Source organism: Pelmatolapia mariae, linkage group LG6, assembly GCF_036321145.2.
Source record: "Pelmatolapia mariae isolate MD_Pm_ZW linkage group LG6, Pm_UMD_F_2, whole genome shotgun sequence".
NCBI lineage: Eukaryota > Metazoa > Chordata > Actinopteri > Cichliformes > Cichlidae > Pelmatolapia > Pelmatolapia mariae.
This window is the reverse complement of record NC_086232.1, coordinates 44,294,520-44,362,462: the sequence shown is the minus strand read 5'-3', so window position 1 is coordinate 44,362,462 and position 67,943 is coordinate 44,294,520. Positions and strand designations below refer to the sequence as shown.

The 67,943-nt window shown below is 49.3% G+C and overlaps 6 protein-coding genes across 17 annotated transcripts in view; 3 read left to right on the top strand and 3 right to left on the bottom strand.

Moving 5' to 3' along the window:
- The window catches only part of dzank1 (double zinc ribbon and ankyrin repeat domains 1), a 10,243-nt gene extending 2,635 nt beyond the window's left edge, over positions 1-7,608 (top strand). For 2 of the 4 annotated variants that reach the window (XM_063477145.2, XM_063477144.1), the window contains exons 2-20: positions 261-477; positions 558-705; positions 788-854; positions 946-985; positions 1,204-1,426; positions 1,657-1,774; positions 1,867-1,980; positions 3,437-3,520; positions 3,594-3,716; positions 3,793-3,954; positions 4,026-4,260; positions 4,336-4,439; positions 4,560-4,643; positions 4,721-4,823; positions 5,532-5,587; positions 5,673-5,750; positions 5,832-5,959; positions 7,059-7,133; positions 7,449-7,608. In XM_063477145.2, the coding sequence (XP_063333215.1) occupies positions 369-477; positions 558-705; positions 788-854; positions 946-985; positions 1,204-1,426; positions 1,657-1,774; positions 1,867-1,980; positions 3,437-3,520; positions 3,594-3,716; positions 3,793-3,954; positions 4,026-4,260; positions 4,336-4,439; positions 4,560-4,643; positions 4,721-4,823; positions 5,532-5,587; positions 5,673-5,750; positions 5,832-5,959; positions 7,059-7,133; positions 7,449-7,599 (2,202 nt within the window). In that variant the 5' untranslated portion in view covers positions 261-368 and the 3' untranslated portion in view covers positions 7,600-7,608. The remainder of the gene's footprint in view (positions 1-260; positions 478-557; positions 706-787; positions 855-945; positions 986-1,203; positions 1,427-1,656; positions 1,775-1,866; positions 1,981-3,436; positions 3,521-3,593; positions 3,717-3,792; positions 3,955-4,025; positions 4,261-4,335; positions 4,440-4,559; positions 4,644-4,720; positions 4,824-5,531; positions 5,588-5,672; positions 5,751-5,831; positions 5,960-7,058; positions 7,134-7,448) is intronic. The other 2 variants (XM_063477146.1, XM_063477147.1) reach the window with 2 other exon arrangements.
- A 3,437-nt stretch (positions 7,609-11,045) lies between these two features.
- On the bottom strand, positions 11,046-15,092 carry kat14 (lysine acetyltransferase 14). The gene is made up of 10 exons (XM_063477143.1): positions 14,831-15,092; positions 13,827-13,948; positions 13,620-13,741; positions 13,364-13,536; positions 12,852-13,286; positions 12,178-12,767; positions 11,942-12,075; positions 11,688-11,863; positions 11,424-11,614; positions 11,046-11,345 (listed from the first exon to the last, which is right to left on the bottom strand). The coding sequence occupies exons 1-10, from the start codon at positions 15,090-15,092 to the stop codon at positions 11,172-11,174; spliced, it is 2,379 nt and encodes a 792-aa protein (XP_063333213.1). The 3' UTR covers positions 11,046-11,171.
- A 133-nt stretch (positions 15,093-15,225) lies between these two features.
- Positions 15,226-16,445, bottom strand: LOC134629638 (protein PET117 homolog, mitochondrial). The gene is made up of 2 exons (XM_063477151.1): positions 16,286-16,445; positions 15,226-15,375 (listed from the first exon to the last, which is right to left on the bottom strand). The coding sequence occupies exons 1-2, from the start codon at positions 16,379-16,381 to the stop codon at positions 15,226-15,228; spliced, it is 246 nt and encodes an 81-aa protein (XP_063333221.1). The 5' UTR covers positions 16,382-16,445.
- A 2,983-nt stretch (positions 16,446-19,428) lies between these two features.
- LOC134629632 (CSC1-like protein 2) lies at positions 19,429-44,524 on the bottom strand. 8 transcript variants are annotated; one of them, XM_063477137.1, is made up of 26 exons: positions 44,218-44,524; positions 41,208-41,523; positions 36,029-36,250; positions 35,326-35,405; positions 34,481-34,519; positions 32,751-32,841; positions 32,148-32,185; positions 31,860-32,002; positions 31,718-31,780; positions 31,050-31,101; positions 30,818-30,926; positions 30,670-30,740; positions 30,264-30,344; positions 28,965-29,088; positions 28,450-28,583; positions 28,090-28,227; positions 27,850-28,003; positions 27,573-27,679; positions 26,899-26,985; positions 26,750-26,815; positions 26,513-26,675; positions 26,308-26,413; positions 25,916-26,083; positions 24,557-24,672; positions 24,397-24,480; positions 19,429-22,588 (listed from the first exon to the last, which is right to left on the bottom strand). In XM_063477137.1, exons 3-26 carry the CDS (start codon positions 36,221-36,223, stop codon positions 22,400-22,402), a joined length of 2,598 nt encoding a protein of 865 aa, XP_063333207.1. In that variant the 5' UTR covers positions 36,224-36,250; positions 41,208-41,523; positions 44,218-44,524; the 3' UTR covers positions 19,429-22,399. The 8 variants fall into 8 exon arrangements, with proteins under 8 accessions (XP_063333207.1, XP_063333206.1, XP_063333203.1 ...); XM_063477136.1 differs by lacking the exon at positions 41,208-41,523; XM_063477133.1 differs by lacking the exons at positions 34,481-34,519; positions 41,208-41,523; positions 44,218-44,524 and adding exons at positions 33,903-33,941; positions 36,409-37,418.
- Positions 44,525-55,909: 11,385 nt separating this feature from the next.
- Positions 55,910-64,430, top strand: LOC134629631 (3-oxo-5-alpha-steroid 4-dehydrogenase 2-like). 2 transcript variants are annotated; one of them, XM_063477130.1, is made up of 5 exons: positions 55,910-56,276; positions 62,417-62,580; positions 63,521-63,622; positions 63,715-63,865; positions 64,261-64,430. In XM_063477130.1, the coding sequence occupies exons 1-5, from the start codon at positions 56,011-56,013 to the stop codon at positions 64,325-64,327; spliced, it is 750 nt and encodes a 249-aa protein (XP_063333200.1). In that variant the 5' UTR covers positions 55,910-56,010; the 3' UTR covers positions 64,328-64,430. The 2 variants fall into 2 exon arrangements, with proteins under 2 accessions (XP_063333200.1, XP_063333201.1); XM_063477131.1 differs by lacking the exon at positions 63,521-63,622.
- A 1,306-nt stretch (positions 64,431-65,736) lies between these two features.
- dpy30 (dpy-30 histone methyltransferase complex regulatory subunit) lies at positions 65,737-67,808 on the top strand. The gene is made up of 5 exons (XM_063475557.1): positions 65,737-65,773; positions 66,515-66,555; positions 66,635-66,682; positions 66,768-66,910; positions 67,668-67,808. The coding sequence occupies exons 1-5, from the start codon at positions 65,764-65,766 to the stop codon at positions 67,738-67,740; spliced, it is 315 nt and encodes a 104-aa protein (XP_063331627.1). The 5' UTR covers positions 65,737-65,763; the 3' UTR covers positions 67,741-67,808.
- The last annotated feature ends 135 nt before the right edge of the window (positions 67,809-67,943 follow it).

Sequence of the window (67,943 nt, the reverse complement as noted above, 5' to 3'; positions counted from 1 at the left end):
CCTATGCGGCCCAGGTGCACGTCGACATCCCCGCCCTCCTGTCGGACACCGCTCTGGGAGTTCGTATCCATCAGGCTCCTGCCTCGTTTCATGGACCGATGCTAGAGCGACCAACGCGTGCTGCGTGCTGCCCGGCTTCTGTGTACAGAGGGTTCATTATCGCACCTGTTGTTATGATATGAGGTTCTCTGCTCTGTGCAGCAGCTGTCGGTTCTTTGGTTTGTTCTCTGTGCTGTGAAACAGATCCATGTATTTTACAGATACAAGATATGTTGGGACAAAGCCGGCGAGGACGTCTCACTGAGTCTGAAAGGGAACCGAACAACTGATTTATTGACTAACTGATTGGTTGGCAGACGGTTGTTGTCATGGCAGCAGGGGCAGTGTCAGCTCCGCTCATCATTCCCATCATCCACCTGCAGACTCATCGAGCCAAGAACCACATCGACACGAGCACACCTGTGTCCATCCAGTCAGGTAGAACACCAACCGTCTGCTCATCCACCCAGCATCCATTCATCCATCCAGCAGGTCATGTGACAGGTGTGTCTGTGCAGACTCTGCAGGTGTTCTGATCTTTTACACTCTGGATGGTTCAAAGCCGGGGGCGGGGCATCGTGGAGCAGCAGGCAGCAGCAGGAAGTACAGCGAGCCCATCCTGCTGCCTGCAGGCCGGGTGACAATCCGAGCGGTGGCTGTCACCAGGTGAGTGGTCACCTGACATCAGTGTGTACCGGCAGCAGATGTTTTCACAGTGTAGATCAATAAAGTTTACGTTTGTCTGCAGTGACGGCAGAGAGAGCTCCATAGTGACGAAGGTTTTCTCTGTGGATCCTTTGGACGACTTCCTGCAGGTAATCGCGCACCTGCCTGCAGCAGACCACATTTCCCAGCTGCCCCTGCACAGACCTGATGATTCACAGAAATGCTTCCTTTACCTTCCAGCCTCCGCCTGAAGGAACATCCTTTCTTGCTGAGACCTCAGGTGTGTTCAGTTAAATTCAACTTTATTCATAATACGGTACATTACAACAGGTACCTCAAGTCTTACCGTACTGACAGGTAAAGACGTACAACATTACAGAGAAAACTGACCAATCAGAGGATACTGTGTGGGCAGCACTCGGTGACAGTCGAAATGAAGAACTCCACCTTAACCTTGGGGGGTAAACCTGCTCTTTCTCTTCATCTGACCAATCACAGAGCTTCACACTTCCTGTTTCCTGTGTCCAGAGCCAAGGATGATGGGAAATCACTCCCTTCAGTCAGGCCCTCGTTTTCTGAACGGTCGTCATGGCTCTGAGATCGGCGCCCAGCTTGCCTCGTCTCACCGCTCCCAGCCTGCGGTTTTTAGGGGGTCAGGTGACCTGAGGCAGCTGAAGAGCACGGAGACGACACGAGTGCAGCGAGACACCGACTTCCTGTGGTACGAGCACACGGTACAGCCCTCCATCAGAGCCAAAAGTTTGTGGACAGCTCATCAAACAGAGCCGGTGAACGTCCCAAGAAGAAGGAAAATGAGAAAAACATTTTCTTTTCTTTTTAAATAAATACATTCAGTTTGATTGATTTCCACTCATTAACACATTGGCCAGGTGTGCATACTTTTGGCTTCACAGTGTAAACCAGATGAAGCAGCATTTTCTGTGCATCCAGGTGTGCTCGCTGTCTGCGTCGCCGCCCCTCCGACCCGTTCGCTCAGTTCTGCGCTCAGTGTGGAGCGGCGCTTCCTCTGCTGCCCGGTCACAGGCTGCCACCTGCTGAGGGAGGACAGGTACTGCATGCACTCACCTGTAAGAGCATTGCCACGTCCAGCTGATCACCTGACGCTGAATCTGTGTGTGTGTGTGTGTGTGTGTGCGTCAGATGTTGCTGTGTGTGTTCTGTGGGGCTCTAGTTCCCGCCAACACACACACCTGTTTGGTGTGTGAAGCTGCCATCGATCAACAGCTGCAGCCACGGGCGGGCATCACTCTGCAGGTACACACACACAGACACACACACACGCAGACAGACACACACACGCAGACACACACACACACGCAGACAGACACACACATGCACAGACACACACACACGCAGACACACACACACATGCACAGACACACACACGCAGACACACACACGCACACATACAGACACACACAGACAGACACACACACGCAGACAGACACACACACACACACGCAGACACACACACACACACACACACGCAGACAGACACACACACGCGCAGACAGACACACACACGCGCAGACAGACACACACACACACACGCAGACACACACACACACACACACAGACACACACACACACACACACAGACACACACACGCAGACACACACACACACACACACACACACAGACACACACACGCAGACAGACACACACACACGCAGACAGACACACACACACACGCGCAGACACACACACACACACGCAGACACACACACACACAGACACACACACGCAGACAGACACACACACACACACGCAGACACACACACACACACACGCAGACACACACACGCAGACAGACACACACACACACGCGCAGACAGACACACACACACACGCGCAGACACACACACACACAGACACACGCAGACAGACACACACACACACGCGCAGACACACACACACACACAGACACACACACACACAGACACACACACGCAGACAGACACACACACACACGCGCAGACACACACACACACACGCAGACAGACACACACACGCGCAGACAGACACACACACGCGCAGACACACACACACACGCGCAGACACACACACGCGCAGACACACACACACACGCGCAGACACACACACACGCATACAGACACACACACGCAGACACACACACACATGCACAGACACACACACACACACACACACGCAGACACACACACACATGCACAGACACACACACACACACACGCAGACACACACACACATGCACAGACACACACACGCAGACACACACACACGCACACATACAGACACACACATACAGACACACACACGCAGACACAGACACACACACACACACACGCAGACACACACACACGCACACATACAGACACACACAGACAGACACACACACACGCAGACACACACACACGCAGACAGACACACACACGCAGACACACACACACACACACGCAGACACACACACGCAGACACACACACACACACACGCAGACACACACACACATGCACAGACACACACGCACACGCAGACACACACACACACACGCACAGACACGCACAGACACGCAGACACACACACAGACACACACACACACGCAGACACACACACACGCACACATACAGACACACACAGACAGACACACACGCACACACACGCAGACACACACACATACAGACACACACACACAGACACACACCCTGGTGTTTACCTGTGATGGCATGCAGGGTCATGTGATGTGTGTCTGCTGTGGAAGTGGGAATCCAGCCGACGCCTTCAGCTGTCTGACCTGCGAGAGCCGCTTGCAGCAGGTAAGCAGCTGCTGACCACACCTGTACAGCCTCACCTACAGACAGTTTAACTGTTAACTCCTCATGGCTTCAGGTGGGCGGAGCCAGGAGCGGTGTGCCCTCTGACCCAGGAGCGCACACCAGGATGTTGTCCTGCACCAGATGTAAACGTTTAAACCGGGGCGACGCGAGATTCTGCGACTGGTGTGGCTCCAAGGTAAACGCACACCTGACACCTAAAGCAGTGTGGAGTGAGGCATTGTGGGATTTGTAGTTATACCGTGTGTTTTCAGCCCGCCCACGCTGCCCGCTGTGTGACGTGTCAGCGTTGTGGAGCGAGTGCACACCCGTACGCTTCCTACTGCACCGCCTGCGGCATCTTCCTGGAAGCACCGGTCCCACTCGGATCCTGCGGTGACATCACACGATCGGTCAAGGGCGCCGCCAACCACCAGGTATGTCGACATCACGCCTTCCACGTGTTTCCTTTGATTCCAGCCAGTCAGCTCCCTCCTTTTGTGTGCAGGTGGGAGTGCAGACTGCCTGTGGCGCCACCTGGCGGGCCACTGCCTCTTTGCACCCTCCGCGAAGTGTGAAGATCGCCGCACCCACTGTGGATCAGTGCACACAGACTGTAGGACTCTATTACCCATCAGGCACTGAGCTGCAGAGGAAGGAGCAGCACAGAGCGCTACAGCTCCTCAGGAAGCAGGTGCAGAGCGACCGCCACCCACCGCTCACTGCCATCAGCCCGGGACGAGGTAAAACCCAACTCACAGTCTCAGGGGGCGGAGTTACAGAGGCGTTCTTCCATGTGTGACACCTGTCATGTTCAGGTTACTGGAGGAAGCAGCTGGATCACATATGCGCTCACCTGAGGAGCTATGCCCAGAACAACGCCCCCTTCAGGGCGCTGCTGGGAGAGCCTCATCTGGGCCGGGTAAATCACACCTCACACGCCCTTCACCTGTCCAGCAGTGACATCGCCGTGTGTTAAATCAGAAGGTGGTTTTACATGAGCAGGTGCAGGCAGGTCACTTCCTGTGGTGTTTCCTTGCAGATGGTCTCTGCGGTGATTCAGGAGGATCGCCATGAGTTCAGTCTGACCGTCAGCTTCGCAGCAGCCGAGCTTAAAGAAAAACAGGTGTGTTTGGAACAGGTGGGCTGAGCGTAGAACATCGTGGTTATTTAACGAGTTTAACGAGTGGGGTGTGGTCTCAGGTGGGTGCTGACGATGACGGCATGGGATCTCCAGGTGGAGGATTTGAGCTCGCCAGCTGGACCAAGACTCTGAGCAGCGTTGCAGAGCGAACAGGGTGGACAGGTGAGAGCCCATGTGACACACAGACATTCAGCTCAACATTTCAGCCAATCAGAGTCCTCGAATTTCATCAAAACTGACCTCAGACCTGTGTTGGTCCGATTAACCAGCAGCCATGTTATTGGTCAGATACCTGCTGGGGAGTGCTCTGGTGTTGGCCAGTCAGAACAGAGTAGAGTGTGAAAGGGGCGGGACCTCTTTATGTTGTATCATTACACCTGAGCTGAGCTGATAATCAGTACGTCAGTTAGCATAGTGATTGATTCAGATTCAGAAGACTTTATTTATCCCCGAGGGGCAATTAAGAGACTGACCTTGCCGACCGTACATACACACAAACATCACGTTGGGCAGACAGGTCAGGCTGGGTAGCTGGTCGGTCAGCCGCACAAGCAGAGACCTGGAAACGAACAACAATGGAAAATGCACAACATGAGGAAAGACGAGGAGAACAAGAACCAGACTGAGCTCCAACAGCGAGACCAGTCACACCTCAGCACAGGAATCATCTCACAACACAGAAGACAGAAGCTTGGAAGGCGTTTGGAGGGGGTGGGGGGTGGGTGTAGGTCTGTGTCAGTGTACATGCGTGTGTGTGCGTGTGAGTGTGTGTTCCGTGTTCAATCGAGAGAAAGTCTGATTGATTTTTCATTTACATCAGCCAATCAGAAGCTGCTGATCGATCTGTGCTTTTATTTTGGTGTCGGACAGGAAGTGACCAGCTCTCGGCTCCGCCCTCCAAACCTTACCTGACGCCCAAACCGCCGGTGAGAAATTCCGCCCACAGCTGAGTTCACTTCCTCGCTGATTGCGCCTGTTCATGCTCCTCTCTGATTGGCTGTCTGGCTGCAGGTGAAGGACGTTCAGCTGCTGAAGGAGCTGGGTCCGGGTCGAGGTGAGGTCAGCGTCATCCTGCAGCTCCTGGACCAGGTATCAGCCTCTGCGTGCAACCGACAGCCTGCTCAGGGTCACCTGACACGCTTTACATTTGTGTGTGCGGTTGTTCGCCAGGGGGCGGACCCTTCCTGCTGCCGGAGCGATGGCCTACACGCCTTGGCAGTTGCCGTGGTAAACGGTCACCATGACGTCCTACCTGTTTTGTTGCAGCGAGGCGCCGACGTCGACCAGCAGTCTGGACGGTAAGACCAGGTTTTTATTTTATTTTACAGCCAGAACGAGGTGACGCGGGAGCTCACGTGATCCCACAGGTGTGTCTGCTGAGGGCCCGCCCCCAGTACCAGAGCAGCGACCCCGAACCGGAAACTGCTGGCTAAGGGTAAACGTAAATTCAGTAAAATCATAATTCACGTCGGCAGTAATGACACCCGGTTACGCCAATCGGAGGTCACTAAAATCAATATTGAATCGGTGTGTAACTTTGCCAAAACAATGTGGGACTCTGTAGTTTTCTCTGGTCCCCTCCCCAATCAGACCAGGAGTGACATGTTTAGCCGCATGTTCTCCTTAAATTGCTGGCTGTCTGAGTGGTGTCCCAGAAACGATGTGGGCTTCATAGATAATTGGCAAACCTTCTGGAGGAAACCTGGTCTTGTTAGGAGAGACGGCATCCATCCCACTTTGGATGGAGCAGCTCTCATTTCTAGAAATATGGACCAATTTATTAAACCCCCCAAAATATGACTATCCAGAGTTGGGACCAGGAAGCAGAGTTGCAGTCTTACACGCCTCTCTGCAGCTTCTCTCCTCCTGCTACCCCCCCAAAAACCCATCTCCATAGAGACTGTGTCAGCTCCCAAAAAGACAAAAAACAAACTAAAAACCAGCAACAAACAACTTAAACATAAAAAATCACAAAGAAAGAACAATACAGTATCCACATCTGAACCAAAGAGTAAAACAGTGAAATGTGGATTATTAAATATTAGGTCTCTCTCCTCCAAGTCTCTGTTAGTACATGACTTAATAAATCGATTTGTTGATCAATTATTATCAGCTGATTTCATGCATGATTCTGATTGGCTGACAGCTCTCAGACCCGTGGATCGAGCAGACGGACTCTTTTATAACTTGAAGAGCTTTCACCTTCAACGTCTTCATTCATCATAACAGCATCCCATAGACTCCGCCCACTTCACTGTACTTACCTGAAACTTGCCCGCACACTGGTTGCTTCAGGTTCTGGATGAGGTGTGATGGAGCCCTCTGATTGGTCCTTGTAGCTTCCATTATTTAGACCCTGTGATGCTCGTGTGTGCTGACACTCCTCCTCCTCCTCAGGATGAAGAACACTGCTCTGCATGAAGCTGCAGCTCTGGGGTCTGCAGGTGTGCCGTGTGCTGAGGTCCTGCTCAGGTGAGTCGGAGTTAAATGCTGCATTCAGTGTCTCTCTGTAAACACGGCCGCCTGCAGGTGTGTGTTTCAGAGTGAAAGCTTCTTAGATCTTGAATGAAAGTGAGACGGTTGGTGTGGCAGCAGTGTGCCGGGTCACCAGCGTAATGTTACCAAGGCAACGAATATGAATCCAACTCCTGCCTTTTTTTTTTTTTTTTTTAGTCCCACAGACTGAGATTGAAAGTTCCAAGTTGCTACTGAATGCAGCACAGTACCTGCAGTTGTTGCTCCTCCCACTTGTCATAATGACATCATCCTCTCTGTCCCTGGTTTCAGCTGTAAGGCCAACGTGAGGCGGAGGAACGTTGCGGGTCAGACGGCGTATGACGTGGCGGCGAGCTCGGGCTGCGGCAGCATAGCGTCTCTGCTGGCGGCTCAGACTGGACTGGACTTACTGGGCAAACTGGGAAACATGAACTCAAGCTGAAGCTGATTTTTTTCTGATTGGTCTGAACGTGAAGTGATGTGTACAGCTCAGAAAGTGACATCACTTCCTGTCAGCGCAGACATGCAGATTACAGATTTTTGACCCGTTCAGTCCGGCTTCCACTGAGACCGCTCTCTTCAGGGTCTCTAAGGATCTGTTGATGGGTTCTGATGCAGGAATTGTTCTGTGATCGTTTTGCTTGGTCTCAGCGCACCCTTCGATAGCACTGACCATAAAATCCTAACGCTAACAGGCTAACAGGTTTTGGCGCATATGTCTGGCTCCGCCTTACCTGGTTTACCTCCTACTTATCAGACAGGAGCTTTACTGTTGGGACTGACAGGTTCGCCTCTAACGTCGCCCCCCTAACCTGTGGGGTTTTGGGTCCATTATTATTTTCTTTCTACATGCTTCCATTAGCTGGCATTATTCAGTCATTTCTATGCTGATGACATTCAGCTGCATGTGTCTTTTAAGCCTGCTCAGCTGGACGTGCTGTCTAGTCCAGTGCTTACCTCAGGTTTCTGATTGGCTTTCTAACAACTACCTTGTTTTAAACACAAACCGAGACAACGATCGTAACTCGTCCTGGACTACAATCTGAAGTCAGTCAGGTTCTTGCTTCTTTCGGACTCTTCTCTGGGCCTCGACTCACATGTAAAATCTGTCTCGTTCCTGTTTCTTTTATTTAAGGAACGTTTCTAAACTGTGACATATGGTCTCCTCAGCTGATCTGGAAAAGTGTTCATGCATTTGTGTCGTTGTGTTTAGATTATTGTAACGTCCTGTTTACCAGCTTGGACAGATCTTCTCTTTCTCGCCTCCAAGCTGTACAAAGTGTTTCACTTTAAACAAGCTTTCTGTTGATCAACGCCTTTAACATTTTTTATTTACATTTAACCTTTTATATTGTTTATTGTTTATATTGTCTATTTTATTACTAACGTTCTGTTTATCTTAACCTTCGCGTACAGCGCTTTGTGACTGTCTACAAAAAGCGCTTAATAAATAAACTTTACTTCCTTACGTGTCCGGGTGTCTGCCAGGGTTCAGGTACTTCTCTTTATTTCAAAGTCTGATTTAACAGTTCAGAGGCTCCGCCCATAAAACAGAAAAACAAGTACCTGATCTCGTTTATGGTGCTCTGCTTCCTGTTCCTCCAAAATAAACTCCATGTCTCATCCCAAAACACCTGAAAGCAGCAAGTAAAGAGCTCACAGAGGTCAGAGGTCATCAGGATGTTCATTTTCTGACAGACTTTAATTCAATCAGTCCTCAGGGCAGTCGCCCCCAGCTGGAAATTACAGAATGGTTTAAGGTTTAAGACCTTTCTGTGTACCGCTGCTGCCTGCAGGGGGCGACCCAGCGTTTCAGACTGACCTTCATCAGGTACAAGGACAGTCCACACTCATCCTCCAAGTATGTTTCACACACAGCTTAGTGTCTAACAGTCTGACAAAGCTAACCATGAACACCACCCATACAACATTTACTGAACAGGTGGTTCAGTAAAGGTGGTTCCTCGCCAGGGGGATCGTACCTGAGCTCCACATGTCCCTGTCAGCCTCAGCAGAGGGAGGGCGGAGCCTTCATCCCCGGGGTTGTGCATCCCATCCGGCCTGCGACCTGTTTGAAGCAGGCTGCTCTGGTTCATGGTCGGTCACTAACAGATAAGACTGAATGACTTCTTCGCCTCTCGATATCTGGAGTTTCTTCTGGTGACACAAACTTGGCTAAACGTGAAGAGTCGAGACGGCTCTCTGAACCCTCCAGACCGTGACTGCCTCAGCTCGGACAGCCAGCCGGGTGGAGGTTAGCTACTGTTGATAAAAACTGCTCCATCAGCTGTGTGCACTACTGAGGTTTCTTCCTGTTAAAAGGGAGTTTTTCCTTCCCACTGTCACCAAAGTGCTTGCTCATAGGGGGTCATATGATTGTTGGGTTTTGTTGTTATTATTAACTAGTTACACTGCATCAACAACAAACACAATGGCAAATACCCTGCACACAATCACGTGTCAGATTTAAGGTGTCCAGAAATCTGTTTCCTGCAGCTCCCCCTGCTGGTGGTTCTGGACATAAACTAGGTGTCACCTTCACATCTGACACTGGGCTGTCTGACCCCGATGAACTGAGCATGTGCAGGATTAGGTGTTCACATCTTTCTGCATCAGGGGCGATTCTGGTATCAACCCTTCGGGGGGGGGGGGGGGGGGGGGGGGGGGTAATATGAATGTAATATGTATGTACATCCTCCAGTGAGAAAAAGCCTCTTTAAGTAAAATGGATTTAAAGGTAAACTTACAGTAAAGCACGTTATGATTATTTTACTTTACCTTAAGATGCCAAATTAGATTTAGATTATCTATGACTGACGTCCAGTGTGCCGGCTCAGATCGGACGATGAAAGCATGAATTCACTTCAGTAATTCTTAGTTTGAATTATGTTTGTGCACACGTATAAATGCTGGTAAAACCAGGAGCTCATCGTGGATTACAGGAGACTGCAGAGAGGAGGCCACACCCCCATCCACATCGAAGGAGCAGAGGTGGAGAGAGTCAGCTGATTCAGATTCCTGGGCATCAACATCAGCGAGGATCTGAGCTGGTCACACCATGTTGGTGTGATCACAAGAGCAGCAAGACAGCGGCTCTTCTTCCGAATCTTCCTGAGAAGATTCGGCATAAACCCCGGAATACTAACAAACTATCGATGCACCATTAAAAGTATTCTGACGGGCTGCATCACCGCATGCTACGGCAGCTGTAACGCTCGGGACTGCAAAGCTCTGCAGAGGGCGGTGAGATCAGCACAGCATCACCAGGACTGAACTGGCAGCCATGCAGGATCTCATGCAGCGCTGCATGAGGAAGACGCAGCGGATCCTCTCTGCCGTCTGGCAGGCGGTTCAGGAGCATCCAGACCCGCACTACCAAACACAGGGACAGTTTTTACCCACAAGCCATCAGGCTTTTGAACTGCTGACATTCGATACACACCATTACACACTCACTACAATTACAGGACTCTGCACACTGTCACTTCAACTAATGCCACTTAAATGCTCGTTGCACAAGTTTTGCACAACCTGTAAAAACCAACTTGTCATAAATTCTCTAAATATTTAATACTTTTCTCTTTTCCATTATTATTCTGCTATTTTCTGCACACTCTCTATATGCTCATGTAAAGCTTTCATTATGGGTAAATGTGGCTGCTCTGTTTATCTGTACATGACAATAACACTTGAAACTTGGTGCTCTAATTGAAGCACTGTTAACGTCTGCGTGCACACCGCGTGGCGTGAGAGCACACCTGGATTTGAAATGTGCAGAGTAACAGTTCCTGCCTGTCCTGCTCGCTCCCAGCAGCGTGCTGATGGCAGACTGCAGCGAGTGGTTAGGATGGAGGGCGATCGACTGTAAAGGAGGCGAGAGAGCAGGCGGAGCTTCAGCACTTTGGTTTTAATACCTCAGAAACACAAACAGCAGCACACACACAGTCCCAGATGTTCCTCACAGCACCGACAGCTGCACACCTGCCTCAGGTGCAGGTCAGCTGGTGACGGGGCTTAGCGCCGCAGTCGCAGGAAGAAGGCGTGGCGGCACTCGGCGCTGTCCACGGGGTAATATTTATCATAGAAGTCCAGGATGTACTCCTCGGCCTTGAAACCGAACTTCTGGTACAGCAGCATGGCGGGGTTGCTGGCCGACACGTGCAGCGTCACATCCTTCCCCATACACGTCTGAAACACGCACAAACACACACATTAGGATCGTCGCAGCAGCACGGACGGCCCTGACCCGCCCACCTGCAGTCGCACCTGGATCAGGTGGTAAATCATGAAGGTCCCGATGCCGGCCCGCCTCCACTCGGGGTGGACGAGCAGGAAGGAGATGTAGGCCTCGTTGTACTTCACATCCGGCACCATGAAGCCGAAGCCCACCACCACCTTCTTGTAAAGGACGACCACGCTGAAGTCAGGGTACTGCAGGCACTCGGATAGATCCACACCTGTGGGAGGAGCAGACGGAGGTCTGAGCCACGGCCGGACGGCGCCACGGGGCGTAACAGGCAAGTGTGCTACCTGGCCAGAAGCTGTCGTGACACATGGCGTTGACGGAGGGGATGTGGTTTGGACGGACGTAGCAGTAGTCGATGGGAGCGTCGGGTTCAGGTGCCCAGCCCGGCTCCTTCCTCTGCGGGTACGCTCGGATCTCGGCCAGCAGCCGGAGCTTCGGCGGACGGCTCTCGTAGTCCCGCCTAGACAAAAGAAAAGAAAAATGGAGAACGCAGGTGTGGACCTCCAACCACAGGTGTGGCTCTGACCCGGAGGTTTACCTGATGTACGGTTTGAGGAGGCGGGAGGTGTACGGGCTCCTGATGGTCTGCTCCAGGCTTCCTTCAGCTCCCATCAGACGATGCCAGAAGGACACGGACGGCTGCTGGACGCCTCGTCTGCCGGAGACGCCGGTCTGTAAAACACAGGTGAAGCGAACAGTGTGAACACTGCATCAGCTGCAGTGATTGGTGCACGCGGGCGCGTCACGTGGACGGACAGGAAGTGTGTGCGTTACCTGGAAGCGATCGAGAATCCGCAGCTCCTGGCTGCTGGTACAGTACTTCCCTTTCACACCGCCGCCGATCTGTGCTCCCGCCTCCTGGGCGCCATAGATCCCTCCCACCAGGCTGAGGGTGGCGCTGACCACTCGGTCGATGTCCAGCAGGGGGTGCCTCCTCTGTCGTTTTACCTGGCGAACCAGCAACTTCCTGTGGAGGCGTTTAGCCTGCGGCGTGACGGCCAACGCGAGCGGGCAAGCGTCCAGCCGTCGCAGCAGCATCCTCTCCTCGTACAGACTGAGAGCGGCGTAGCGAGGGCTCTGGGCGTTGCCGGCAGCGCCGTCAGTGCTCACCGGATGAGTCGTCCTTCTGCGCTCAGGTCCTCCGCCACCGCCGCCTGCGGACAGCGGGGCGTCTTCACTTCGTCCTACGGGTTCTTCAAAGTCGTCCTCCTGCTCGCGGCCTTCGTCTTCCTCGCTCTCTGCTTCACGCTTGATGTGAGGTGGTGGTGGGCGGAGCTTCTTGCGGGTGCCCAGGTTGGCACTGGCAGGCGGGATGTATTCGGTTCCCGGGTCGATCATCCCCTCCGCCTCCATCTCCTCATCATCTGAGTTGGAGGAAGCAGAACACGCCATCAGCGTTTACATCACATAAAACCACATGACCCTGCACCAATCAGGTGTTACCTCACCGTGGAACAACGCCTGTGGCGGCATGGCGTCAGGGATAAGGTCTGCCTCCGACAGCAGGCTGGGCGTCGCCGAATGCGAGGCTGGCGTTCCCGGGGCAGAAAAGTCAGGTGAAGGCGATGGCGTCGGGCTGGTGAGTGGCGTTCTGTCTGAGGAGCTGAGCGAAGAGAAGTCAATGACCTCGCCCTTCTCCAGGACCAGATCTGGGCGCCGCCCACCACCTGCACCACGGCCTCCACCTAGTTTGACGGGCGTGGAGGCGGCACTACGGTCCGTGTATCCGCCCGCCGCCTCCTTCTGGGCCCGCCGGATGTCTTTGGCCTCCTGAGTGCGCGAGCGTTTCTCCTTCAGCTGCATGGCGTTCTCCACGGGGTTCCGCGCCCCGCGTTTGCGCAGACCCTCCACGGTGATAATCGGGTCCAGCACGGGTTTGGACGCTGTGGGTAAACGGCGTCAAAGGTCAGAGGTCAACAGACACCGTCCAGTTGGGCGCCAGCGTTCGATCGCGGCTTACCTTTAGTCTTTGTCACGGATTTGTCCACTTCTGGTCGCAGGGTCGGAGGTCGGTTGTGGACCAGCTTCCACCAGCCAGGCTCACCGAACTCCTGCGCTCCGGAGCGGAAGAAGGCGGGGCTTCCGACCGACAGGCAGCCCGCTACCGTGCTCCACCAGGTGGACGTCTTCTTCCTGCAAAGAAGAGTGCAACACAAATGTGAGCGCCGGCATGTTATCGATAGAGAGCAAAACTTTATTGTCCATCTGCGACCGACCTCGAGCCCAGCAGGAAGTTCCAGTGTCGACCAATGAAAGCGCAGATGTCCTCCTTCCACCTGAAATAGCCCTGCCGGCCCGTCCCCTCCAGAGACAGGTTGTACATGGCCAACATCACCACCTGTCACCGGAAGAAGCCGCCGTCAGCACGCCGCGTATCTGAGGTGTGTGTCTGTGTGTGTGTGTGGGCGGGGCTAAAGTCCTACCTGCTGCCAGGTGAGCCTCATCCTCTCGAAGCTCTCCTTGCCATCTTCAGAGCAGTCGGAGCAGACGAATTTGAAGAAGTTGTCTCCCTTCAGGTAGCTCGGCTGCTCGCCGCGGAGCTGAGCTGAGGACGATCACAGGTACAGAGTCAGCTGCTGCTGCACACCTGCTGGGGTCTCCTAGGTTACCACCAGTGCCTGCTCTCAACTCATGAAGCTGCAGATGAGCTGGACTAACAGCTTCCTGTCTGGCTCCACCAACACCACATCAGACCTCACCTTTACTCTCATACCTGCTTACAGCACGGGCAGAGGTCACATTAGGGCTCATATCATGTGATCGTCCATCGCGTCATGTGACACTTAACCGAGTGCACGCTCACGCCGTGTTCTGGAGCTGGGCTAAACGGCGTTCATGCACACGCGAGGAGGAGCTCGTGCCTGAAGGTGGGGCCATGTGGAGGAAGCTACCGCGCGCAGAGGTGCAGATCTCGGGTACGACCGTTGATTCGCGTGACAGTTTTAATGAGCGCCATGTGAGACGGACCGGTCGGCGCGCGGTGGGAGCACGAACACAGCGGAGCGTCTGGATCACTTTTGTTCCCGCCATAACGCTCTCAGCATATCGTCCTACCCCGTAGCCTCAACTGTGGTGTCGCCGGGAACCCACAGACTTGATTGCGTTGGGTTGTTATAGCAACAAGGCCGAGCATCCTGTGACATCACTTGTGTGCGACATGAACGAGAACAAAGCAGGACACCGAGGCGATGGCGTGCCTCCTGCTCGGTCCGTGGCGTTTTGTCAAACTCGTGGGCCGCAGGTTTCAATTTTCTCGAAAGACTCGCTCTCATGGCCCACAGAATGACACACCTGACCAGCCAATCGGTGGCATGCGGTCTGCTGATGTCACAATTTCAGATTGCTCGGCAGCAGGTAGTGCCACCTACTGGAGAAGGTAGTGACGTCGGTCACGTCAGAAACGGAGCGCTGCGATTGGCCAGCTCACCTGCGGGGATCCACTTGTGGCAGCGGTCGCAGTAGAAGGACATGTCCTCGCAGGCCCACCCCCCGTCGGTGTCCTCACCCACGTCACTGGTCAGGGAGTCGCCGCTCTGGTCATGTGACAGGTCCACAGAGCCCTGGTCCTCCGACTCAACAATCAGCAGCGTCTCGCCCTCCACCTCCCCCTCTTCCAGACCGTCCGACGCCGACGTGCAGGCTGCCTCGTCCTCCCCACCCACCAGCTGCTCGCCACTGCTGTCCATCATCCTGCTTCAGGTATGGCACACCTGGGCAGGTGACCGCTGCAATCTACACAAGAGCAGAAACATCACAGGTGACCCGGTCGCAAGGAGACTCGGGGACGCGATAGCGTAGGTCCACGAGAGTGTTTACCTTTTTTCAGGTGTCCTGTGGGTGGAGCCTGGCCTCCCGGCGGCGTCTCTCCTCCTCCAGCTGTCGGGTCAGCAGCCGCTGCTCCTCCAGCAGCCGCAGGTTCTCCTTCCTGCGCTCGAGCCGTTCCAGATCCCTGACCACGCCCTCACGCAGGCGCTGCACGACAAACACAAAGACCACTCATCGTTGATCAAGAGCTGGGGACATGTGAGCCCCGCCCTCATGAATCTCCACTGGTTCACTTACAGATCCTGCTTCTCACTCATTAATCCCTCAGTGCTCCGCCCCTCAGCACCTGTACACAGTCTCAGACACAGTCCGGTCTGCTTTCGGTCCCTTGCAACAGAAACCTCAAAGGTGTGGATGCTTTGATGTGGAGTCTCTCCCATAGGAGCTTCACTTCAACTTAAACACACAAACTTTGACCTTTGACCTTTTTGACTTGTGTTGCAAAGCGTTCTTGGGTTTCTTGTAAGGCGCTGGAGAAAGTGATTATTATTGATCACTGTGGCGTCACAGGTGAGATGCCTCCAGCAGCTTCGAAGCTTTGTTCTCATGGTGTGAACACCTTAAACCCAGGTGTGTGATTTTCTGTTACTTTGTTATTTAACAGCAGGACTCGTGACCTCACAGAGGTCACACGACAGAAAACGCACGTCCAAAATAAAGGCACACCTGTAAGCGTCACAGAATCAGAAATGAAACATCTGACCCCACTGCAGCTCTGTCAGTCACGTGTTCTGCACTCACCTGAGCTAAAGTTAACTCAGATAACGCCTGTTTAACTGAGCCATAAATGTAAGGACTGACGATGATTATCATTGTTTACCTGCCATCTGAGTCTTTTATTTTGAAAAGCGTTGGAGGAAGCGGTTTTTGGCTGCTGTTTATCGTCATTATCGTGTTTATTTATTATTACTCTTTTAACGTCTGTGTGACGTCACCTGTGTCCGTTCAATTGAGTTTAACCACCACCTGTGCTTTAGCGTTAGCCTCGTTAGCCCCCGTGACCCGCTCCGGCACACGCAGGCTAGATGTTAGCCCGGCTTGCCCCGGCCCGGCTTACCTCTCTGTCCCAGGCCTGTTTGAGGTGCACCGCAGCCACGGTGCTCACGGTCAGAACCACGGATACTCCCAGGACCACCTTAGAGACCGCGGACATCACGCTGTCTCAGCTCCGGCTAACGGCGGCTAGCGGCGGCTAAGGTCTTCTTCTTCTACGCTCACCTGAGCTGCACCGCCCCCACCGGCCGGAGTGTGTAACACACACGCAGACTCGCGTCAAAGAACCAAAGAAAAAAAGCCAAAAATGTTCGTTTGTTTCTTCTTTAGGTGAGAACCAAGACCTCACCTGTCCTCCCTGTGTCACACTCGCAGGGTGTGTTAGTGTGTTGTGAAGTATCTCCTGTCTCCTTTCCTCACCTCCTGCTGAGGACTTAGGAAAAGAGAAGTGGAACGACCTCACACTCTCTCTCCTTGACGGTGTGAGGCCGGATGCCCGCCGTGTTGAAACTACAACGAGCAGACGGACTACAAACGCGCATCTTGTCTCAGCGTGTTCTGTTGTTTGGTGGAGGTCATATAAACGAGAACAGCCTGTGTAAATATCCTGCACCACAGAGGCGGGAATTTTAAAGCCGGAGGAACATTTAGGGTCCGATTTCCTGCCGTCACAGAGAGGAACACAGAGTCTGTGCTGACAGCTGTGGACAGCAGCACTTTGGGCCTTATGCACGTGTTTGTTTCACTCCCAGGAGACAATTTTAAACGTCGCTTCATGTCACACACAGTTTACCTGATGGTTTGGTTCACGTAGGTTTCCACAGGTGAGCCACCTGCTGCTCCTTGGCAGGTGAGGCGCAGTATTCCGGTGTTGGTCTAAGGAGCTTGGAAAGAAAAGCATCTGGACTTCTTTAAGTTGCTTGAAGACGTTTCACCTCTCATCCGAGAAGCTTCTTCAATTCTAAGTCCCTCTTTGGGGGGATACTCCCACTGGGTTTAAATCTGGGACTCTCCACCATTTGACCCTAGAACTGAAGAAGCTTCTCGGATGAGAGGTGAAACGTCTTCAAGCAACTTAAAGAAGTCCAGACGCTTTTCTTTCCAAGCTCCTTAGACTACGATGACCTGAATGACTGAGAACCTTCACAGACATTCTGGTGTTGGAGGTGATGGTTACAGACAGGTGAGAGCAGCACTGAGCCGTACATTCATTAAGTATGAATAGAAAAGCTGCTGCTTCTATTTATTACAGTAGAAACCAGCTCAGATTACAGAGAGAAAATGAATGCATGCTCTTTGAACAGCTCCTCCTCCTCCGCCATGCCTGAGTCAAAAGCTGTGAAAGTGGTCACATGACCACGCCGGGCACTTAGAACTTGAGCTGTCACACCTGAGGCCACCTTTATCTAACATTGCCACGTCCTCCTCCTGCCTGTGGGTGGAGGGAGGCCCGGATGCTTCACCTTGCATCCAACTCAGGGGGAGTCCCTGGTACGTGACACTTAGTGAGGTCGTGACCTTTGAGGCGGTCCTGAGAGTCGTTGACTCGACTGTCATTATGTGACTCTTTGGAATGGAAATGGCAGTTTATTCCACCTCTGAGGTGGAGGCCTACATAACCAACCATCGGCAGGTGATTAACGTCCACTCACACCTCCACCTGTGAAACAACTGAATTCAGCTCAGATCTTCTCACGCCTGATTGGCCGATCAGTCGGGCCAGTCATGTCTGAGGATGCTCACCACGGGTATTATAGTTTTTACCCCTCAGCTGTAGAAGACGTCATCCACAGAGAGGTGAGGCAGGGTGGAACGGGTGGAGATGAGCGTGACAGGAGAGCAGCAGGAGTGAAACTGAAGGTTTGGAGGTGGAGGCTAGGAGAGGAGGAGATGGAGGCAGATGGAGTAAAATCTAAACTTCATATTTAACGTTTAGGCAGCTCCGATTTCAAAGTCCAACATCTGCAAACAGCTGTAAACATGGATGTGATTAAAATAACAACCGACTGGAATCAGCAGATGGAGCTCGATCCATGATGGTCAGTCAGCTGGTTCAGGTGCAGCAGGAGGGGAGGAGTCACAGTCTGTGTCCCAAAATGTTGGCCGCATCCTCCTGAGGAACCGGCCTTCGCGGTCTACGTGGGCCGGGTCCTTCGAAGACCGAGAAGGTCAGAAGTGCGAGGCTGTGAAACTGGACGGTCTAGCCTTCAGATCAGCGTCACCGCTGTCTCGGTGGAGTTTAATAAACTCGGCCGTCTGCTCCTTCTATCTAAAATATAACAGGACACTGGAGTAAACTCTCCACCGTCTCACACTTCTGTTTAATCAGTTTTCTGTTCGACGTTTTTCAGCTGTGTGAAAACCACCCGGAGGATTAATAAAGTTTTATTTAATCTAATCTAAGATAATAACTTTGATCTCAGCCAAACCGATTTACTCACGAACAAATAAAACACAGAAAAAAGCCAAACAATAACATTTTTAAGTTATCTGAGTGACTTGTATATCACGTTTAACCTGAGTAGCGAAAGACAGTGGGGGTCTGAAAAGGATGAAGCCTGGAGTCCGCTGCTCTCGCCGGGTTGAGTGACAATTGAAATCCCCGGTCAGCTATCGAGCGGGTGGTCTAACAGACGTCTCCGAAAACGTCGGTGCACTTTTGCAAATATGTGAGGCCTTGATAAACCGAGCAGATATTTGAAGTTTACACAGCTACTTTCTCGCCTGAAAATATGTTAAAAGTTTATTTTGTGACCTAGAAAGAGTAATAAGTGTAATATTAAAACTTAGTAGCGGCCGCCATTGTTGGAAACTGGAATTGTCTGGGCTGCGCTATGAATTCTGAGATATGGTGGGCCACGAAGGACACACCCGACCCATCCTTCAAATTCGGGGAAATGAAGGACCCATTTGTCGGCTGCATTTGAAGGAGTCGATGAATTGGGACAGCTTTCGTCGCCTGGCTGTGACGTAATCGGCCTTCAAATGCAGCCTCCGAAGGATTCAGCCTACGTTTTGGGACACAGCTCCAGAGACAACAGCTAAGGTCCACGGTCTGTTACCATGGTAACTGACTCTGAGTTTCAGTTAACCCTAAAAGTGTTTATGAGGCACGCTCGCTTCATACCTGCCGTGTGCTCACTTCTCCTGCCTCAGGTGTTTCAGGGCAGATCCATGTTCAGGTGTGACAAACAGAGAGCACGAGAGCACAGATGAAATCAGTTTTATTGATCAGGAACATAAATAAGACGAAGGTGTCACTGTACACAAACCAAAGTCCAAATAAATAAGAGTCACAGCAATAAATTAAAGCAGGACGTGGACGACAGACTGCAGTTCGATGGCTATTTACACTCGTTTTTACAGTTTGTCGCTCGCTTCACGCCTCGCTTCACATTTTTCTTCTTCTTCACATTTCAGGAATTTTATTTTTTTAAAAAGAAACAAACAAACAGCACGAAGCAGCGGCTTGCTTCCAGAAACCTTCGAGTCCCATTTTTCCACACAAAGAGTCCCAGGGCTCCCGCAGCCCGTGACTGCCGAAGCCCCCGAGCTCGCGTTTGGTTTTGCCGGGTCTGTGCGGCTCCGGTCGAACTTCAGCCTCTCCTTTCTGAAAATGATTCTACGCCGATGCCCTTACACAGACAGGAACAGGAAGCAGGTCATTTCCTGTGAGCTGCCGAGCTGAACCTTGAGGATCAGGCTCGACTCCACCTTCAGGTTCATCTGCGTACAATCATGGGCGGAGCGGCGGGGAACATCAAGCAGAACACGACACCCGGACACGAACGCTGCAGAGCTCCAGCATGCAGCCGCCCGCCGACGCCAGCGAGCCAGCGGCTGCAGCTTTCATAGTCCAGCTCCGTGTCCACACACACACACACACACACACACACACACACACACATGCACGCGCACACATCTAGCAAACAAAATCTGATGTAAACATTGTTTTAGAAACAAAACAAAACACACCTGAGACTAGCTCCTCCCCATTCTGTCGCTAAGCACTTATGTTACTCTGCAGAAGCCACACCCCTTGACCTGTCTTTGTGATGATGTCTCCACCAGCCAAGTCAGTTGCAACTTGATGTTTTCTACATCCCTCCACCGGGAGGCAGATCGGCGCCACGACCACGTGGAGCGTGAGCTACGAGCCTGCTCACCTGTGACAGCCGAAGACACAATCAGGTGTAAATCGACTGGTTAAACCAGAGCACTGGTTTCACCGCTGCGTCCCTGTGGTGTAGCCCTGCTAGCATCACATGCAAAACAGGGGAAAGTGCTAGCTTAACTAAACCATCACCTCTTCATTGTTGTGCGGTTTCAGACCATTTAGTCTTCATTTAACAGAATGCCAACCCCGGGCTAGCAGGCTAGCGCTGTGTTAGCCTGCGTGCTAACAATTAACAGTGCATCATTCCTATGTGTCTGAGTTGCGTGCTTGAAGCTAACAATGACTCAGCAGTTCTGTCCTGGTTCTAAACCAGCCGTTGGTGTGAACCAGAAGCTAGGAGTAAGTTCAACTTTACACAGCTTCATCCCTGCTAATGAGCTAATCAGGTGAGTTTTATTAACTGGAGCCAGAGCTAGGCTAACACTGCACTATCGGGACGACAAACTAAGTTATTAGCTTTAAAGACACGAGCTAACAGGACAAAGGGTCAGTATCTTTTTTCATGGACTGAAACATCCTGATTATTAGTCGCTCGCTCTAGCTAGCCGAGGGTTAGCTTCAGTCAGATAAACCCAGCTAATTAGCTAAAAACAGTCATTATAATATGATCATTAGCATGAAATAAACAGTGATTATTTGTTTGACGGACCAGCGGCACATCTAGGAAGCTGTGGCTCATTATTGGATGGAAGGAGCACCTCGTGCCGCGGCAGAGATGAAACCATCGATTCGCACCAGTCGGACTCTATCTAAAACTTTACTGATGCGCGTAGAGACTGAGACGGCATGATTATATATTTCTAAACTTTTGTACGAAAGTGAAAGAAAAAAATGTTGAACTGATTCTACAGTAGATGGATGGCATTTTCATCAATGCCTGGTGAACCCTTTGTGATGTAGTCGGTTTATAAGGAGCTAACACAGACAGACGGACAGCACACACCTTCAGTACCTCCAACTTCAGGTGTTCAGGTAAAAACATCCCAACGAAAAGCGCTGCTCTTCTTCATCTACCCGAAGTCGAACTACCTGCTGCTGAAAGTCATCACAAAGTTCATCCCACCTTTGAAAAGAGTTCAGATTGCTAAACCTACACAGACACAAACATCCCTGTTCCCTTTGTCAGGTGTTCATGATTTAAGGTAGTTCAGGTGAACTCAAACCAGAAAAGAAAGCATTGTTGCGTGGAGTGTTGTAGTCCGATGGCGAGGAGCGGTCCAACTGAAGCCAGCAGGCGAGAGGAAGTTTAACGTGTTCGCTCGCCAGCACAATCCGGCGATGAATGACATCGTCCAAAGGTGCGACGGTTTAATCCAGACTGCACTCCTAACAGCATGCAGGTACAAAAACCAAAAAATAAAAAAACAAAAGCCCCACACTCCAAGGTGATTCGCTGAATGTACTGGCATTCAGAGCCACAGAACGGAGGCGAGGACGGGCCAGCAGAGAAGAGGGATGACGATGCGTCTGCGTAAGCGAGGTTTCTAACACTATGAGAACTGGCGGTTGGCGAGTTGTTTAACGCTCTGATTCTGGAGTACGGTGATGACGCAACAGGTGCTCACTATGCCGAGAAAAAAGACAGCGTCAGCATCAGCTTGGACCCCTGGAGGGGTCGGGGGTTCAGGTGACCCGTAGTGGGATCAGAAGTCAAGACACGAGTGCGAACAAAGAATCCAGCCCAGGCACAAGTTTTTAAAACCCACCCACCCGACCCAAGAAAAAGAACTTTTGGCTTTGTGGTTATATACAGTGATTTCCTGTGGACACAATCTGACGTCCATTAAGGATCCACAGGCGTGCAGGACTGGATGTTGGCGACCCGGCGCCGGCATCAAAGGTCAGGGTCAAGTCTTCAGGCCGAGAGGGGGTGGAGCTAACCGTGAATCTACTGTACAAGTGTTTATGGGTGTAGTGATTTTCCAGTCAGCTTTATCTGTAACTGTTGTGTGGGTATGACCCTCTACTAGCTCCGCCCCCTCCCTCTAGCACCACCCCCAGCTACTGGTGCACTTCGTTGGCGATCAGACTGTCCTCCCCCGACTGGAAATCCGCCTCATTGATGCTGTTCCCTCCATTCAGCATCTCCTCGTCCTGCGATGACCCTCGGTCCTCCTCGCTGCTACCTCCGCCGGGCTCGTCCGAGTTGGGGTCCTGGAGGACCTGGGCGATGTACATCTGCTGCTGCTGCTGGAAGGAACATAAAAACAGGTCAACCACCAGGAAGAGACACGACCACAAAGAAAACTGTGATGTGATCTGATTTCTATAAAAACGTGTTGTTTGGTATCTTCTTGATGCATGCTCAATCATCCAGGTAAGTAAATCTCCAAAAGTCGATTCTGATTGATTGTTGATTCTCAACAACCACTGATCAAAGACCATGGGTACCATTCACAGAGAGTTGGGGAATGGCAGGTTAGCCTTCTTAGACTGTGAGATTTCCATCAGTAATGGGGGACATCTAAAAGCTGACGTGTACCATAAACCTACACATACGGATCAGTATCTAAGGTTTGACTCTCATCATCCACTGGAGCACAAACTGGGTGTCATCAGGACGCTACAACACAGAGCGAACACCATCCCCACTGACACAGCAGCCAGGGAGGCAGAAGAACATCAAGAAGGCCCTGAGTAAATGTGGTTATCCCAGCTGGACTTTTGTCAAAGCTGGAAAGGCACCTAAAGAAAGCTCCAGCCGATCCAGGAGAGAAGGACAACCGCTGCCCAGGCGAAAACCTGTAGTGATCCCGTATGTGTCAGGAGTATCGGAGCAGTTGAGACGCATTTTTTCTAAACACCGGGTCTCTGTGGCTTTTAAACCCCAAAACACGCTGCGCCAAAAACTGGTCCACCCCAAGGATCGGGTCCCCCGACACAGAGTAACATAGTGTACGCTGTTAAGTGCAGGAGGATTGCCAGGATTTATACATCGGGGAAACCAAACAACCTCTGGATAAGAGGATGGCACAACACAGAAGAGCCACCTCGTCAGGCCAGGACTCTGCAGTCTATTTACACCTACAGGCCAGTGGACACTCTTTCAATGATGAGGATGTACACATCCTGGACAGGGAGGAACGCTGGTTTGAGGGCGGAGTCAAGGAGGCCATTTACGTGAAAAGGGAAAGACCATCTCTGAATCGAGGAGGGGGCCTAAGGGTACATCTGTCACCATCTTACAATGCTGTGATTGCAGCCATTCCCCAACTCTCTGTGAATGGGACTCATGACCATTGATCAGTGGTCTTTGATCAGTGGGTTTTGATCAGTGGTCTTTGATCAATGGTCATGAGAATTTGCATAATTATGATTAAGGAACTGACCTCCCAGCCCATTGTTCCTTCAGTGGGCTGGTTTCAGTCATTATGCAAATGTCCTGTTTATAAGATTGAAACCTGCAGTCAGCTGAGACTGAAGACGTCAGCTGGATGATGATGAAACGTTTCTCCCACTGAAAACGTCCAGATGAACAGAATCAACTTTTGAAGTGTTGTTTGCTAGTTGTGATTCATAAAACTCGTGTATCTAAACAAGTAGGGGACCATCGGTAACTTAGGTCCAAGGTTTTCTAGAGAACTAGAAAGAATGTTTTATTAGCTTATGGATAAAATCAAGAACTACAAATCTGTTCTCCCTTCAGTGCAATGATTGAGAGACAAGTTAAATAAGGTAAGAGCAGATCTTTGAATTTGAGCTTGGTGCTTTTTGAACCTTTCAGTGTTTTATGAGCTGTACGGGAGGATCATCCAAAATTAGTCCAGGAAAGGCATTCTGATAAAATCTCACACCATCTCCTAGTTTGTCTCAGTTTTGGTATGCTTTGGTGAGTCTGCCTGCCTTTCTGGGCCCACAGACTCAAACAGCTGTGAGTGTGTCTAAGGCGGACTAATCGAAGGCCTCAGCGGCCCCGATCTCCGGCAGTACTGAGACCCGTTTGATGAAAACCTGGGGGAGTGGTTTGTTGCAATCCCAATAAAGACAACATGCGTCACCTGAGATTTGGTGGTGGGTGAGGACGAGGGACGAGCTGGACGTCCGTTCTCGACAGCGTCCACGTCGTTCTCCTTTGTGTCGATCTGAAACGGAGATGCTCGGAATAAGACGGTGGCGTTCACACACTGCACACTAACCTTCATCGCACTGCTGTCGTACCTTGTAGTTGTGAGCGCTGAGGTACTTGAAGTGTCCGAAGCAGACGTGAGACAGACAGACCACAATGGTGACGATCAGCACCACCAGCGTGAACATGGAGGTCGGCGTGTCGAAGCCTGGGAGCACATTAGCAGTTAGCTATGGTCAGCAACTAACAACTTCCTGTCGCGAATACTAACACATTGTTTTTTCAGTTCTGCTTTAAAACAGCTCATCCATTCACCGAGGGTGTGGTTAACTTCACTAAAGGAGTCACCTCAGAAAACTGCCTCACGTTACCCCGGATTTATCGCCTGTTTGTATCCGAACAGGTGAGAGTGAGGTTGAACCACAAATGTCCTCTGAAAACACCGGGCAATCAGATGTGAGGAAGTATGGTTAACCACATTTACTCGACGATGCTATCGAACGCCATCCACGGAGACGACATCTCGTTATCAGGGTGATAATACCCAGTACCCACTGGCAGGACTGTCAGACCCCCCCAAAACGATAGAAACATTTAAAAAATCCTCCCCCCCCCCCAGAGTTTTACTTGGTCTTGGTCTCGACCTCGACGGACTTTGGTCTTGGTCTCGCTGTCTCCATTTTGCTGTCTCAGATCGACATAGTGGTCGGGAGATTTGGAGTCAACAGTATCCATGACACACAACGTAGCGTTCGATAATGTGTCATGCGCAAAAGCATCAGCTCTAAGAGCCGTGCTTAGAGAGTGCTTTGTAGTGAATCAGAAGAGTCGACTCCCGTTGAGCGAGAGCCGGCAACTCAATTAATTTCCCTCCATATTGTGGCCAATCACATGCGAGGATATAGGATAATATCATTATGTGAAAAACAGAGAGGGTGAGAGACGCGACAGTCAAGTGGAGTGTGCGTCTGTCCTCTCAGTAAGTGAGTGAGACAGTAGACAGCAGTGAGGAAGGCTGTGCGAGTGCATCACAAAAACACATAAATATGCCTGAGACCCGTAAACCAAGCAGCATCTGGCTGCAGTTTAAAGACTTTTTTGTCTCGGTCTCGTCTTGACTTGGTCTTGTCTTGGTCTCGATACCCACTGGTCTTGGTATTGTCTTGTTTAGGCGGTCTTGAGTACAAGTCTACCCCCCCCCCCCAAAAAAAAAAGCAACATTGTTTCAGGGACTCAGAGAGTCAGGAGACTCATAGTGTCCCAGACACTCAGGGATGCTACTGAGCTCTGCAGCTTCTTTCAGAAATATCCTGCAGTCATGAAGGGCGTCTCTGCAGAACAGCTACCTGCACCACTCGCATTACTTTATTGGACTCATCAAACGGTCTAAGCGGCCGTCCTAGGCGGAGCAGCAAGGAAGGTCTGACACAGCTGTGGTGGGCGGGGCTTACCTGTGCGTACAGTGGAGAAGAACAGGAGCCAGAAAAGGCAGAGGATGGGTGCTGCCACCACTTGGGTGACGGCTCCAGAGTGGATCTTCTTGTCCAGTTTGGAGGGCAGGTAAGCGTAGTACATGTTGTATCGGTCCACCAAGTGTTTCAGCAGCATGTACATCAGACCTGCGGGTGAACAGGTGAGCTGAATACCCCTGACATCATGCTGGACCTGCTTTTATTCTGACTTGAGACTTTACGGGAACAGGAATTAGACTATTTTCAGCCACCGTCACACTTTACACTGACTTGTATGACTTCACCTGGATGCTAGTACTACTACTACTTCAACACCTGTACTGTTACTCTAAACATGTACTGACTAACAGTTACTGCAGTGCTGGACTGACCGAAGGGCACGATGATGGGGCAGGTGATGCTGTAGGCCATCACCACTGTGAAGACGTTCATCATCCAGGCATACGCTGCTCCGAACTGAAACTCGTAGGCCTGATGCTGTAGGGACGACAGACAGGGTTACAGTCAGAGCAGCGCCCCCTGTGGGCTGAAAGCTTTACCGCACTACCATAAACTTCTCAGTGAGTGTGTCCTCACCCTCTTGACGTTGCGGCGGTCGGCAGCAGAGCGAGCCAGGCACAGCCGGATCATGTACATGAGCAGGCCGGGGATCCTCAGCAGGTCCATGGCATTTCCGATGAATGCGGAGGCGATAACGTAGTTGACGAAGAAGGCGCCGTTATCTGGCAGAAAGACGCACCTGCAGAAACACAGTGGTTTTCAGTGAGTGGTAACAACCGTCAAACTGTAGGCTGGAAACAAAACATAACTCACTCAAATCGGACTTTAGCATCAGCCAGGAACTTCCTGTCAAAGAGCCAGCGGAAGAAAACGTCCAGACTGGAAAGCACAGACAGAAACGCTTTAGTAGAGGTCAAAGGTCAGTCAGGTTTCACACTCTTTAGAGCCACAAGATCTGTTACCTGCTGAGGCCGAGAGATGGCAGCAACAGAACCATGAAGATCAGGAAGGTGTAACACTTATGCATGGTTGTCCTGTTTTCTCCAGACCTGCACACACCGACAGGTGAAACAGAAACTGTGAGATGGACGGAACCAGGAGCAAACCACGGGTAAACGGGGACAAAGCGTGGGTAAAACGGGAGCAAACCGTGGGTCAGTGGGGACAGATCGTGGTAAAATGGGGACAAACCGTGGGGAAATGGGGACAAAGCGTGGGGAAACGGGGGGAAACGGGGACAAACCGTGGGGAAACGGGGACAAAGCGTGGGGAAACGGGGACAAAGCGTGGGGAAACGGGGACAAAGCGTGGGGAAACGGGGACAAAGTGTGGGTAAAACGGGAGCAAACCGTGGGTCAGTGGGGACAAATCGTGGTAAAATGGGGACAAACCATGGGTAAAGCGGGGACAAAAAAAAAGAAAAATGGGATGAAGCGTGCCCAATAACACAGGGGATAAAAAACAAAACATGGCAAACACTGAGGTCAGATACAAGCGTCACTCTACTTTAATCATCACTGGGACTACAGGAAATGACTTTAAATGGGACCTTCGACTTATTTATTTCTAGTTTCACAGTGTGTGCTACTCTCAGAAATAACAAAGTGATGAAGAGGAGCAGTGGAAGCGGCTGTACCTGGTCCAGTGAGCCTCGAAGAAAGCAGAGTAGTAGACGATGGTTGGCAGCAGAGCAGAGAAAGCCCAGAGCAGCAGGGTGGGGAAGAACTGAGTGACGATGGGGTTCTGTTCAAGAAACCAAGAAAAACAATTCATACGACCAAACATCCACCCAACCAACCCAAACCGTTCACCAACAAAGCATTGATCCAAGCACCCAACAGACAGAGAGCACAGAGTCAGAGCTGAAGGAATCGGCCTGAAGCCGTACTATACACCTGCTTCACGCTTCTTACATTCAGATACTCGACGGGCTTGGTGACGTTGAACTTGTCCATGGTGGAAATGATGATTGCGGGCGTGGTGAGGAAGAAGAGCAGGATGAAGAGGATGCAGTTGATGACAAAACAACGGATCCACCAGGAGATCCCGCCCAGTGAAAGGTGTTCCCTACAGGACGGAACACAGAGTCAGCTGATCTCAAAGGGCGCATTTATTTGTTCAAAGTTTCAGGTGGGCGGAGCGTGCGGACATACCAGCGGACATTCTGTGGGTCGGGTGCGTACGAAACACTCCAGTTATGAACGTGAAGAACCTCGCTGAACTGAGAGGAACGTGGCTCCTGACGACATCGACACCCCTGAACCTGACAGGCGTTAAAGTCCTTCAAAATACTGAGAAAAGAAGAGTCGTGAGCAGAGGTGAGGTCAAAGACATGACAAGGATTCGAATGTGAGGGGTGTGGCTAACGTGAGGTGGAGGCAGATGGGACATTTCATTAGAGAAAACTATAAAAAACATAAAATATTTAACGATCACCAAATGAGAAGTTTGAGGAGAAAAATAGGGGGGAGGAGTCTGAGACAGATAAAGAGGAAGTGAAGGGAGTGGCTTACATGGCAGTCATGGCCTCATTCTGGAAGGTGACGAAGGCCATGCCCAGAGGCTTGGTGTGGACCTTTTCCTTCTCCTTCCTGTACTCCTCCTTGAGTTTGGCCTCCCTCTTGGTGTAGTAGCTGACCGCCTCCTCCTGCAGACCACAGAAAAGCGTCAACAAACCGCCACCTGACATGCTAACATTAGCACGTTAGCATTTAAATTATGTGGGTAAAGCTTGGCGATGTCGTGACGACTTGCAGGGCAGGTGAAGTAACCCTGAAGTCCAGCTTGCTGCTCCTGGACTCGTCATTCTGAGTACCAGCTCGCCGTTTTCTGTATTGGCGGCATTTTAACAACGGAAACACCACAACATAATGCAGAGACACGCGACGAAGGACAAAATCACTGCGCAGTCGATGAACTGAAGGGAACGTGCAGAAACGTCGCTGTATAATGAGCCCAGCTAGCTAGTTAGCAGCTGCTGATGTGACCGCGCACGGTTCTGCCATGGGGGCGATGTCTTTGTTTTTACCTCCTCACAGCCAGCGATGGCACAACAGCAGAGGTGTCCGCAGGGCTTGGGGTTGATCATGGTGGGAACGTGTTCTTTAGCCATCAGGTCGGTAAAAAACTTCTTGCTGCGCTCCGTCTTCTTCCTGCAAAACACGAACGGAGTCATCAGGTGACAACGTGGAGCACTTTCCTGCTCGTGTCAGATGCTTACTCCTCGGCGCCCTTTAGCAATAACGATATTTGCAATGAATGTAGCCTGCTTGCAGCTCTGGAGGCCAGGATCACTGAATTGGAGACTGGGCTTCCCACCCTCATAAAAACCCGTAGTTAGCCAGGCCCCTGTAGCCGGGGCAGCTGAAGGTAACGTGGGCCATGCTAGCTGACCAGCGGACTTGAATTTAACATAAGGAGCAGTTTAGTTAATCAGAAGACAAACAGGTCTGGATAAACCTGCTAAAAAAAAAAAAAAGAAGAAGCTGTGTAGCGACAACAAGCAATGTGAATAAAAACAAATCTGGGTTAAAGTTGTCAGCAATGATTCAACTAAAGTCTGCAGTTTGTTTTTGATTGGCTGTGGAGATGCAGCACAGATCAAACTGCTCTAATCAAATCAGATCGCAGTCTTCATGTAAACACCTGTGATTGGTTGTGCAAAAGGTCAAAGGTCTGCTTGAATCAGTTAAGAGCAGCAAAAAATTTCCTTGGAAAACTTAAAAGAAAAAAGCTCCTATTTACAGTATTTTATTTTTCTGATCTCTGTCTCTCTTCCACAGCATGTCTTTATCCCGTCTTCCTTCTCTCACCCCAACCAATCACGGCAGATGGCTCCGCCCCTCCCTGAGCCTGGTTCTGCCGGAGGTTTCTTCCTGTTAAAAGGGAGTTTTTCCTTCCCACTGTCGCCAAAGTGCTTGCTCATAGGGGGTCATATGACTGTTGGGTTTTTGTCTGTATCTATTATTGTAGGGTCTACCTTACAATATAAAGCATGTTGGTGCTCTATAAATAAAATTGAATTGAAATGATTTGACTGTTGGAGATTTATCGGGTCCAACTGGTCGATGTGGAGTCAGAAGCACAAGGCTTCTGGAGCAGAGCTGAACATGACAGCAGTAATCTGTATTTAGATTACTGCAAGGTGGAAAAGACAGAATGCTTGTGAAGAGCTTGGAGCTGTTCACACAGCTCAGGGGTCAAAACCAGCTGATCGATGCATTTCTACTTATAAACGTGATGCGTTCAGAGTCTCACATTTTCATGCAGATGAATGATCACTGTGTGGGTGTGTGAGATTTTACTCCCAGCATGCACTGGGCCTCACCTTTCAGCGTTCAGAGCCATCAGTTTGGCCACGTTATAGCAGATCCGAGCCTCGAGCACCGTGCAGTTCTCATACGCCTGCCTGCAGGACACAGAGGAGGCACGCCACCATCAGAACAAGCGTTCGATTCCTGCACCCACAGCAGCGCTGCAGGACTCACAGTTCATAATCATCCTTCTTTATCTGACGCTGGGCCTCGTGCAGTGTCTGAAACAAGCTGCTTTAGCCCCGCCCCCTTTCACTTTCATCTGACTGGCCATGTGCCCCAGATGACCATATTAGGGACATCCCTTCTGAATGAAACTGTGATAAGCTGAGTGTTCAGGGCAGACTCATGGGGGTTACTCATCATCAGAAACAGGAGAACAGCTGCATGCAGTCACTGACAGGAGAGCGTGGAACTTACTCAAAGTGCTGTTTGATCTGACTCTCCTCGGCGTACTTGGAGATGCCGTTGATGAACAGAGTGCGTTTCACCTGCAAGACACAAAACTGGGATTACCGCACGGCTCTGCGCACAAATGCCGCGTCCTCAGAGTTCACGGACTTCCTACCAGGTCGTCCTCCTTGTAGTGCATCTTAGACGTGTGCCTCCTCATGCTGTAGACGGTCAGCAGCAGATACATGAAGGCAAACGTGGTGTGCAGCCAGAGCAGGTTCGTCCTGCAATGTAGCAAACCCCCAGATTACACCTCTCAACCGGAAGGTTCACAAGCTTTATTCTGAAACATCTGCAGGAAACAGCGCCGTGATTAACGAAGCAAAGAAGAAGATATGAAATCTCACCCAGACTTCAGGTTGGCTATCGTCGTGCGTCCGAAGCTGTAGGCGTTGTTTTCTGGAAGAAAGAAAAGGTCACATGATCGGGTTACTTTACTGGTTGTGTAGGTGGATTGGTTTGCAGTCGTGAGCCATTGATGCTCACGTGCACGCGAGCCCGAGTGTGCACGAGTGCTTTTCCTAACATCAGCCATCGTATCACCTGATGTGTGCTGGTGGACTTCCAGTAGTCACGGTGTTTACAGTGGGAAAGCTTGGAGTGGAGCTTTATTGGTTTAAATGTCATTGTGTTACAAAGACAGAAACAAAACGCAGCGTCTGAGTCACTGAGCGACGTGTTTATTTTATGGTTTCATATGTCCGACTCAGTGCGACTTCATTAAAGCTCACAGCTTTGTCCACGGGTGTTTCTGAATCCTCGCAGGCCGTTTCGCCGAGTGGACGCCCTCCATGTGCGTCTGACAGGAAGAGCTTTTATTGTTGACACCCCGCCCCTGGGTCAACACAGGAAGTCATCATAGCTTTCACCTCCTTACCTACCGCCTGTCACTATGACAAAACCACAGCACGTTTCTAACACGGCACTCGTACTACAGACCAGATGGGACCGAGTCCACGTCTAACATCAGCCACAGCCTACAGGGCGCCTACGCCTCTGACCCCACCCACTTTACCTTCTTTGGAGGGTGGTCCAGGTGTTCCTCGGCTGAGGAAAGCGTCTTTACTGATAATTCGGACTAAAACATTCAGACAGAAGGCGAGAAGGCGGTGAGTGACACATCAAGACCCGAGACCCTCAGACCGAGTTGCTCTTACCCAGAAGGTCTCCAGAGAAGTTCACGGGCAGGACGATGCCGACCGAGAGGACGCCGACCACGACCAGAAGGCCGATGATGTGACGCTGGAAGGACAAGTAGTGAACGGCGTCTTCGCCACACTTCTCACGAATCTCCTCGTCTCTGCGGCAGAAACAGGAGGAGTCACGGTCTGCTCTTACACTGGGAAATCTGAGCGTCTGTGATGAGTTCACAGTCTGCGGTAACGATGGGACAGTGGAGCTTTCGGTCTGACCGTGAAAGCGAGAAGCCGTTTCCTCATACTCACTTTATTCTGAAGATGGCCGTCAGCCACGAGCAGAAACCCTGAAACACAAACAGGAAGAAGACGACAGCTTTACAGCAAGCGAAACGTCAGTGAAAGCCCCGACTGTGCCTGGGATTGCTCATCCTCACAAGCCGCAGGTGTGCAGGTGAGGCCAGTGGGCGGGGCCTCAGCTAACCATTACCGGTCGCAGCTCAAAGTACCCAGAGCTGCCGAGCTGAACAATGGCCGATGGATTAGGAACACAGATCACAGACGTACATGCATGAATTAAATCCTGACTGAGGTTGTCATAATTCATCCATGACAAGGTTAAATAACAATAATTACAAAGAAACACGTCAAACATCTGTAGTAACATTAAACGACCAGCAGGTGGCAGGTATGGAGGGTGCAGTGGTTTATGTGCAAGTACACCATCAACACTGACACGAATACAAGAACAGCCTTTGAATAGCTGTCCACTATGATGACGCCAGGGGTGAGGATGATGATGTGTGTGCGTTTTGTGAGTTCTGCCCAGTTTGGATGAACTTTGACCCTCTGTCAGCTAACGGCTAACTGTGGCGGAGGAGGAAGAGGAGGGAGTGATGAAGGTGTTCTTACGTTGTCTCTCTGGTCGAAGTCAACAGAGCTGGAAACCGAGGTGAGGCGTTCATAGCGGTCGGGCGTCTCCGAGTGCATCGCCGAGGCAACGCTGTGGACACAAACAGGAATGTTAGTATGGGGCCCTCTGACCTTTGACCTCTGTGTGTGACAGCTGGTAAGACTCCAGAGTTCCTTTGAAAATGAGTTTTGAGACACTAAACACAGACGACGGTTCACCAAGCACAAACCTGGATTGGCACGCCCGCGGCAACCCCGCGCGCTCGACCGAGTGGCAACCCCGCGAGCTCGACCGCGGCGAGCTCGACCGCGGCGAGCTCGACCGCGGCGACCCTTCACTGGGTTCAAATTGACGGATTTGGGAGAAACGGTTTAGAGCCAAACGGTCGGCTCAGCTGGAAACGCAAATAAAGATCTGAGTCACGTTTATCCAACAAAACCTCTGTGGCGGTCGGTACAGCAGGAACTTCAAACCGCTCAGGAACGGGACCTGATCCACCGGACCTGCTGCCTCACGTCTTTCACGGTTTCTACGTGTTTCTGCCTCTACTGTCACAGTTTGCAGGTTAAGGACTAAACAGCAGAGTCAGATCTGAAGTCTGTAAACGGCGTTACAAAAATCCAGCCGACAGAAGGAAACGCACCGAGGACGACGGCGCCATTTATACTCAGGACAGGAAGTAAAACTGAATACAGAACAGGGACAACTAACAAAGTAAAACAGGAAGTAAGCGACAATAACTCGGGAACGTCAGACACAAAAACCTGACATGGGGAAACACACAGGAGGAAAACAGGAGGAATGTGAGGGAACTAACGCACTCGAACACGACAACAACACGAAACTAAGAGCCAAACGGAGAACAGCTGACATCACAACACACAAGAACTTCAGAAAGTCGGGGTCCAGAACCGCAGGACCACCACGTTTACACAAAGGTGGGAATCACCATGGCAACCAGTGACCCCACTAATGATCGGCTGTTCTGTAGCGCTGACGTCTTTAACGTCGACTACGTTTGCTCTTACAACGTCTTCAGTTATTATCGTTTTAGCTGCCGACTCTGAGCGTGGGCGTGGCTACGGCACGTTGGGCTACTGAGTCATCTAGCTAGCACGTCACAGGGGTCCACATACGCGGGCAGCCGTTACCTTTTCACCGGCTCATAGTTATCTCTGTCGCGCCTTCGGCTGAGTTTAACACAAACATGGAGAGAAGCGTGGAGTGGTGTTAGCATCACAGCAGGTAGCATAATTAGCCATTTCAATGCTGTAAAAACACAGTGTTCATGTGCTGCGGAGGGCGATTAGTGCCTCACTGACACAGTTTATAGGAAAAGTGCCCAATGTGCCCCCCCCCCGTGGGAGAAATCTGATCCATCTGTTCTTAATAATATGGCACATGGCAATGAACCATTTTGCCTAAATAGGAAGCCCACTTTGAGCCAAACACAACAGGATTAAAGTGTTCCAGTTCAACCAAGTGCCAAGCAGTTAAAATTTGATGTGTTTTTATAATTAAACGCTTAAATGTAGCGAGCAGGCTGCTGCGGTTAGATCTGTGCGGTCTGTTGGCACTAATAACCTTCCATACAGAAACCCGAACAAGCACAGACTGAAATGCAGAAAAGAGGTGTTAGTGCACCAACCAGAGAGCCCGTTAATCAAACCAGAGGAGGAGGAGGATGTTAGCAGACAAACCAAACAGGGAGGAAGCAACAACAACATACTATTCCCGCTCCTCCAGGTCGCTGAAACGCTTCTTCAGTCTTCGGGAGAGGAAACAGAAAATAACAAGGAGGTGATGCCAGTGAGAGGGAAACAACCCTGATCAGGTCACACAGCAGGAGCGCATCACGCCCGCCACCGCGTTTACACACGGACGCTCAAAGATGGACGCAGCCGCCATGATGTCACTGCGAAGCCTCGGGCTGAAGCTTTCTGCTAACGCCGCCTAATCTTACTGCTAAAACATGCTGTTAACCAATGAGCATCGTGTCTTATGCAGTGAGTAAACCAATCAGGGAAGAGTCCCGCTGAGTCGGAGGCTCAGTTTCTTCTATATAGTCAGACTTTTTCCACAACCAGCGTCGCCACCTGCTGGATATTAGTGAGAACGCAGATTTAAGGAGGCTTCACCTGTCGGATCTTGGAGGCTACGTCCATCTTTAATACTGTCGGTGTTTGATGGGTGTAGACATGTTACTTGAACCGTGTTTTAACTTGTTCATATTCAAATGTGGCTTTAAAGCAGCCAAACTGTGTGTGAGCGCCCCCTGTCTGCAGAGCTTCACTGATGCTCAGGCTAATATGACAGCTCACTGATTTCAATGTAGGAAACCTAAAAACAGACAGATTGTAAACTGTCTTTGGTTCACACATCAGAACGATCCATCTCTCAGCTTCTAGTTCTTCCTGTCTCACCTCAGCTGGCCTGCACATGTTTATTCATCACACAAATAAAGACTCAGCTTCCTGGACGTCTCCGGCGCCCCCCTGTGGCGGATTAAGCCCGTGAAGCTGTGGTCCAGCTCTGTGATGAAGAACGTTTACAGACTGATTATCCTTCGTTTACCTGTCAGCGTCGGTGACCAGCGCCAGGCGGCCATAATCCCACGCAACCTTCCGTAAAATGGAAAAGACGAAGAGGAGCACCTGAGGAGGAAGAGGAAGGAAAAATGGTAAATGGCCTGTATTTGTATAGCGCTTTACTTAGTCCCTAAGGACCCCAAAGCGCTTTACACATCCAGTCATCCACACATTCACACACTGGTGATGGCAGCTACATTGTAGCCACAGCTGCCCTGGGGCGCACTGACAGAGGCGAGGCTGCTGGACACTGGCGCCACCGGGCCGTCTGACCGCCACCAGTAGGCAACGGGTGAAGTGTCTTGCCCAAGGACACAACGACCGAGACTGTCGGAGCCGGGGCTCGAACCGGCAACCTTCCCATTACGAGATGAACTGCCAACTCTTGAGCCACGAAATTTCCAGAAAAAAAAAAGCCGAAATTTCACATCAGACATCTAACGGAAAAATCCAGCATGCTGCTCTCAGTTAGAGGTCAAAGGTCACTGACACCAACATGTCAGGAAGCCCTCCAGCTGATCTGTGATGTTCACACACACACACGGCTCAGATGTGTGTGTGTGTTTTGGATGACAGTGTTCTGTCACGTGTGAGCGTGTGTGGGAGGGGCAGTGTTCACGCCTAACGCCAGTGATGCGAGGACAAAAAGGGAGGCGTGTTTATCCTCCGTGTCTGCGGCGGCAACTCACCAGGAAGCACATGAAGTCGAGGGCGAGCACGGTGGGCACGCCGCCGAAGGGCAGCCCCTGCAGCACGGTGCTGCGGATGCGGGCCGAGTAACAGTAGTCTTTGGACTCGCCGTCGCCGTCGGCCGAGCAGTTCTCCTGACCGCTGCACGCGTGGCTGCCGGTAATCGCCATGGTAACGATCAGGGCTCTGAGCATGCTCACTGCCGCATCCTCGCAGAGAACCTGAGGGAGAAAAGAGAAGAGATGTGAAACGTTCGCTCTCGTGAGGGAGGAGGAGCCACACGACCGCCTGAGACGAGACGGTTGACCTGCATGCGAGCGTGCTCAGTACGGATCGTCAGATCTAACAGCCGTTTTAACACACGGTAAACAAATCTGACCTCCGGTAAACTCGGTGGGATTTCATTCATTCAGCTTTCAGAGGACCGCCTCACGCCACCACCAGGGGACCGCCCCCTCCCCTTCCTCGGCACCCCCTGCACACAGAGCTCCATCTTCAGAGGTTTTCGGGTGACTCTGTGGTGGTTGGATAAGTCAGAGTACCCGTGATGTCACGTGATGCAACGACTCAAACTGATCACAAGCTCAGTAATGTTGTGGGGGCGGAGCTGGACTCCCTTAGGGTGGTGTCAGAGAAGCGGATGTTGTCCAAGATAAGGACAATGGTGGACAACACCTCACCCCCACTCCGTGAGTGGGGGTGAGGTGTTGTCTTCCTGTGTCTAAACGACACAGGAAGCCATTCCTGCCTGTACGCCTCCACTCGATGCACGGTGCAGCGGTTACAGCCTCAGTTTGATATTTCATGTGTGTGATGTACCAGGACATTTATAATGAGAGCTGTCTGTTATCATTTGTATTATTTACAGTAGTTTGGTTGTTACTGTTGTTACCGTGACCACAGAAGGTTAAAGTATCAGGAGCTCTCTGCAGGCCGACCTCATGATGGAGTCCTCCTCCGTCACTTCACCTGCGCTGATCCTGGACCAGCTAATGGGATTTTAAGGTTTTATCTGTCGGGCCGCTGCCTCGTTTCCACACGTGCACAAACGTTTCTCTGAAAGGTTCACACGAGTCTCTGCTGATCACAGTTATGTCACTGAGCCAGCGACGGCCCCGAGATCGGAAATCTGCTCTGTTACCGTGTCCTGATGAGATCAGCAGCAGTGGTTCAACGGGCTGAACACACATACACACACACACACACACACACACACGTTTAAACTCATTAAAGCTTCAAACGGAGGAAGCGACACAGCTCGGTGTCCTCCTTCACATCCTGTGGCCATTTTTTAATTACAGCTGTTGGAGCAGCGACAGGCGTGGAAAAAACATTTCAGCCAGAAAAATCAAAAAGTGATGCTGCAGGTGTGTGTCACTCACACACTCACACACACTGTCCAATCGTATTTACTCATCATTACCTTTAGCAGCACACTGACGAGAGAAGCTGGCAGAGCTCACTTCATTTCCCAGCATGCCCCAGCAGCGTCACAGCTTAGCCTACTGATCCCATTGCTATGGTTACCTCGACTGCAGCCCTGGCCTAGATTTTACGGCTCAGTGAGGGCGCTGTCACTGATGATGTCACAGTTACATCACAGAGCTGGGAAACAAAGGCGGGCCAGCGTGATTTCACCGCTGACCTGGAAACGGTCTGCTGTGAGGGGCGGGACGAGTCACATCCAATCAGAGGCCCCATTACAAACAGAGAGCTCCAGCAGAGACGCGTCGAGGTCCTCGGACACGACTGAAACTCGTTTCATCCAGTACCCCTCACTCAGACCCGGGCCGGGGCTGACCCAGGGGCGGGGGTGTCGACAATAAAAGCTCTTCCTGTCAGGTGACCTGTGGGTCAGAGGAAGCGGGCCGGGTCTGACCGGGCGACCTCAGACACGCTCAGGTCAAAGTGAAGGAAAGTAAAAACAGACGAGTCTAAATGAGCGTTAGTGCCACTGAACCAGGAATGTGAACGTGCTTCACGTACACATGAAAGGATCTGACGAGTCAGAGCAGCTCCTGATGCTCCCGGACAGGATCAAACAGGAAGTCCTCAGAAAAGACAAACAGGAGGAACTCTGAGTCGACTTTCCAGGAGAAAAGCCCTAAAAGTGCACGTCTGAGAACATTTTCATGACAATTCATCCAGAAAGTTCTGAAACAAACTGAACCAATCACACGGCATCTTTTCCAGAGCTTTCCAACTTCCTGTCCACCGCGCCTGACGTTTACAACCCCAAAGACGGGCGTAGAACAACAACACGTTAAAGGCAGTAAAACGCTCCACACTGCTGCGCTCCCAGCCTGAGTAACGCACGCCGCTTCAGTCCGAAGAGCTGAGCACGCACTGATGTGTCTGCAGCGTCCACACGCCAGGTAAAATAAACGCCAGAGCAGCTGATCACGTGATCAGCTGTGATCCAGCTTTGATTGGCTGTGAATGTGTTTTTAGTGCACACTCTGCTTCCAGGACGAGTTTCCGAGTTTTCCCTGAGACCCTCCGCTCCGGCTTGGATCAGATCCAGAACCTGCAGTGACATCTGCAGCCTGCAGGAGGCGCTGGCTCTGCTGCTGCTCTGAGCGCGTGCGGTGACGGTCTGATCTGGAAAATTCCTCCGGTGCAGCGTCACTCAGAGACCCCCCTCCCTCCCTCCTCTCTGTTGCCATGGTGATGCAGCAGCAGCATGACTCATCTGAAGCCTCCATCAGAGCTGCAGTGCAGAAGACATCCACCCAAAAACACTGCCTCTGCCTCCACCCGCCGGGGTGAAACAGCTCCTGCATCAGACCTGATTACAGCCAATCCTGTGGGTCTGTCCCCCCACCATCCTCCTCCAGCTGTGTGTGTGTGGGGTGGTGGTGGGGGTTAGTGTGTGTGTGTGTGGGGGGGTGGGGGTGGGGGTGGGGGTTAGTGTGTGTGTGTGTGTGGGGTGGTGGTGGGGGTTAGTGTGTGTGTGTGTGTGTGTGGGGGGGGGGGGTGTCGACGCTGGTCACACACACTAACCCCCACCACCACCCCCACACACACACAGACGTTGGTTTTGTATCCTCACAGGTACGCTGTCACGTTCTGTCTCCTGTTTACAGTTTCAGTCTGACGGCGTCCTCGCGCTCACATTTCACCCTCAGGTGCACCAGGCGTGCTCTGATGCTTTTTTACAGAGCTACAAAAACAAGGAGAGCATGAATATTATGGGATGCATCATAGCTTCAATGACACAGAATCCCCTCACAAAGGGATTCTGTGTCATTGAAGCTATGATGGTCCGGTCCACTCGTGTGAGCTCAGGCTGATGATGATGAAGGATGTGTGGCAGGTTTGGAGGTGCGCAGACACACACTGACCTCCAGCGCCAGCTTCACACACACACACACACACACACACACACACACACACACACACACACACACACACACACACACACACACACACACACACACTCTGAGAGAGCGGTTCTGTTCATGTTATTCTGTCCACCTCATTTCCCCTCACAGAGCCACATCATGCAGACATGTACCTGCAGACGTCTCCATGCTGGGGAAAGGAAAGAAAGCATCTCCACCTTCAGGTGACACGCTCAAGTGATAACGATATAAATCACAAAAATGTAACATTTTCTGTAAATTCTGTGAATCTCGGGCAGCTCGTCTTGCGTGAAGTGTTTCCAGCTGGGCGTCGTGTAACTGGAGTCGAGTGTTTTAACCGATGCATGAAACGATACATTTTTAGACATAAGTTGTAACGGCCGCCGTTTTCTTTGTGAGTATTTATTACACGGCGTGCTGCGGGGAAAAGCCTGTTCTAAGGTTTATCTTTTAGCACCTGACGGCTCTTTTTTGCTTCTCATCCGTAAATACTCTGCAGACTCTTTCACGTGATTCAGTTTATTTTGAAAAGTCTCAACAGGATCTTGAGCTTTATTGTGAAAGGTTTATGTGGAAAATAAACAAGCGGACACGCGATGGTTTTACCGTCGTTGTTGCTAACGACAACGCATAAAAACAGTCGCTTGTCCGTCCGTAGTGTGGTCATATAAAATATAAGAGAAAGAGAGAACTTTAAGAAATGAATAATAACTACAGTGACCATCAAAACCATGAAAAATATGACGTAAACTGTTATTTTGCGACACCACGAAACAAACGATAGCATCTGATATATATCGTTATATCGAACAGCACTACAGTCTCTCATGTTTATTCTTTATTTCTGTGTGAACCTGCCCGCTCCACCTGCCTGCGCTCCACCTGCCTGCGCTCCACCTGCCTGCTCCACCTGCCCGCTCCACCTGCCTGCTCCACCTGCCTGCGCTCCACCTGCCTGCTCCACCTGCCCGTCACTGTGCTCCCAGTGAGGGACAATATAGGATACTTCTATTCTATTCTAAAGAGGACCCGACGTCTGAGGAAGCGCCGCAGTTTTTAACAGCGACCGTACGATTTTCACCTGCAGACAGGTGTGTGATGACGTCAGCGAGCAGACGTTCCCGTGAGGCGCCGCAGAGCTGGAGCCACACGTTACCGAAGCACACAGCGGTCTGGTTCTCCAAAGGCGCCTCAGACTGGCGGGCAGCTCTGGTTTTACCCGGATCACAGTAACAGGTCCGAGCGGGTCACGGCCTTTAAACAGGAAGTCAGGCCTGGACAGGAAATATCAGTCAGCTGATGTCAGACCAGGTCCTTTCTTCAAACTGTCCACAGGCAGGAAGTGACACGTTTTCCCTGATGTGATGCTTACGATTCATGAATTATTCCCTCTCATTCCAGTGTATTTAGGCATAATCCTGCTTCTCTCCAACTCAACAACATCCACCCGACCATCCCGTCGGGCCGTAAAACAGCCGCCACGTCCTGCGCTCGGACTGGTCTGAAAGTACGAGGCTCACAGACGGCCGTGAGTATCCCACAGACTGCACAGCACTGTGATGTCACCCGCTAGCTTGTAGACTAACAAGCTAACGCCCACCCCATATTATTGGTCAGATGATGTCATTAAAATGCTCCGGCAGCACAAACACCATCCAGAGTGAAGCCTGGCAGCTACAGCCACCTGTGTTGCCATCCACCTGTCAGTCAGAGGCCCCGCCCCTGACAGAGCAAGCTTTAACATCATTTAAACAGTTTGAGTATCAGGATGTAAACATGTTTATTTTAACATGGAGTCTGAGGACTGACTCACTGCTGCCTCTGCTGGACGCCAGAAGAACTGCAGGTCACTGAGAGCTTCCTGCAGCTGAGACTTCAGAGCAACGCCCTGTGACCCCCACCTCACGGCCTCTGACTCGTCTATCAGCGCGAGATCAGAACTCGCCGGCGTCTGCGGCCCTCAGATAACAGCTGAGCACGTGCGTGGTTCAGAGGCTGACAGGAAGTGTGTGTGGCACTCTCAGAGATCCTGCACTGGTGTCGTCTGTCGGGAGGTCGTCCACGCAGCAAAACACAAACAGCAAGCGGCCCCGCTGATCATGTGACGGCGTCTGGAAGCAGATGTTTTTCTGGGCAAATGATAAAAGTGAACACGGTGAACCTGGAGGTATCAGGCTGCCGCAGAGCCCTCGGACCCCTGTGTGACATCACAGCGAGGCCCATCGGACCTGTAAACAACATCAACGGTCACCAGCAGAGCGCCCGACCTGGGAACCAATCAGCTGCAAGCTGAGCGCACAGCCGTCCTCGTTATTCGCAGCCCATGACACCTGTGTGCTCCTCCCCTGTTCTGCCTGACCTTTCACAATAAGAGCAGGTGAAAAAATAAAGCATGCAGCATAGCAGACAGATGATGTTTCCACGGTAACCTGCTAACAGCCTGTGAAGTGCACTGCTGTAAAGTGTGACCTTCACTTTCTGCACACGTACGCCAAAACATTAAACACAGTTTCTGAGGAAGCCTGAACGCCTCACAGCTGCAACTGAGCAACAAACACAGTCTAACAAATAACCCTGTTCCTCCTCCTGTTCCTCCTCTGGCCTCCTCCTGCGGCCTTCTCCTGCGGCCTCCTCCTGCGGCCTCCTCCTGCGGCCTCCTCCAGCTCCTCCTCTGGCCTCCTCCTGCGGCCTTCTCCTGCGGCCTCCTCCTGCGGCCTCCTCCAGCTCCTCCTCTGGCCTCCTCCTGCGGCCTTCTCCTGCGGCCTCCTCCAGCTCCTCCTCTGGCCTCCTCCTGCTCCTCCTGTTTCTCCTCCTGCTCCTCCTCCTGCTCCTCCTCCGGCCTCCTCCTGCTCCTCCAAAGTTTGTGGAGTCTGAATGCTGCAGCATCGTCTCCATTAGGGACGCGACTACTCGTCGCTGTCACTACTGGGTACCAGACTTACTGGTCGTTTAATCTCATCGGTAACATTTTAATTGATCCCCAATGACGGTAAATTATTGTCCTAGATGCTACGCAGCCATCTGCCACCAGATGGCGCATCATTGTTGAGAAACGCCATAAATCTGTAATCTAGTCCTGATTAGAACGAGATCGCAGGTACAAGCGGTGGAAATGAGCTTTCTCTGAACGAAGGACGGGCTCCTCCTTAGCGATAGGCCGAGGAGTTCAGTCCTTATGGAGGTGCTCGGAGTAGAGCCGGTGCTCCTCCACATCGGAAGGAGACGGCTAAGGCTGCCGCCTCCTGGGTGAGGTGTTCTGACTGGGCTGGAGGAGGCGACAGGGAGGTCCGGGCTCACTGCTGCTGCCCCTGCCGCCTGACTTCAGACCAGCAGGAGGAAATAATGATGATTTATTGTTTAGTTATTTTAGCGCGCATCATTCATAACTCAACATTCATCAGAGTGTGATGTTGGTAACACACAGCATCGTTACTGCAGGATGTGATTAAAAGACCTTTTTGATGTTTTCAAGTTAACAGTTCTCAGATTGAACGTCATATCTGAGTGTTTCTGAGTTTCAGACTCGTCGTTAGTCTAATTTATGTTCCTCCCCTAACCTCCGTCCCTCAGCAGGAGGACTGTGGAGGAGTCCACCTTCTCTACAGTCAGCTCACTAAGACCCGGCTGCTCCAGTTTGATGAACCTTCAGGTACGAACCAGAACCAGAACATCTACACCTGTCCCACCTCACCAGAGCTTTAATGTGTGTGAAGATCAGAGGTCAGCCGACACATCATCATCAGTCTGAGCTCCTCGACTCGGTCAGGTGGTGTCGGGGCGGTTCGGGCTGCTGCCGTGTGGCTGCCTTCACCATGATCATGTTTACTGTGGATCAGCAGGGATAAGTGATGCAAACGCGGAGGAGCGGACCACCTCTGCAGCAGGAACCACAAACACACGTGTTTGTGGAACTTTGGTTTCACCGCCGCTTGTTCCTGAGCTGCTCAAACACGCCGCAGACACGGCAGAGCAGCATCTGTAGTTTCAGCAGCATGTTTCCTAAAACCTCACCAACTCCTCATCACTCCCCTCGGGAAGAAACAAAGAGAGGAATTTATTCTTCCTGTCAGTCTGAAGAACACCTGGAACATCTGCCAGCACTAAAGGCAGGCTCCGCTGAAGTATTACCACATCAATACTGCAGTAATACTCAGGTCTGAAGGTTCAGTCCAAATAAACTGGGGATTTTATTATTTTTGTTTGACTGTGAGGAGCAGGAGGAGGAGGAGGAGGTGCTCTCAGCACTTCATCAAACCTCTGCAGGTTGTGTTAAAGCTCCTCTCTGCTTTCATAAAATGGGAGAAAATTCTGGAAGAGATGCCCCCGCAGCTTCCTCATCGAGCGGCCCATCATCCTCCTCCTCCTCCCGGTCAGCACAAAGAGCCGGGCCTGCCCGATCGTCCGGAGGCTGATCGATTACCACATTTATTGATTGGTGGATATCGGGCCGTTGGCAGCAGCTCCTCCGGCGGACTGCGGCTCTCTGATCTCGTTTGTCTCCGGTTTGCGGCCCGGATGGAGCAGCGGGCCCGGTGCACCCGCAGTCCGGCCTCAGAGCCCCGCAGCTCCCGGACACAAAGCCCGAAACCAGCCTCGGAGCTCCGCCAGAGCCCCACCGGGACCGACGCGCGGACAGCCCGGCGTCCTCTGCGCACACGTTATATAACCACCTCCACCTCCTCCTCTACCAGCACCACCCACCCCACCCCCAGACACCGAGCCGGATGGATGCTGTCCGGGCAGCAGCGGCCTGCGCGAGCCGCCCAGCACATCAAACAAAGCCGCCTCATGATCAATAAACCCGATTAGAACAAAGCCGGTACCTGCAGCTCGGCCTCCTCCTCCTCCTGCTCCTCCTGCTCCTCTCTGGGTAGATTTCTCCGCAGGAAGCAGCACAGTCGTTAAATCCTCACAGATCCGCCGCTCCGGCCCTCCGCCGAGCCTTCATCCCGCAAACAGCTCAAAGCAGCCGAAGGAGCGGCTCCTCTCGCCGGGTCACAGCCACAGTCCCACCGCAGCAGAGCGTCTCTCCGCTGGCCTCACGGTCCGCTGACAGCCGCTGCTGCTCCGCCGGCTGTCGGTGCTAAAATGGAGGAGGACTGTCCGGGAATAGAAACGGGAGGAGGAGGAGGGGGGGACCGGCGCTTCCACTCGGCGCCGACAGAGGGCGACAACACCCGCCCTTCAAAATAAGAGCGCTCGCTGCTTTTATTTTTCAGACTTTTCTCTGGTTTCACTCACAGATGAAGACGAGAAACAAAACCTCAGCACAACAAATATTACATTTATGAGACAGTGCAAGCAGATGTGTGAAGGAAAGAGAAACACCGACTCACAGCAGACCTCAGACATATTTGTCACCATCAGTAAACATGAAAAAAATCAAATGTTTATCTATTCGAACAATCATTCATTAAGGATTAAATATGCTTTAAATAACAGTAAATTCTAGGAGATCTTCACATTTGACAGCAGAAACATCCTGTACGACACAGAGATAACAGAGTCCTGGGCGTCTTTCTCTTTATGCACCCCAATATCTCCAGTGTCAAACTGACACTAGTGTCTGTATGAGTAACACTGAGCAGTGTTGATTTTCTAGAAATCAGAATCAGAAAGACTTTATTTATCCCCAAGGGGCAATTAAGGAAATAGCTAAAAATGCTAGAAACGTTACAGTGTTGTTTTTTTTGTTTGTTTTTTGCAAATCTTTGAACCTTCACATATTCCTGATATTTACAAGTTTATTTTTCAGGATTTCAAAAGAGACTTGAAGCTTGTCCCGCTTCTACCTCCTTTTTGATTTACTGCATTCCCGTCTAAGACCTTAGTGATGTGTTTGATGCAGGGTGACTGTTTAGGTCTGGGCTTCTTTAGTTTATACGGAGCAATGGTGTCCATAACTGAGGAGCAAATAGTATTGAATAAGATGCTAAGGTCTTCAGTACTGAGATAATGTGTGTGTGTGTGCGTGTGTGTGTGTGTGTGTGTGTGTGTGCGCTGGGGGCGGGGGGCAAGTTATGGTCAGATTATGAACTTGAACACCGGATGACAACCGCAGGTCTAATGTACGGCCCCGTCTATGAGATTATAGTCTTCCTTAAATATTGCTCCTGTGCCATCTGCTCAAACAGGTATCAGCTTTGATGTACCAACAAAGAAACGGTGTGTTGGCCAAAGTTCGACAGTGGAGATGCTCACCAGTGTTCAGCCAGGTCACCAACAGGAAATCCCAATTTGGATGGACATAAAGACATTTATGATGAAAGTTGGTTCTTGTGATCAGCGCCAGCTCGACTGACAGGGGCTTGTGATGTGATTTGGATTTCCACAGCAGAAGGTGAAGATTTCCACATCACTGTGTTTCACTGTTGGCTGGCGAGGGTCAGTTTCCCCAGCTTTAAGGTACCTGTTTGAGAATTATACCAGGGAGTCAAGTACTTCTGATTTAAAGCTGTCATGATACTCTGTGTGTGGACCCTACAATAATACATACAGAGAAAAACCCAACAATCATATGACCCCCTATGAGCAAGCACTTTGGCGACAGTGGGAAGGAAAAACTCCCTTTTAACAGGAAGAAACCTCCGACAGAACCAGGCTGAGGGAGGGGCGGGGCCATCTGCTGTGATTGGTTGGGGAGAAAATAAAACTTTAATCAGAATTACACGTACCGGGTCACAGATCCAGTACCGTGACAGAGGGGATTAAAGTACCAGAGGGCAACATTACAGACATAGAGGACAGCTACAAGTACCTGGGGATCCCACAGGCAAATGGGAACCATGAAGAGGTCGCTAGGAAAGCTGCAACCACCAAGTACCTGCAGAGGGTCAAGCAAGTCCTGAGGAGTCAGCTGAACAGGAAGAACAAGATCTGGACAATCGACAGCCACGCCTGCTGGTGATCAGGCACCCTGCTGGGATAATCAGCTGACCAAAGGAGAAGATAGAAGCCACTGACATCATAACCAGGAAGCTCCTTTCAAGTCCAGCACCGTGAGACTGCACGCTAAGCAGATAGAAGTTGGGCGGAGACGGCTCTATGAGTGCATCAGGAAGATGACCACAACTGACAGTTTAGCAAACAAATGATGAAGGGCTCAAGTGCAGAACCCAGGCAACACAGCGAGACACCGTAATCAGTTCAAGAGTCTTTATTCAGTCAGGAGAGATCTACACCCGACCTAAAACGAGGAACTCGACTTAAACCAACTAAAACAGAGAAATAAACGTTCCTTGGGCGCAAAGGCGGAGCTTAACTAAACACAAGGATCCAGTTACTAGGGAGAGAGACTGGTAGGAGGAGTGGAGACAGGCAGTGAGTGGGCAGAGAATCCAGGAGGTGTGTTTGGTAACGCTGTCCACAGAATAATAAACCTTACTTGGAACCCGAGCTAATCGGGCCTGGGGAGGGTGTAGTGGGAGAAGCCTCGGGTCTGCTAGGAAACCAACAGAGCGCGACCAGGCAGGTGAGCGTGGGGCGACTCTAAAGCACAGCATCTACAACCAACAGGTGAGCCAAAGCACCAGAAGATGAACGGCTTCTGTCTGAAATGAGTGAATGCTCACTGGGGTGAAAGCACTTCTGCTCAAATCAAATCAATTTATTTATACAGCACTTTTCACAGGATAAAAACCACAAAGTGCTTCACAGTAATATAAAAACAGAAATACATAAAATACATCAAAATTCAAACATACAGCACAGATCTAATTAAAAGCCAATCTAAATAAATGAGTCTTAAGCTCAGATACTGTAGAGATCCCGTCCATTTCCCATCCAGTGTCCAGGCACCTTTAGGTCCTTAGTCCTAGAAATATTCTTCCAATTCTTCTCAGAAACTAGAGGAAATAGACTAATGTTCTTGTGAACATCACACAAGGAAAGGAAAGAGAGATGTGGACCCCAGCAGCTTGAGAATGAATACTTTTAGTCCTGAAGTTTAACTTAACCCCACATTCTTTGATTTTCTCCTCATGGACCAACCACAGCCTCTCAATGTCAAGTTTTCCTGTTTCTTCCCATCCTTTGTCTCAATCTCCAACTGTTTTCTCTTGAAGTGCATTTCCATTTCTTGCAGTCTCATGGACTGATGCTCTGAAGCTCTGCTTGCTGCCTTGCTGTCGAGCAACTCTCAAGCTGAATGGAGTCAACGGACAATATTCCCAGGTCAAAAAGCACAGTAGACATGTTAGTGCTCTGCAGCGGTCATTGGAAACAGCTACTCTGCTGTGGGAGTTTCACTAAACTCCTGCACACTGTTACATCGCTAGAACAACCCAATATGAAACACGTGGCTACAACAAATGGAACAAACTTTAACGTGGCTACATAACCCCCTAACCACATGGAAACCATCGCACAGAGCTGAGGTTATGAACCTTAAGAGCTGTTCTGAGTTAACTTGCTGAGCACTGATTCTTAAATACTGCCAGATGGAGAGCAGCTCCAGGAAACCCAGACTCCAGCTCAGAGGGAGGAATCTCTGGACAGCACCTCCTGGACTCAGTGAATGAAAACAAAGCACGGAACATAACATTTCTCCTCCTACACAAAGTCAAATTGGAGGTAAAGAGGATGCCAGCCAGGGACATCACTGAGGAGCTCAGAGAGCCTCCAGACTTGTGCAGGGCTAAGGTGCCTGCAGCTCAACAGAGCAAGGACCAGTCCATCATCCACCATGGTTTCCAGCTCTGACAAATGCTGGGTCAGGATGTCAGTGTGGTGTCTGTGTGCCATTCTGTTTTCTTTAAACTGCAGATTCTTTCTGGTTTTCCTGCTCTGTTCATGTGTGACACACCTGATGAAGACGAGCACGAACTCGAGTGTGAGAAGTCAAAGCAGTCACAGATGTTCACAGATGCTCTGAGAGAGAAAACAGGAGTAAACTGACCTGTTTCACATTTCACTGCTTCTTACACGCTGCTGTCCATGAAGGTTTCTATTTTGTTTTTTGCTTTCAGTTTTCATTCATTTGCAGTGTTCACTGTAAAAACATTTTAAAGACATAAAGACCTGGATGGCCGCTAACTTTCTGCTTCTTAATTCAGATCAAACTGAGGTTATTGTACTCGGCCCTGAAAATCTTAGAAATATGGTATCTAACCAGATTCTTACTCTTTCATTCAGTAATGTATATACCTTTACATATTGTACATATATTTATTACTTTTTAGATTAGCCATTTTTATATTTTGCTTGTTTTACATTATTGTATTTTGCACAACTCTGTTGCTTGTGAAGCTCGCACACAAGAATTTCACTCACATGTACTGTACCAGTGTACCTGCACATGTGATGTGACAATAAAAGTGATTTGATTTGATTTGATTTGGATGGCATTACCTTGGCCTCCAGTAACACTGTGAGGAACCTTGGAGTCATTTTTGACCAGGACATGTCCTTCAACGCACATATTAAACAAATATGTAAGACTGCTTTCTTCCATTTGTGCAACATCTCTAAAGTTAGAAATATCCTGCCTCAGAGTGACGCTGAAAAACTAGTTCATGCATTTATTACCTCCAGGCTGGACTACTGTAATTCCTTATTATCAGGAAGTCCTAAAAACTGAATCACAACAACAGCTGCATCATTGTGCATAATTTTGATAATATAAAGGCAATAACAATACAAAGAAAAACCCAGTGGGAAGGAAAAACTCCCTTTTAACAGGAAGAAACCTCCGGCAGAACCAGGCTCAAGTAGGGGCCGGGCCATCTGCTGTGATTGGTTGGGGGTGAGGGGAGAAAAGACAGGATGAGGACATTTCAGGGGCGGGACCACACCTCCATACACGACCCTTCTGGTTCTCTGTCTATAGCACGAGCACACGAGTAGAGAGTTAACAAAGCTAGGCCAACCTGTGCTGCGGTGTCTGGTTTTCTAGTACAGTCGACGTGATCACAGACACAGACGGACTCTCTGTGCAAATCTGTTTGTGTTCTGTTGTTGGCCAGGCTGCTGTTAGCTTCTGTGCTACCACTGAGACTGCTGTGGCCGAGCTTCACTCTGCAGATGTTAGCCAGTCCTCACTGACCAAAGACAGCTGTTAGCAGGTTCAATTCATCTGAGAGACAGTGTCCTTCTGTCACTAAATGTTCTGCAACACTGACACATAATAGGTAATAGATTACTGCTGCATCAGACGTGCACGTAGCAGAATGTGTACACTTAATCCCATTCAGTATACAGTATTAGAGAATAACATGCACCTCTATTTACGTCTGCAACAGTTTGCATAGTAGTGCTTTTTTAACCTTGAGTTGATAAATTACACTAGTTGTAGATATTTTATTAATTATCTTTAATGGTTGTTAATCTCTTTCTCAGTTATTACATTTTTTACATTCATGAAACTATTGCTATTGTCCCTCCACTGATTGGTTAATATCACTAAACAGCTGATACATACATATATATATATATATATATACACATGTATATTTAGAGTCAGTGAAAGGTTCAAATAAAAACTACATGAATGAAATTTAACTGACAAATGCACGTTATGCTTATACGACTGAATCCAGATACATTAAGTATACTTTAATGTTTAAATGGTGGCATCATAAAATTACATTAATTCAGCTGGTTTTATTTTTTTTTAGTGTAACACACTGTTCAACAAAACAGACAACACCTCTTCATCAGGGTCTTCATCAGCACAGCCTGACTCCAGCCTGGTGCCACACAACAACACCTGCAATAACCAGCAGAGGGCGCTAAAAATACAAAAGCCTGAGGTTCACACACATCAAAACATCAGTGTTTAATGAAAATGATCAAAGAAAACAATCTGGGGAAAAAAGGCGAGTGTGAACTCAACCATTGTGCAGACGAGAACATCGATGTGATGCTGAAACAACAACAACAGACGGCAGCAGCACGAGTCAGGCGGTATGCAGGTACAGCTTTATGATGATTACTCTCTGGATTAGTCAGCTTTAAGCGTTGTGTCTGATCTCAGCTGGTCTGTCCTAGTTCCTGGTTTGTGCTTTATTACGTTTGTTCCCTCTCGTGTCTGTCTGCTCTTTCTGTTGTGTCTCTGTGTTGTTTGTTCATGGCACTTCCATCCTCTCGTTGTCCTGCTCAGCCTCCTGCTGATCCATCTCCACAAACAGTTTACTCCTGGTTTATGTTTTGTTGTGAGTTTTGCTCGTCTTCAGCTGTTTTTTGAGATTTTGCGTCGGGCTGCATGAGTCCTGGATTGGGTCCTAGCTTTCCTGCCACACAGTGAAACAGCAGTGGCAGACAGTACTCGCTCAGTGCTGGTGGTTCAGAGGCTTCTCCTCTCCTACAGGCTCAGTGTTACACACACTGTGTTTGCCCTGCTGATCAATCCGACACTTTAATATGTGTACATTTGCAATAAAAAGGCTTCAGACAAATCTTAATAATCCTAAATAATAAATGCCGTCGTCCATGACGGTCGGTCCGAGCTCTTTAATGAGAAATCATGTGAGCAGGCCCACGGCAGCCCAAAGGCAATGCTGCTGTGGGCTCTGAGTGGGAGAACTGTGGGGTTGCCCCGCCCACACAGCCCCACCCTTTACCTACACCTGCCCACAGGTATGTGTGCTGGCACAGAGTTTATAATAAGGAAGCAGAAGATATTTCATTACACTGTCAGAAATATAAGGCTGACGGGTGAGGCATATGGGCTCAAATTGTGGTTATAAATATTTTGTACTTGTAAATCAGTTTTGTATGTGTAAAAAGAATTTGTGTGTGGACTTGGCCAAAAAATACGTGTGAAACTGCTCTCAAGTTTCAAGTTTCAAGTACGAATTTTGACCCTATTTTTCTTCCTTTCAGCTGATTTGTCAATGTCATGTCAATCACAAATTGAACTATCCAATCAGAGAACAGATGGGTTTGGCTATTGGAGGGGTGCTTTATGGAGCTGCAGGTCCTTGAAGGGAATAAATGCCCTTTTACATGTCAGCCCAGCGTTTTCCTTCATCACCACGAAGGAAAACAGTCTGTGGTCGTCCGAGTTTGGTGATTTTTGTGTCACAGGTTTACGTGCTTAATACAGGGCTCAACAGCGCTGCAGACCTCGGTGGGGGGGGGGCAGTGTTGTGGAAATGACAGTCTTCACTGGTGGGGATAGTTACAAAGCTTTCTTCGTTATGAATTAGCGATACATGTTTTTATTGAACATTTGAAGATAAAAAACAGAAACTCTTGTAGAGGACATAAAGTCAGAGATAGAGACGACAAGGAGCAGGTGCATCTAGTACAGGTAGAGCTGCCGCACACAGAGCTCAGCAGCCAGCGCAACAAACTCTGGATCCTTGGTTTTTAGTTAGCAGTTAGCATTAGCAGCACATGCTGCATCCGCTGTGAAAGGACTTTTATGCTGCGCACTGTGACTCACAGCAATGGTCCCGGGTCAGCCCTGACTTTGTGTTAAACTAATCCTACAGTAATAATGGTATTTCTAACCACTGATATACCACAACTTTATCCTTTCAACAGCTGCTGAAAGTTAGCGGACCTAGCTGCTATCGGATATTTACATAGAGATCCTCCAGCTTCAAACTGTATGACCCTTCAAGGACCTGCAGTTCAAAAAAGCGCCCCTCCGACAGCCAAACCCATCTGTTCTCTGATTGGATAGTTAAATTTGTGATTGACATGACATTGGCCAATCAGCTAAATAAATTCTAAATGCATTTACAACGTTTTTTACTCACTTTATGTCTCTTCCACGATGTTATTTCTCTCTCCAACAACGTGGGTCACAATTACATTAGTATGACCAATTATGCAAATTAGGCGATGACGTCATTTAGCGACTTCTAGCGACTTTTAGGACAGCCAATAGCGATTTTCCTTACTGAGGAGTTGGCAACACTGAATTTGAGCCCATAGAAGCAGGAGTCTGTGATGTGAGCGGGTGGAGGAGAGCCTGGAGAGAAGAGACTGATTACGTGAATGAGAGGTGGGAGAGCAGAGGTGGTGAAGGTGGATGAGTTTAAATACCTGGAGTCAACCATCCACAGAGAGGGTGGAGCGGGTGGAGTGGGTGTGTCTATAAAGTAACTTCTATATAATAATGAGAAATGACACAGTCATACGAAGCCTGGTGATGACGCCGCCTGTAGGGACAAACTAGCTCAACGGCTCACGTGTGGCGGTTCTGTGGGCCCGTCTATGAACTCTGACCTTTGTTCTTTGTGTCAGGTGGATTCAGCTCAGCTGATTGGCCGGGCCATCCCTGCAGCTTTATTTTGTTTCTCGCTGTGTTTGATCATCGTCTCTTCATCATTACGTAGATGGCAGCAGATTTAACGTCTTGAGCTTCCTTCACTTACACGAAGCGTGTCGGTGCCGCATGCTGACAAACAGCCCCCGCCATCACGCTCCCACCTCCGCCGCGCCCTTTGACCTCCTAACACAGTGTGTTCAGTGTCGGTGTCATGTGATCAGTCTGTCTCTCACAGGCTCATCTAAAAGCAAAGTTTGTCTTCAGTGATGGAGTCGTGGAGGTGAGCGTGCATACAGCCGTGCTGCGTGAGTGCATTACTTCAGACAGTCAGGTCCAGGTGTTTCTGTCCTCTGTGTGTGACGAGCACCTGATGGTCTGTGATGATGAACTGTGGCCCGATCACTGTTTGAAACAAGAAGGTTTGATGATCTGGAGAGAGATCATGGTTTCACCCTGTGGGACACACGGCGATGACGCACCTTTCAGTTGGGTCTGAACCAGCTGATATGAACCTGAGCCGCAGGACTGATTTCTAATCGCTGAGAGATTCCTCGCCATGTCTCCGGCGCTCTGATGGTCCAGCGGAGGAGTGGCCCACATCTGTGCAGATGTTTGCAGTGTCGAGTGGATCAATAAATGATGAAATGAGAGGAACATGATGAAAAACGTTGGTCTGTGAGTCACACAGTGATGCTGCTCGGTTTGCAGTCCTGAATATCACGGCACAAGCAGGATTCACTGCACTGTTAATGTTAGCTATGTTATATTGCTGCCTCTGTTCGGTGGTGTCGAGCCAAACGGACTTTAACGTGTGTTTGAACGAGCTGACGGTTCACTCGTTAAGCTGAAAGAAAGATGCTTTAATCACAGGAGTCACACATGTGTCCACTGGACCATCTGGAACTCTTCTTGTTTAGCACTCGTAATAACACAAACACTAAATCCTCCTTCTCTTGTGCTGTTTTGTAGCAGTGTATACACCTGAGACTGTCACCTGTCTGTCTGTCCTGCACTCTCTCTCTGTTTCTTTCTCTCTGATTGTGGAATAAAAGTATGAACATGTATTTATAAGTTACACTTGTGTTTGAATCCTGCAGCTTATCACACATTTGATTTCCATGTGTGACAACTGCAAGTGTCCAGAGTGAGGACAGACTGAGGGACCCACTGCTGCACATCATCTGTGAGGCTTTGCACCCCTGATGATCCACCAGGACAAACTCAGCAGTGTGTGAGGAAGAGGAGGAGGAAGAGCCAGCAGCAGCTGACAGATGGAGAGAATAGACAGACTGTTCCCTGTTTGTGAAGGACTGCTAGGAAAGTTTAACATAACTAATTGTCTGTCCTGAATCAGTCTTATTAGGTAATGTTCAAATAATGTTATCATTCCAGTGTTTTCAGTGTGGGAGAAAGTACTCAGGGCCTTCAAGTTACACACTATGAAAGGCAGCAACAAGTTTAATATTCAGAAACCTAAAGTATGTATCAGCAGCAGAATGGAGCTAAAAATAAATGTTTGTTTCAGTTCTATGAAGCTTTGAGTATTTTGGATTAGTAGCACTGCTGTGTTTGTTGCATCATATTGCTGTAATTGTTTATATGCTTTATATATTCTGAGGTAAGTTGATCTATAGTGTTACATCATATTCTATAAGGATGTTATGTGTTTGTACACTTTCTGCCCAGTTTGACCCATTTAGCAGAAGTCAGCCTGTTTAAGGCTCTGATATCTATTCTGTATGACTTAAAGCAGTTATGACATGGTCTGATTTTATCACCCAATAAAGGGATATTTCATATATCAGTCTACTCTTCATTCTATCAGAAACAGTTATCACAGTTCATACATTTGCTTTTTACACACATATGTAAGCATTGAGCCAAATTTAGTAATGCCAACATATTAAACGAACAATATTTGTCTCTTATGTATAATACATCTGTATATACACTGTCAGAGATACTTGTCTTTGAGTGAAGATTTAAGGTGATAGGAAATATAAATAACTGCAACTTGAATCTTTGACCCAGAGTTCAAGCTCACTGCTGTAATATATATATATATATATATATATATATATATATATATATATATATATATATATATATATATATACATATATATATATATATATATGACAATACATATAATATTGGCCATATTATATTTACATTACCACAGTGAGATGATTTTAGTCTCATGAACAACATCAGCTAATTGTTATTTACTAACTAATCTTGAAATGACTTCAGTACAGAAATGAAGCCCAACTATCATGTTTTACAGTCCTGTGGTCTCAGCCTCAGATACTTAACTAATCAAAGTGATGTAATAAAAAAATGATTGACCAACAAAACATTTTTCTCCTTCATTTCTGTCACACAATGCTGTATGAAACGTTTCTCGCGGTTAGTATCATGGTTGCTAGGCAACCTGAACAGCGCGACGAAGGCTAGACCGTCCCATTTCACAAGCCTCTCACTTCCGCACTTCTCGTACTTATAGTACGCACCGTCCGTATTACGCGCAGTGTTGCCAACTTAGCGACTTTGTCGCTATATTTAGCGAGTTTTCAGACCCCCTAGCGACTTTTTTTTCCGAAAAAAAGTCGCTAAAAAAAGACGTGAAAGCGCGTATCACTTTTACTCTCAACAAGCAGCGGGTGCTGTAACGCAGTCAGTTCTTCTTTTACTCTTATGCTGTTTTGTGGATCACAAGGTTTAAAACTACTTATAAACACACACACACAAAGTAACTCCACCAGAGTGCCTATTTCGGGTCACTTTTGCCGGTCCAAGCCCGGGTAAAGGAGCAGGGTTGGAATTGTGACATTAAAAAAAACAATAATTGCTAAAAGAAATTTAATTTGTAGTTCTAAATAAACTCTAAATGCATTTAGGACGTTTTTTACTCACTTTATGTCTCTTCCACGATGTTATTTCTCTCTCCAACAACATAGGTTACAATTATATTAGCATGACCAATTATGCAAATTAGGCGATGACGTCATTTAGCGACTTCTAGCGACTTTTAGGACAGCCAATAGCGATTTTCCTTACTGAGGTGTTGGCAACACTGAGTACGCGTACTTCAAGCGTGCGGTCTCTTAATTGGGACACAGCCCTTGTCTCTGCGCACACGCTGCGCATGCTCACATCACAAACCCCAAATGTACTTCTTCTTTTTTTTTTTTCTTTGTGAATATTTGTTATGGTTCGGTTTGGTCAGAAGTCAGCGTCACATGATAACACCACGTCCCGCCCTCTCGGTTTCTCTTTTCTTTTGAGACCGGCTGAGCAGGAACTCGGGATGCCAGTAGGTCACGTTTAGCACCCTCCTCCTCCTTCTCCTCCCCCATTTCCTCCTCCTCCCTCCTCTCGGCTGCTGTCGGGTGTGATGGAGTGCCGCGAGGCCGTCGTGTCTTACCTGAGCTGGGGTCTGGTGGTGGGTGGGGGTGCTTACCTGCTGCGGCAGATGCAAAACTGCGCAGAGTACGGCCGCTACGCGCCCACGCAGGCGCGCTGCTGCCCGGCCAGGCTCGGCTGGTTCTTGCAGGAGGTGCCGGCTCTCTTTGTGCCGCTGCTGCTGTTGCTGCTCCCCGCGGAGACCGGGACCGGGAGGAGGCTGCTGGTCGGCACCTTCATGCTGCACTACTTCCACAGGTACGGTCTCATGCTCGCGTGCAGCAGAGAAACACTCACGATGTAAACTTCTGATTATTCATAGTGTCGAGGCGCTGCTTCCACTGTGGGTGAACTCAGACTGAACAGCTGATCTTACTGTGAGTGATCTTTCTGCTCATCGCTCTGCCTGTCCTGTAATTCTGAAACACAAACTCTCTGTTAATTCACAGAAAATGTCTTTTTCCTCCACTGCAGACCTGTTTCTGTTACTGTCACAGTGAAAAAACACAACCTTTCCAAAATGGATTGTATCGGAGTCCCGATTCTGGCCCCCGGGCTTTGTTTGACACCCCTGCTCTACAGAAAGTGCTTAACAGGGCCAGAGCTGGCGAGGTGATGGATGACATCACCGTGTGAATATGAAACAGAAGGAGTAATGACTCCATGGGTATCGTTAGTAGAGCCAAGTCAGAGCATTTATGAACAGAGTGTTCCTTTGTTTAACCGTTTAGTCGCCCCCCATCACTCGTTTTAAAACTCGAGGGGACCAATCTTTCCAAGCTGTCGCACACAGACTGTGGAATGCACTTCCCCTATTTCTACGGTGTTTGGAGTCAGTGGAGACCTTCAAAAAGCAGCTGAAGACATTTTTATTTCAAAAAGCTTTTTATTAGACCAGAGTTTTTATGATGTATTTATGACTGTATTGTGTTTTTACCTTGTAAAGCACTTTGTGACACATGTCTGTGAAAGGTGCGATATAAATAAACTTTACTTACTTACTTACTTTGAGCTGCTCCACCTAAAACTGTGGAAGTGCAGATCCACGCATGTTTGAGACGCAGCTGAAGGACGGCCGTGTGAACTCTCTGTGTCCTCCAGCTCAGTCTGAGCAGCTCTGTGAGCATCTGCAGGAACAGATCTCCAGGCGTCTTGAAGGACATTCACAGCTCTTCTTTGGATGTTTCTTGTTCTAGGATCCAGTACCACACCTGCTCAAGTCTGCCCACCTGTGAAGATTATCCTGTCGTCTCCCCTTGTGTCAAATTAAAAGACTGACACAGAAAACACATGACTTTAAAAATAATCAAATTAAAGCGCTAGTAGTATTTAAACCAAAAAATGATGTGCAAGTAGGAAATGATTGTAACATAATGTACACACATTGTTATAAACATTACTGTATGGTTTTATGATTCATATAACGGTACTACATGGTATGGACGCGACACACTAACGTCACTAACGTCACCGCTCCCGGGAGCGCGTGCACAGCAGCGGCGCCGTCATGGAAGGAAAACTGTCACCTTTTTAAAATCTCTGTTTCTGCTTTCGTCCATCCTCCTGTTTTGCCTCTCGCGCTGCGTTCTTCTTCTTAGTAATGAGGGCAGACGATACAGGCGATATGCCCACAGAGCTTCCTGTTCTTCCTGCAGTTATAAGAACACATTTATGTGGTATTAGTATATGGAGCGTCAACAATAAAATTCCACGTCAATGAATTTTATGTATATTTTATGTATTTATAGTTGAAGATATAAAATGAGATATCCAAAAGAAATAACTGTACGGTTTGTAGAGGGATGTGGCACAAACAAATAAACAAACAAACATAAAAACAAATAAATAAAGAAGTTAGTCCACCCTCACAAGACTCCCTCCCAAACGTTCACAATGGCACACATGTCTGGGTGGACTAACTAAAACAAAACTACAAGTAAATCAAAAGAAAAAGGACAGCAGAGAGAGCCCAGCAACAGCGACAAAGTCATCAATTTAAAACACGCAGAAAGCCCAGCCCTCCCTCGCCCCGACCACCTCCTCCAGCCTTTACAGCAGGCCAGCCGAGAGATATAATCTCTCCAACATGTCCTGGGTCTGCCCCGGGGCCTCCTCCCAGTTGGACACGCTCAAACCACCTCAACTGGCTCCTTTTGATGGGAGGAGGAGCAGCTCTACTCTGAGCCCCTCCCGGATGGCTAAAGTTCTCACCTTGTCTCTAAGGGAAAAGCCAGCCACCCTTCGGAGGAAGCTCATTTTGCCTGATCTGCGATCTTATTCTTTCGGTCACTACCCACAGCTCGTGACCATAGGTGAGGGTAGGGGCGTAGACCGACTGGTAAACTGAGAGCTTTGAAGCACCTCCTGAAGAACCTCCCACAGGACACTCCAAGGGACACGGTTGAATGCCTTCTTCAAGTCCTCAAAACACATGTAGACTGGTGGGGTAAATTCCCATGCACCCTGGAGTACCTCGAGAAGGTAAAGAGCTGGACTACTGTTCCTCGAAGGTGACAAAGACTACATTGTTCCTCCTGTATCCTAGGTACGACTAACGAATGGACTCTCCTTCCCAGCACCCTGGCAAAGACTTTCACAGGGAGGCTGAAGAGTGTGATCTCCCTACAGCTGGAGCACACCCCCCGGCCGCCTTTCCAGACCCTCACCTTCATCATGAGCTTGATCACAAGTGGCACAAGAAATTAGCTTTCTCCACAAGGTGGATGGCCTCTCCCTTAGAGAGAGGCTGAGGAGCTCGGCGACCCGAGAGGAGCTCAGAGTAGAGCCACTACTCCTCCACATCTAAAGGTGTCAGTTGAGGTGGTTTGGGCATCTGACTAGGATGCCTCCTGGGTGTTTCAGCGTATCCGAAGGAGGCCCCGGGGTGGCCTTGGAACGCCTCAGGGTTCCCCTGGATAAACTGGAGAGGGGGGTTTGGGCATCCTTACCTAGGTCGCTGTCCCCATAACCCGGCCATGGGGGCTTCCATAAGTGGAAGAAAATGAGTGGATGGATGGATGGGCGATTGAGCCATGTTACCATTTCCCATATTATAAACTATGATCAAAACTGTGACTAGCATAAATAATGAGTTTCCATTAAAACAGGTAACCCTAAACTCAGTTAAACACCTGTGCTACTGCTCTGCACATTTTCCTTGTTGTTCTCTCCTGGAACCTTTAAATAGGGCCTCCTGGCTGTAATGTCACCCTGAACTGGATAAACAGAAGAAATCTCTGAGCTGATTACAGAAAGATTTCCATTATTGTTGGAGCAGGCTGTCAGGCGGAGCTCTTCTCTCATTGCAGGGCTGCATTCAGCCACACAAACTCTTTGTTACCAGTGACAGCGAATATATCATGTGCACTTACTTATAACAGAGCTGCTGACAGGCACACCCTTCAGTCTGTGCCGGCATGTTGGGAAACATTTGACTTTCAGTGGGATCAAGTTCAGGATTGTCTCAATAGTTATTATAAACATGTTCTCCAAAGTGCTTTATCATTGGAGGGATCGTTACATCCAGCCGTGCTATCCACTAAGTTCTTTTTGTTTTTATAGTGTTTAACACAAAGAACAATCTTATTTCTACTTGTCTTCACTTTAGGCATTTTCAAAGCCCAAGATATTAAGTTTACTATTGCACTACTGCACTAAATGTCACGGTCTGGCTGGCAGACTGTGGGGGTGTAGGGAAGGAGGACCCAGGCGCGGTGCTCTGTGTGCGAACAGTGCGTTTATTTACAATGTATGGTACTAAACAACAATAAACCCCCGTGTTTCCCAAGACTCCCGTGTCGTGTCTTCTCAAAAAGTCCGTGCTCCGTGTTCTCCACTCTCGTGTGTCCACACACACCCCGTGCCTGCTGTCCTCCGATGTTCCACGCTCCTCCTGAGGGGAAATAACTGAGGCAGCCGTCAAGACACTGTATTCCAGTAGGCATACACTCACAGACTTTAACTGAGCTAAGACTGCCGTGAAGTCTCACGCAATGATCCTGCGTCGGTGGGAGCTCCAAGACTCTCTTAAGTAGCTCCCCCAACGAGGCCTGATCAGCAGCAGGTGTGTGGCTTTGGGTGTGGCCAGTCCGCCAGCAGGGCCACACCCACCAGGCCTGAAGGTGCCCGCAAACCGGCGCTCGCAGAAACACATATACATACACACACACACACATTTAAGTGAAAAAAAGAAAAAGAAAAGAAAAAGACAGCGCTGTAAACAACGGTAGACTGGTGGGTAATAAGTGAATGAACAATGCAGAAAACAGAGATTTGAGACGGGAAACTGTTCTTGAAGTACACACAGAGAGCTGTGCATGAAGTGTGATTTTTATCGTTGTGGAAGCAAAACAGCAAAACTCAGAGGGAATTCATGACGACATTGATCAAATATGAAGCGTAGTTTGCTGCTTCTTTTGCTGCTGGCTCGGCGAATTTTGGTTGGAGAGAGACAAAACCTGCAGCTCAGAATCAGCGCAAAAAGACGTAAACACAGCGCGGACCCAACGCATCAGAATCGCTGAGCTCCGACAGCGTGTCCGTGTAGGGGCCGTCGGGTGAGAAAGCCGAGAAAGAGAAAGCTGATTCTGATGCGTCGGGTCTGTGTTTACGTCTTTGTGTGGAGTCCGTGTGCCTGCTCTCATTTGCTGTTTGGTGGTTGTTGAAATGGTTTTGTGAGCTTTAATCTGAGAAACTGGCGTTTCTGGCAAAACAGAGTTATATTTAAAAGTCAATTCAAGATTTAATGACTCGATATCGCTTTATTCAAGCTACTCACCTCCCTCTATCCATCTGCACTTTCAACTGGACCACGGTCAATCAGAGAGGTCCCACCCCTGACTATCTCTGATTGGTTTAGTCCACGATAGGGGCATAATGTGTGTCTGTTGTTGACCACACGGAGAGTTGCAGAAATTTTTTTTTTTGTTACCCGAACAGTTGGTCGCACCCGTGTGACCAAATTTTTTTTTTTAGTCGCACCACTGAAAAATTTGGTCGCATTTGCAACCAAATTGGTCGCACTCTAGAGCCCTGCCTGTGATAGTTAAATTCATCCCATAGTTTGGTGATCAGTTCAGGAGTCACTGCTGTGGTGTGATTTCACAGTCCACAGTTGTTGGAAGTGGAGGCATGTAAATGGAGCCTGTTATAACCACCACAGTCTGTATTACTGGACTCATTATCTACTAGTTAAACCTTTACTTAAAAAGCATCTCTAGACCCAGCAGTCTTAGCTAATTATAGGCCAATCTCCAACCTTCCTTTCATATCAAACATCCTTGAAAGAGTAGTTGTCAAACAGCTAACAGATCATCTGCAGAGGAATGGCTTATTTGAAGAGTTTCAGTCAGGTTTCAGAGCTCATCACAGCACAGAAACAGCTTTAGTGAAGGTTACAAATGATCTTCTTATGGCCTCTGACAGTGGACTCATCTCTGTGCTTGTCCTGCTAGACCTCAGACCTGTTTCTGACCAGGATATGGCCTTCAGTGCACACATTAAACCATGATGTAGGACTTTCTTCTCCCAGTATAAAAATTACAAATATCCTGTTTCAGAGTGATGCTGAAAAACTAGTTATGCTGCAATAGGTGTAGGCTGCTGGGGGATTCCCATGATGCACTGGGTGTTTCTTCTTCACTCACTATGTGTTAACAGACCTCTCTGCATTGAATCATACCTGTTATTAATCTCTGTCTCTCTTCCACAGCATGTCTTTATCCTGTCTTCCTTCTCTCACCCCAACCGGTTGCAGCAGATGGCCCCGCCCCTCCCTGAGCCTGGTTCTGTGTTATTCTTTACCTTACAATACAGAGCGCTTTGAGGCCACTGTTGGTATGAATTGGCAGTAATCAAATCGAATTGAACTGAATCAGGAGGAATAAGTGTTAAAGGCAGGAGACCTGCTGACACGGCTAACCTCGCGTCTGGAAAAGATCATTGCTGTAGTTACATCACAACAGTAACTCTGAAAGTGATAATCATTCGCTGATAACTAATAACTCACCTGGGGCACAGACACGAAGGCGTGCACCTCAGTGATTCTGACAAAATGCCGTTGATTATGTCATCATGGCATGACGAATGGAGAAACCGGGAATTCTGGGTGGATGTTTGAACACTTCTTGGAAAATGCATCTGTTTCATTTTTTAGAGTTCATTTAAAAAAATCAGGGAGACAGTCCTGAGGTAAGCACACAGACCTGTCCGTGGGCGGAGTTTCCTCTATCTGGGACACAAACAGATGCTGATGGAGGGTTTTCTAACCCACTGACACTTAAGGTTGCGTGTGGGAGCTCCATGTCAAACTGGAAGGGGCGTCGTTGCAGATCACTGGAGACTTTTACTTTGAAGGGTGGTGAAGTTCAAACAGAAGGTAACGTGAGTTTGTCCCTCAGGAGCATAATCTACGCCTTCCTGACCAGAGGACGACCCATCCCGCTGAACATCATAGTCTTCGCCGTAATCTTCTGCTCGCTCAACGGTTTCCTGCAGGGCCACTTCCTGCTACACTGCGCTCGCTTTGAGGACACCTGGCTGACCCGCGCCCGCCTCGCTGCAGGTGAGTCACAGCTACACCCACCAGTCGCCATGAGGCCTCGCCACCATTGTCTGAAGATTTCGTTTCGAGGCTGTAAAAACTACATTACCCACAGTCCTTGGTGGGTTTTTCCTTAAAGAACAGTGAGGCTTTGATTGGTGTGGGTCAGTGAAGGGCATGATGGCAGTCGTAGCTGAATGTCCCGTAGTGACTTTGGTCTTTAATCCACACCACACTGACCAATCACAATCATCCGTTATCATTACATCAAGAAGGCAGCAGTTGTAGGAGGAAGTCCTCCACCACCACGCCTCCACACAGAGAGGTCATGTCAGGGTCACCATGTATATGATTGCTGATTCAAACATCTGCTGACTTTTACCCTTAAAAGTCTTTTGTTTTCCACACTGGGATAAAACTACGACAGGAAAGCCAACTCGGCGTCAGCATCTGGCTGGTTGGTTCTGTGTTCTGGTTCTGTGTGTGGTCTCCATGATGCTCTGCGGCTTCATGGAGACCACACACAGAACCTGCATTACAGTCTGCAGTCTGGATTCAGGGTCCTGGACCGTTGGCAGACAAGCTAAATTTATATTCCTGATCAAAGCCCGCTCATAATCACGTCTTTATAAGTTTAGTTCGGCTAATCTTACACATGGGAACAGAACTCTGACACTAATAATAATCTTACTGGTTGTTGGGCCATCAACACGATTCAACGTAAAAAAAAAGGAATCGGGTGACGTACACCAGGCATGAAAGAAGACAGCAGCTCGTATGAACATGTAAGTTTATGCAGGTAAACCTCCGTGAAAGGCTACCTGGTTACCCAGGAAACCAAACCCAAAGTGCCAAGCTGTCAGCTACAAAGTGATGTGTGGGTGGAGCTTTAGACCAGGTGATTTTACCTGTCTTGTGAAGCTGTACAGGCGCACCTGATGAACTCTGTCTGTGTGTGAAGGTGTTCTTGTGTTTGCACTCGGTATGATCGTCAACATCCACAGTGACTGCATCCTGCGTGGGCTGAGGAAACCCGGAGAGGTTGTCTACAGAGTCCCCCATGGTACGCCGCGTCCTCCTCGTGAGCAGACCTCCTCGCCGTTAGCCGTCGGGGCTGCTGCCTCTCGTTAAGCTGCTGCTGTCGCTGTGTTTCAGGGGGCATGTTCGAGTTTGTGTCAGGGGCGAACTTCTTCGGGGAGATCGTGGAGTGGTGTGGATACGCTGTGGCTGTCTGGTCTTTGCCAGCCTTCGCCTTCGCCTTCTTCACCATCTGCTCCATCGGGCCCCGAGCCTGCATGCACCACAGGTAACGAGCCTCTGACGAGGCTTTGCCGCTGCTGATGCGACGGGAGAGTGTGATCATTAAGACAGCTGGTCCTCCAACAGGAAACATATTTCTGACCATTCCGAGTGTCCGGCTAAGCAAAGCGCTCAGAAACAAAGTCCCTGAGTTTCTTTGGCTCTCGTTAAAAAGTCTTTGGGGTCCAGAAATACTTGAGTGCCAGGTCAGCCCTGCACGGGGGGCTTTGTAAAGCTACTGAGGCGTGTGCTGTAGAGCACAGCGTCAGCATGTTTCACACAACGCTGATAAAAATGCTGCACAGTTTCCATTTAAAGGCTTCACTTTGTGTTTCTGGCTGTTAAACCCAAACATCATCATGAGAAGTTCTCTCCTCTGAAATGAAACTGTGCTTTCTGCAGAAACTACCAGCAGAGGTTCAAGGACTACCCTCGCTCCAGGAAAGCCATCATTCCCTTCATCCTGTGAGGAGCACCGAGCTCGGCCGACTCCGGAGATTGAAATCTGCTCCTCTGATCCGAAGTTCTTTACCAGCTTCACTCTTCATCCAAAGTTTATGCATTTGTTTAATCATCACCTGCATGGTTTTTACTCCTGACGTTGTCCTAGTGTTCCCGTTGATGACGTAGCTTCCTCTAATGAGCCTCTGACTTCAGAGCGCGTCCTCCTGTGCTGGCGCATGCATTACGCACAGAAACGAGCCTCGACCCAAAGACGTGAATGAAGACTCCGATGGAAAGATTTCAATTTGACGCTGTTCAGATTCTTTCACCTGCTGGCTCCACACGGCCTGTTTTTTAGTTCTGATGTAGCAGCGCGTGCAGGCTGGAAGGCGGTGTTCTGGATATCATCATTTGTGTTATGATGGAGGTCCGAGTGTGCGTGGGTCAGCCTGGTTCACTCTGAGGCCAGCGGCAGCACGCCGTACTAACAGGACATTTTTAACAATCCCATTTGTGAATAATGGTTTTTAAATGGTCTTCGTCTTACTGCCGTTTAGCTAAAATCATCTTTGTTCACGTTTATACTTTTTATTGTTTGTCATTGTTTGTCGGCTTTAAACAGCTGAAAAACCTCAAGCATACCAAAGCTGAATGCAGACTGTGAGCGCATGGTGACAGGAAGTGACAACTCAAGTAAAGCAGGAAGTAACCAGACACAGCGAAGAGAAGAAAACAGAAGAAAACTGAGCAAATGTAAGACTTTAAAGGTTCCCAGGTTATTCTTAGTGACTTCAGCATGTTCAGGCGTCCGTGTGAAACGGGCTCCAGATGAAGGCAGGAGGTCATCCTCACACACTGAAGATTGACTTCCTCTTTGTATGGAAGGATTTTTGTCATTTTATGATTTTGTATTATTAAAAACACAAAAAAATTAATTTTCATATTTAATGAGTCAGACTGGTTTAAAATTCAGTCTTTCTTAAAAAGCATGTTTTAACTTCTGATGACCGCGTCAGGATGACCTGAAGGTGGGGCCCAAGCCTTAGTTTGCTAACCAGCTTTTCCATCACGAGACTCTGAGAATGAGAAAAACAAACGTGCGGTGTTTGGATATTTTATGGAAAAATGTTCTTGACATGATGAAAATAATATTCATTACAGCAGAAGCGGTGTCTGCTTTACAAATTACTTCAGATGATTTTGTCTCAATTAAAATGCTGTCTAATAAAATAAAACATACTAATTAAATTAAACTTGTTTTATTTTGTCTGTGCTCTCTTTTGATGACAACCGTTCTTCCTGAGTTATTTCTATGCTCTTTGTATATATGAAATTATATAAATGATACAGAAAACCAACAGTATAATTTAGTGTGTCAAATTATGAATAAATAAAGGGTGTTTTATTTTGAAGTGCCACTGAGGAGACCGGAAGCATTGGTACGCCGGATCCACAACAAACATGGCTGACGGTAGGTTGATTGTTGGCCATTGATGGCGTTTTTCGGCGTTTTTTGTTGTAATTCGGGTTCTTTTCTCCGTGTTTCCGGTTGATTTCGTTGTTTAATGGTCGCTTTGACTCTCAGCAGGTCAGTTTCCGCTTCAGGAGAAGTTAATTTGGCAGAAAAGAAGCGTTAATGCGGGGCTAAGCTAGCCCGCCTGCAGCGCGGCGCAGGCTCGGTGCCGATAACGGAGACACAGCCCGGGAGAAACGAGCTGAGCCGCTCTTTGTTCCACAGGCTTCCTCTTGGAAACAAAGACGTTCAGAGATTTTCCTTCGACGGCGTTAACTCCGTAAACAGACTTGAAGATGTTCCGTTTAAAGTTCATCTACGCCAAACTCCATTCAGGAAATGTCCATTTCTGCGACTCTTCACTTCTCTGTATTTAAACGGGTGGATTTTTGCACCTCTTTGTTATTCCTGAGCTTTTTTATCAATCCGCCGGGGTCAGCATCGATACAGTTATAGATGTGAGTTAGTTTGTGCCAAACTTAATGGAAAAAATCAGCCACTGTAGGCTTGTCTACCTGACAGCACAGAGGGGAAACCATTTGTGTGGAGCTGAAATGGTTAAATCAGTCACGTGTTAATTGAATTTGACCACCTATGAATCAAATACAAGCAGGATTGATAAATGAATCGTTGGGGTGCTCATAGTGTCTCTGTGCAGCAGCTGCACTCAGTTTTCAGCAGCTCTTCTTTGTGTTTCAGATCACACAGAGGTGGAGCAGTCCATGGAGGGACACACACCTGTGAGTAACGCACACACACAAACACACACACAGCGTGTGACCTGTTTCTCTGATCAAAGTGTTTGAAATCCTCCTGCAGGTTTCTGAAAACCCACACGCAGAGTATGGCCTGACAGACAACATCCAGGTAAAACACACACAGACACACACAGCCCTGTGCTTGATGTGAAGCCTGCCGCAAACTCCCAGCATGCTTTGCTGCTGCTCCTCAGAGGACTGTGGAGAACGAGAAGGCGAGCGCAGAGAAGATGTCGAAGCAGAAAGTGGACCTGCAGGCGCTGCCGACCCGGGCGTACCTGGACCAGACGGTGGTCCCCATCCTGCTGCAGGGGCTGTCGGTGCTCGCCAAGGAGAGGTACACACACACACACACACAGAGTTGGCAGCTTGCGACCAATCAGAAACATGGACATGTCTACCTGCAGCAGAATCAGAGTGAGCTGCTGAGTTAATAACATTTATTCATACAGACTGACGTACTATTAGCCTGCTGCACGAGTACAGATGGGCGGGGCTATAAGTGTTTCAAGAGCTCAGGAAGTCCGGAGCAAAGTTTGGAGTTGCTTCCTGGATCAGCGCTCCGGTGTAGAAGAAACGAACGCCTCGCTGGATTCTGAAATTTCAAACCATGTCCTCCCAAACAAGAGCAGCAGAGGTCTATTAACACATAGTGAGTGAAGAAGAAACACCCAGTGCATCATGGGAATCCCCCAGCAACCTACACCTATTGCAGCATAACTACGCAACCCAATAGGGAAGCAGATCCTCAGCAGTAGGGATAGTTTGTAATTCCGTGCCGGGCGACAGCTTCGGTGCTTCTTGTTTAATGGCGCTCTGGTTGGCGGCGGCAGCGTGGTCGACGTGTTTGCCGTGTTGAACCTCGTCCATGTCTGTTTTCCACTCAGACTCCCAGAAGTGCTTCCGTGCGCCGCTGTGACCTGCAGCTCGTAGGTCAATGAAAAGGTTTTGAACTGAAACGAAGTCTGTGCGAGCTCGTCCTGTCGTCTCATTCAGGAAATATTTACTCGTTAAAATTCATGTGTGAAAATGTTGAACTTTCTGGTCTCACTCTGCCTAAAATGCCTCCGCTGAAGGTTTGTTTCCTCTTTCAGACCGCCGAACCCCATTGAGTACCTGGCTGCGTTCCTGCTGAAGAACAAATCCCAGTTTGAGGAGAGAAATTAAAGAGTCTCACTGGTCGAAGCTCGTTTTTGTTTTCTTTTTTTAATTAAAAATAAAGGATGTGAAAAACATACTGTGCTCTGGGCTTTTATTCTGAAAGGTTGATTCTGCTCTGTGCTGCTAGTGAAAAGTTCTTTCAAAGTTAAAGAGAAAAATTTGTTAAATGGGGTAAAAAAGATGAATAAAAACCTTAAACCTCATGAAGA

What these genes read in the sequence shown, in the direction of transcription:
- kat14 (XM_063477143.1), bottom strand. Translation starts at nt 15,092, where the DNA reads ATGATGGACAGCAGTGGCGAGCAGCTGGTGGGTGGGGAGGACGAGGCA. An exon ending in ATCCGTGACAAAGACTAAAG is followed by an intron (nt 13,287 to 13,363) that starts GTAAGCCGCGAT and finishes GTTTACCCACAG; the next exon opens with CGTCCAAACCCGTGCTGGAC. An exon ending in TGATTTACCACCTGATCCAG is followed by an intron (nt 11,346 to 11,423) that starts GTGCGACTGCAG and finishes TGCGTGTTTCAG; the next exon opens with ACGTGTATGGGGAAGGATGT.
- LOC134629638 (XM_063477151.1), bottom strand. Translation starts at nt 16,381, where the DNA reads ATGTCCGCGGTCTCTAAGGTGGTCCTGGGAGTATCCGTGGTTCTGACC. An exon ending in AACAGGCCTGGGACAGAGAG is followed by an intron (nt 15,376 to 16,285) that starts GTAAGCCGGGCC and finishes TTTGTCGTGCAG; the next exon opens with CGCCTGCGTGAGGGCGTGGT.
- LOC134629632 (XM_063477133.1), bottom strand. Translation starts at nt 36,438, where the DNA reads ATGAATGAAATCCCACCGAGTTTACCGGAG. An exon ending in CCATCTCTCGGCCTCAGCAG is followed by an intron (nt 26,816 to 26,898) that starts GTAACAGATCTT and finishes TGTGCTTTCCAG; the next exon opens with TCTGGACGTTTTCTTCCGCT. An exon ending in CTTCTCCACTGTACGCACAG is followed by an intron (nt 24,673 to 25,915) that starts GTAAGCCCCGCC and finishes ATGTGCTCCCAG; the next exon opens with GCTTCGACACGCCGACCTCC.
- LOC134629631 (XM_063477130.1), top strand. Translation starts at nt 56,011, where the DNA reads ATGGAGTGCCGCGAGGCCGTCGTGTCTTACCTGAGCTGGGGTCTGGTG. An exon ending in ATGCTGCACTACTTCCACAG is followed by an intron (nt 56,277 to 62,416) that starts GTACGGTCTCAT and finishes TTTGTCCCTCAG; the next exon opens with GAGCATAATCTACGCCTTCC. An exon ending in CCGCGCCCGCCTCGCTGCAG is followed by an intron (nt 62,581 to 63,520) that starts GTGAGTCACAGC and finishes CTGTGTGTGAAG; the next exon opens with GTGTTCTTGTGTTTGCACTC.
- dpy30 (XM_063475557.1), top strand. An exon ending in GCCTGACAGACAACATCCAG is followed by an intron (nt 66,683 to 66,767) that starts GTAAAACACACA and finishes GCTGCTCCTCAG; the next exon opens with AGGACTGTGGAGAACGAGAA. An exon ending in TCGGTGCTCGCCAAGGAGAG is followed by an intron (nt 66,911 to 67,667) that starts GTACACACACAC and finishes TTCCTCTTTCAG; the next exon opens with ACCGCCGAACCCCATTGAGT.